This window comes from Convolutriloba macropyga, chromosome 6 (genome assembly GCF_964194025.1).
Source record: "Convolutriloba macropyga chromosome 6, txConMacr16.3, whole genome shotgun sequence".
Classification (NCBI taxonomy): Eukaryota; Metazoa; Xenacoelomorpha; order Acoela; family Convolutidae; genus Convolutriloba; species Convolutriloba macropyga.
This window is the reverse complement of record NC_134473.1, coordinates 25,771,851-25,843,939: the sequence shown is the minus strand read 5'-3', so window position 1 is coordinate 25,843,939 and position 72,089 is coordinate 25,771,851. Positions and strand designations below refer to the sequence as shown.

General features: G+C 35.8%; 3 protein-coding genes across 6 annotated transcripts in view; 1 reads left to right on the top strand and 2 right to left on the bottom strand.

Moving 5' to 3' along the window:
- Positions 1–10,359: 10,359 nt before the first annotated feature.
- Positions 10,360–11,274, bottom strand: LOC142341272 (uncharacterized). The gene has a single exon (XM_075392191.1). It carries the CDS (start codon positions 11,272–11,274, stop codon positions 10,360–10,362), a length of 915 nt encoding a protein of 304 aa, XP_075248306.1.
- Positions 11,275–26,471: 15,197 nt separating this feature from the next.
- Positions 26,472–53,142, top strand: LOC142341595 (uncharacterized). 4 transcript variants are annotated; one of them, XM_075392664.1, is made up of 8 exons: positions 26,474–27,163; positions 32,730–32,897; positions 37,053–37,129; positions 40,790–41,022; positions 43,138–43,426; positions 48,977–49,051; positions 51,235–51,267; positions 51,970–53,141. In XM_075392664.1, the coding sequence occupies exons 1-8, from the start codon at positions 27,160–27,162 to the stop codon at positions 53,038–53,040; spliced, it is 1,950 nt and encodes a 649-aa protein (XP_075248779.1). In that variant the 5' UTR covers positions 26,474–27,159; the 3' UTR covers positions 53,041–53,141. The 4 variants fall into 4 exon arrangements, with proteins under 4 accessions (XP_075248781.1, XP_075248782.1, XP_075248779.1 ...); XM_075392666.1 differs by lacking the exon at positions 48,977–49,051 and having other exon boundaries at positions 26,472–27,163; positions 51,970–53,142; XM_075392665.1 differs by lacking the exon at positions 51,235–51,267 and having other exon boundaries at positions 26,475–27,163.
- A 15,195-nt stretch (positions 53,143–68,337) lies between these two features.
- Positions 68,338–72,089, bottom strand: part of LOC142341271 (uncharacterized) — a 17,897-nt gene continuing 14,145 nt past the window's right edge. The window contains exon 7 of the mRNA XM_075392189.1: positions 68,338–68,452. Within this exon, the coding sequence (XP_075248304.1) occupies positions 68,338–68,452 (115 nt within the window). The remainder of the gene's footprint in view (positions 68,453–72,089) is intronic.

The following is a 72,089-nucleotide window of genomic DNA, read 5'->3' as shown; positions in this document are numbered from 1 at the left end:
GAAAGGCAATTGAAGGCACTCCAAACAACAATGATGAACTCAAAAAGCATCATCTACCGGAAAAAAGCGTGAACTAGTGCGCAAATTGAAGAAAACAGCTTTTTAAAACGATGATGTTCGTTCCTTGTCAACCAATACACGGGACAAATCACGCTTCAACTAAGCACAAAAAAATATCTAGGGCGGCAGACTTGCGTAACTTCAAACTGAAACCTCAAGACTCCTCAGTTCCGTTCAACTTTCTAATTATAATTTCTAAATAAATGAACGTGCTGAAGGATAACAAACAAGTTGGTGGACTACAATCAAGCTCGATACTTTATATGGAAGTCTATGAACTACCTCATATCTCAAAGAGAAGTTGGGGTTCTGTTTGGATTATAAAGATGAAGACTGTCCTGATCTGATCGTGTTCTTCGAAAAGTGATATCTAGATGGGCATAAAAAGTTTTCGGGTTTTTCGGGAGCAGAAAAATTGGCAATGGTGGACGAAGAGTTCTCAGATTTAAAGGGAACCGAAAAAAAGGACCAAACAAAAGCACAAATAGAGACAAATGGTTCTCGAAAACATCAAACCTCAGAGCTCTACTGTGAAATAATCGAAGGAAACGCAAAATAAACACTCTCTTCCAGCTGATATAGCTTTCCATTAATCAATAACATGCGTGTGAAAAATCGGTACGCAACAAGGAGGAAGCGACCTCATGTTTAATATCGACATGTGAGGTAAAAATGGATGGACCGAAAGTACAACCGATTGCTACACTCAGAAAACTCAATGGACAAGGGCAATCTCGCAGATGGGTGTCGTCTCAATAAAAAGCGGGTAACAAGTTGAAGACATGTGGTTTCCACGATTGTAGACCAACGGTCATCTCCGACAACTAAAAATTGCAAGAGAAATTGAGATCTCTTGCATCAAGTTTACGACCAACAGAGCTAGCATAAAAAGAAGAAAGGAACTGAGAGCTGAAAAATTTTGTTTCAAAATAGAGGGACCACAATCAAATGTGCCTTCAAGCAAAGCGTGTGCACACCCGTCAGCCTTTTCATTGAAATCAAAACTACGACTACAAAAAGCTGTACCAAAATTTCAATGACTTGGACGTTTTCCCTATCAAAAAATTCTAAAATTCTACTTTATTAAAGTTGCATTCATCCTTGATTTAAATGCGTACGAGCTACCAAGACCACTGGACTGAAAGATGGCAACATGAAATGAACTTTTTGCCCTTCTAATTAAACTAAAATGGGAAGTCTTTGGTCCTAAGTGTTGACCTAAGCCGTCATGACGAGCAAGAGAATACAAAAAAATTGTCAGATTTTCTTCACAGAAGATATTGGAAAGCTGAGAAGTGAAGCAGAGCTGCTTCTTCCGACTAACTACAGTTTAGACTTGGGTCCACATTGTCCATTAGAACAAAGACTTCAAAGGGACCCAAACCTGACAATTTGTTATCAACAGTTAGTTGCTACAGACGCATTGAAGGCATTAAAGAAAGTACTAGGGGAATCCGAAACGAAAACTACTTTCGGAAAAAAGATATTTTTCAAAGCATCCAGGGCAAAAACTGAACAAAGCTGAAAAACTGCAACGTGTTAGCAAGGCCACATCAAAGTGCAAAGCTGCCGGATTGATTGAAACGATTTCTAGATTTTGTGAAGATTTATGTCCTGGCAGCTAACAACCAAATGTTCTTTCTACAAGACAAAAATTCTGAACTGGACAAAACTTGCTGGAGGTTCCTGTGGCATCTCAGAACTTACGAACTCGTTCAATTATCGTTTCAAAATAAAGGGACCACAATCAAATGTGCCCTCAAGCAAAGTGTGTGCACACCCGTCAGTCTTTTCGTTGAAAACAAAACTACGACTACAAAAAGCTGTACAAAAATTTCAATGACTTGGATGTTTTCCCTATCAAAAAATTCTAAAATTCTACTTTATTAAAGTTGCATTCATCCTTGATTTAAATGCGTACGAGCTACCAAGACCACTGGACTGAAAGATGGCAACATGAAATGAACTTTTTGCCCTTCTAATTAAACTAAAATGGGAAGTCTTTGGTCCTAAGTGTTGACCTAAGTCGTCATGACGAGCAAGAGAATACAAAAAAATTGTCAGATTTTCTTCACAGAAGATATTGGAAAGCTGAGAAGTGAAGCAGAGCTGCTTCTTCCGACTAACTACAGTTTAGCCTTGGGTCCACATTGTCCATTAGAACAAAGACTTCAAAGGGACCCAAACCTGACAATTTGTTATCAACAGTTAGTTGCTACAGACGCATTGAAGGCATTAAAGAAAGTACTAGGGGAATCCGAAACGAAAACTACTTTCGGAAAAAAGATATTTTTCAAAGCATCCAGGGCAAAAACTGAACAAAGCTGAAAAACTGCAACGTGTTAGCAAGGCCACATCAAAGTGCAAAGCTGCCGGATTGATTGAAATGACATCTAGATTTTGTGAAGATTTTGTCCTGGCAGCTAACAACCAAATGTTCTTTCTACAAGAGAAAAATTCTGAACTGGACAAAACTTGCTTGAGATTCTTGTGGCATCTCAGAACTTACGAACTCGTTCAATTATTGAATATCAAAATCACGTAATTATAGCTTTAAGCTCTCCAACTTGTGCAAATCATGCCCTAAATTGAGTGGGAGGCAATAATTAAGAAACATATCCAGTTTAAACAAAGCAGTTCACCAAATAGGTATAGACTGCTACTTATGTCTTCAATCTGTTACAACTTTGTCTCTGTCAACAATTATGTGAAATCAAGAAGTGGATAAGCGACGACAATTAAGTTACCGAAGAATTCCTAGAAGTTTGGAAATGATCATGAAGACGAAGCATGCGGAATTAGAACCAATTATGGAGCGCTCTAAAGGGCTCGGACAACACTGGACTCTTACCAATGATAGTCTTCAGTTATGAGACGATAATTGATGGTAGTCTTCAGAGAGACCAATAAAACATTAGGAACACCCGTAACTCGGAGGAACAATCTGCCGCTTGTTTCTTCCATATTTGAACCACTTGGTTAGTTTCCTCCGTTCAATTTTCAAAAGGATATTTTCTAAACCTCCCTGGATAACGAAACTGAAACATTGGAGAACGAAGTAAAACCTGGTCAACGAGCAGAGTTTCTGGAGTGAACGGAACAACTACGAATTGAAGCTGTAAGAAGCATCGATAGAAGACACTTTGATGCGTTGAGGGCAAAAATGGAATTTCATGTGTTTGCTGACACATTCTGGAACACGATGTGTACAGTCGCATGTCTATGTTCCCGGCAAAAAAATTCGGTGGCCTAAACGTTTGTCATTGGAAAATGCCAAAAACTTTAAAGAGAAATCGGAATTGGAATTACAAGCTGGAGTCATGGCAGTAAGGTTGAAAGAACAGGTATTCAAGGATCTCAAATTGAATATATATTGTTGCAGTTTTTTGTCGGAATCAACAGCCATACTTCAGAGGATACAACGCTCTCATCGTAAAAAATAAATGTGACTGAACAATTGAGCTGCTGAAATAACGGATTCAACTAAGGTTTCACAATGTAAACTTGTGGTTGTCATCCACAATCCAGCGGACGTTGCCATCCTAACAATCAACATTGAGGAAAAAAGGGAAGGTGATTGACACACTGAGTTCGCCTGATTAGTGTGACCAGTAAGTAAATGGCGAGATTAGGTGAACCTAATCTTTGCCTCAGATGTTGAAAATATACAATCATCAGTCTTCAAGACACAGGCTGAAAAAAGCTGTTATTCAATGCAAACGGTCCATTAAGGAAACATGATAGTGAATAGGAGGGCATACGTACAACGAACAATGAGCAAACACAGATAAGCAACACCTGTAGTCTGCATGGAAGAAAAAATAATATCAAATCAATCATCTTCAAGTTACTATTACGAGAACAATTTGACTAAGAGGTGAATTCTCTCAGATATAAAAAACAAAAAACCGAAAGGCAGCAAAATCGGCTGTTTTTACCTTTCTTTTATACAGAAGGACTTACTCCTGCTCAAGGCAGTCTGAGCAAAAATCCAAAATCAGTACAGCACAAAAGTCAACAAGAACGAGCAGAACATGTGAGAAACATGGTTCAGCAAATGAGATGGATCCTAGGCAGGCGAGTCAAACCTACAAACGATCAAGAACAAGTGTGGTAACTGCAGAGAAGGCAAAGCACTAACGATAGCACAATTCCAATAATGGAAGGTTTACCAGATGAGCAGTTACAAGCTTCAATAAATGATAGCGTGGACTACTTTGTTTCTTTAACCTTGAAAAGTGGGGATGAATCGAAAAACAATAATGTTGTCTGCTCACAAGCCTAATTTTGAGAGCGGTGCCAATAGAGGTGGTACCCAAGTTAGACACAGAAACTTGTCTCGATTCAATTACGCGAAGTTTCGAACGAAGAACGAAACCAAGTGCATCAATTATTGAGAGTGAAATAAACTTTGTTTGAGCTGAACAACAGTTTGCAGGGTACCTTGTGTCATGGAGCAAAGGAGGGAAGGGAGAAAATATAAATCAAGAGGTATTCAGAATAACTTCAAACTCAACTGCAGCACACCAAATTATAGGATTATATGACCGGTTTGTCAGAAGTTACCAGAAAAAAAAGTAGTCTGTATTGACGAATAAATTAGTCACCAAGGCCTTTTTTTAAACTGCTATGTATTTTTAGGAGCAGACATAAAACACAAGGCCAATAACTCCAGTCAGTTAAGATGTTGATGATTTAAAGCCATTGACTCATAATCACTTCTTGCTTTTTACTATAACAGTAATCACACAATCAAAAGTCTTGACGAAAGTATGGAAGTTTGAAGGACCAAAAATTGGAGGTTTATTTTGTTTTACCTCATTGATATGAATAACATGAATCCCCAGAATGAGGTCCAAGACTTCACACTGGTACTGGCAAGATGAACATTGATCGCGGACAGGCGGAAGGGTGCGACAGGCGGCAGGGTGCGCAGGGTGTTAGGAGTCTGTAAAAAATGAGTTCGCGCCTCCATATAAACAATCCCAAATTGCAGTCAGCTCGGTCTCACTACTACCCGGGTCGAGGTGTCACCGCCATTCATAGCAAAATTAAGTAGGATAAGGGTTGAATGCGATGAACTTACATAAATCAGGCGGTGATTGCGTTGAAAAAAATTTTATCGCCTGGTTGCAGTTAAATTCCACAATTTCATTTTTGAAGTCAGCCATAAATTACATAAATTCACCGCTTTGAATGAAAAGTGTCCAAATTGTGCGATATCGGATAAGCGGTGATTGCGTTTAAATTAAATAAATTCACCGCTTAACTTAGTGGTGAACTTACAAAAATTCATCGCTTAGAAAAAATGTCAAAAAAGTAAGCTTAAACTAAATTTTACGTAGGGTAATACGGTATAAGGTAAGGAGGTTATGGGGAGTAAGGGACGAACTGTTAGTTTTAATCATCTAATATCCACCCTTAATCTTGCTTCTCTTTGACACTTTTATCAAAGCGGCGAATTTTTGTAATTTCACCGTTAGAGTAAGCGGTGAACTTACAAATCTCATCACTTTTCACCGCTTAGATATGTAAATTCACTGCTAAAAATCCAAAATCTTAAAAAAATTTCCATCCGCCTGTTTTGCAGAGAGTAGAATGAATTTGATATAAGTTCAAAAATTATCCAAGCAGTTAGTGATAGTTAACGCCGGGGACGAAGAAATGGCTGACATGTAGGAGGTGAGAGGGTTGAACCCAGCTAAGGGTTGTAAATTGTAGTAAGCGGTGAATATTTGTAAGTTCACCGCTTACTCTAGCGGTGAAATTACATAATTTCAGCGCATTTTACCACAAAATTATGTACGAAATTTGCGGTTAAAAAAACAACTTTTCACCGCTTATCTTACATAATTTTCCAATTTTTCCTCGACCCGGGTACGCATATTTGGCTAGTTGGTCTGGCCAATACCAATATTAGTGTCTGTCTAATCCAACCAATATCAAAACATTTGTCCATTCGAGTTGGTCAATGGTTATTTTTCCGCCTATTCCGTCTAGACGGAAACCACATTTTGGCTTGATCGGCCTGGCAAATGCCCAAATTTTGTTCAGCTTAAAAATTTAATAAGTTAAGCTACTTCAGCAAAATGATTTCTGAAACTGTAAAACTCTTTAAATCAAAAATTTTTGTCATTCAAACTAATTCAAAATTCTTTATTTTAGCAATTTGGTATTTTTGATCAAGCAAATGGTCCCCACAAAATTCTGTTCAGTCTGAACATTGGTTACCAAAGTCTACTGGTTCTGGCCACCAGTTTTGAGGTGTCACCGCTAAAAATCGCTAAAAGATGTAAAATTTGCGGTGAATTTGAGTAAAAGTGTAAGATTTGCGTTCAATGCGATGAATGTGGTGAAAAAAAACTTTTAAGGGGTGAAAAACTTTTTTTTCACCACTTAAGCGGTGAAGGAAAATTGTTCGCCGCTACCAGCAGGACGCGGTGAAAAAAATTTCACCGCTATCATCAGAATGCGGTGAAAAAAAAATTTTCACCGCTAAAATCGCAAATCTTACAAATATTCATCGCGCTAATTTCAACGCTTATCTTATATTCACAGGAATTATCATTCACGTAAGTGACAGATGGCGCAGTGGACTACGAAGTTGGTGAGGTGGAGAGGTTCGAACCCTTGTACGTCAGTACTTAGAACCGCAAAATTTCACCGCATTCAGCGCTAAAAGATGCGGTGACAAAAGTTTTTTTCACCGCTATTCACCGCTAATCTTACATTATTTTTTGGCCAAACCTCGACCCGGACAAGGGCGCTCAAAGGTTGATACAGCTATTATTTGTCATTCGTTCTGCTTGACCAGGGCCCCACTATCAACTGCTAAAGTTGGTTTGGACTATATATTTCTTAAATTGCGGAAATAGTCCTGGGGTATGAAAGACGACAGTTAATAATTGCCCCTTTTCGTATCCTAAGTTCAGTTTAAAAATTCAGTTTAATTAAATGGGAACATTAAAATAACGCAATTAATTATTTTAATTAATTATTATGAGCGAAAATAAATTATGTTCAAATTTTTCTTTCGGCCTTAAACTTGGAATACTTATTTCTAGAATATTTTTTAAGGCGGAGACAAACGATTGCAGAGACAGATCCTTTCTGTAACGTTTGACGAAACTCTTTGCCCGACTCATTCTGCTATATTTTGGATAACTTTTTTTCGTTGATTCAATTTTCCGTTATAGAAAAATTGGCTTAAAGTAGCAACCTTTAGCTCATTTTGGAGTGAAGGCATTTAAAATTAACGAAATTTTTTAATTTAAAAAGTCATGAGAATTATCGGGCTCTGCTATAAGCTTTAAGATCATGATTATCTCAGTCTGCCACTTTCATTGAAAGATTGTGTTCACTTATATCCCAAAAAATGTTCCAACAAAAGTTCCACATATCTTTCAGAGTTTTTTGTACGCTTATGCTGTATTATATCAAATGACCTTCTGACGCCTGCTCCAATAAACTACCCGGAACTGGTTAACATGGTATTTCAGTACTGAATCACGAAACAACAGGCCTGAATTTTTTTCTGTCCATTGATCTGTTCATGTCGCATCTTACGATATATTGTCTGCAGTTTTTACTATCCATGATTCACTTTTCTCGTATTTACCTGGGCATACTCTTGATTTAATCTGACCCTCAACTGACAAATTTGAATTCCGACTTTCAAATACTTTTTTGAGTTTTTTGTAGGCTTATGCTGTGTTATTTCAAATGACGTTCTGTTTTGACGCCTGCTCAAAACAAAACACCAGGAATTGGTTGACATGGTATTTCAGTGCTAAATCATAAAACAACAAGTCTGGAAATTTTCTGTCTATAGTTCCGTTCATGTCAAATTTTACATTGTCCAGATTTAATTAACGACTGCCCGTAATCTGGAAAAATTTAATTGCCGATTGCCCTTAACTTGCCCAAGAGTAATTGCCAACTGTCCCTAAATTAGGCGAGATAATTGCCCCTAAACACAACTGCGCATATTACTCAATTCGTTAATGACAATTATAGTTTGCTTCTACAGAAAGCTAGTGGGACTAGTTACTAATGCTATTTGCTGTTTAAAAACATGAGCTTAATGTAATGAAGTAATTTTTTGTAAGACAAAAATGAGAGAAATGAAACAAAAGTTCCCTCAATTAAACATGAACAAATTTTTGTGAAACTGTTAAAAAAACCTTATAAATAGTAAAATTTTGTTAAAACTAACAACAACCATGTGATTGAAACACACTAATTTTTTTCCAAATTTTGAAAGGCTGTTTTTTGTTGTTGATCAATTGTTTTAATTTTATTAAAAAATTTTGTACAGAAAAAAAATCGCGTTGATTTTTCAGTATTTTTCATGCTATTACATCAACCAGATGCAAGATTCGGCTTTTAAATTTGTGATCAAAAACAATAAACTAACAATTTTTACAGATGCAGAAATGTTTTGCTGGAAGGTCATATGCTCCTATTGTACATAATTGACGGCTTAATGCTGACCTAAATATTTAATCGATATCCTCTGAAGACTTTTTCTCTTACCTTTAAGACAATTACTAAAAACTAGCATACTCGTAGCACCCAAACAGTGTAGCGCCCCTGAATAATTTAATCGTTTTTTAAATTTGAATTATTCAATTCTTTTACAATACGAATGGTCGAAATTAAAAATTTTGGATCTTTTCCGCTGCCCCCAGTCCTATATAGACGAAACTTAGTTAATCCTCAAATATTATTGTTTTGCTACCTTCTGGAAAGGTTACTTGTGTTTATGATTCCTTACCTAGTATAATGCATCAACAACCGCATTTGCAACAATTTTCAGGAAAATCAAAGTAAAACAAAGTAAAATCAATCAGGAAAAACAATTTATACAAAGCACAAAATTCTTAATAATGCAATAAGAACAAGTTTTCGGTTAATGTTTACATTATATGCAGCTAATTAATATTATGCACTTATTAATTTCAAACTACCGCTCTGTTGATATTTTCCAAATGTCATTCACGCGTATTCACATTTAATAATTCATATGCACGCATAATGTTAAAACATGCTCAAAAGGGGGTGCCTAATTTACTGGGGGGGGGGGGGCGCTAGCGGAAAAAATCCAAAATTTTTATAGTAAGGGAGTTTTAAAACCAGTTTTTTTTATAAATTAATTTTGTAAATTAGCATTGCAAAAAGAAGAGATACTGAGATATACTAAATTTAAAAGCATTGGTATTCTTAAGCAGAATGGACGACTGAACAAATCATATATAATTAATTTTGCTGTAGTTCCAAATTTTTCACAGATAATGAGACTTTTCCCGTTCTCAATTATTATAGATAATACAGGCCTGAAGAAGTGCATTTTTAATGATTCCTTGAAGAACCCATATTTTGTGGACTGGGTACAAAATTTACAAAGTATTCACAGAACAGTCTACATAGCATTTTCCAACTATTTGATGTTCCAATCCTAGCCCGTACCGAACTCCAAATGTAAAACAGTACTGGGCAAATGTAAGTGCAAGTCTCCCATGACATATTTTGCTCACTTTCTCGGTTGAAATTTGCATCTTTCAAGCGTATAATAACGAGTTAAAAATCAGTCATGGTGGCGCCGTAAGGAGAACGAACGTCTAAGGAGATGAAGAGGGCAGGTGCAATCCCCGTACACAACTGAAACGCACTTGGAGTTAGTTACGGGAGGGTAAAGACTTTACCTCAGGTTACAAAATTAGGTCGAACAAATGATTAGATTATGGTACAATTAATTACAATTCATTTCTTGAATTGCTAATTAGCTTCACGTCAGTTTGAAAAACACATATAGAACTTAGAGATGGCTATTGATTAGAGGAGTCGGAACCTTCTATTGCAGAATAAATTTCTGAGACCTCCTGTTTTCTAATGAATTTGTTGAAACGGCTAGTTTTTAGTGCACCTGAATTTGTGTTGTTGCATGTTAAACGCAATAAACAACTCAATCATGAAGACAGACAATAAAGAATTATGATGCTTTCAATCGAAAATTTTTCACTTCACAGTAGAGTTTTGACTTTGTTAGAGCCATCATATAACAGTAACTCCATGAGTTCCGGTTGCCACAATCAGACTTTATTAATTTGAGTCAATTTCATTTAACAATACAAAAAACTTAGTAACCTTCTCTCGGAAATAGACACACAATACCAGATTTGAATGTTAATTATAGAAATAGCGGGTAAGATCAAAAGAAATTGGAAAGAGTTATAATATTTGTGAGGGGCGAAGATGGTATAATGCTGATTTGATCATTTATAGGGCGAAATTTTAAGTTCAATTTCGAGCACTGTCAATAGTTTCAGTGGGCTTTGTTGAAACCTTCGCCGCCTGCAAACCGAATAACCTTCTGATTTTCTTACTGTTTGGTTTTTTTCCGGTTATCAGTTCGACAAAATTTGCCCGGAACTTGTTGCCAAAAATCAAGTACGCGTAGAAGTTGGCAGAGTTCTGAACCGCCAGACAGTTTCTTATAAGCGCGAGGAAAAGCTGAAGCTCCTTTTCATCTTCGTACCCTTTTATTTTTGGGATGTTCAGTGCGACACGTACGCAAAAGGCGAACAAAACTCCAAAACTGACGAACAAACTGCAAACAATGATCATTTGCCGAGTCATTTCCCGATCGCGCCGACTTGCTTGCGTCATACTATCTGATCGTTTCCGTTTCATAAACTGAATTTTACCGATTGTTATTGCAGTGGACAAAAACACGCTTGTTATTGGGACCACTCCGCTCACAAACCAGCCAATCACATTGCGAGTTCCGTAGAAAAACTCGTAGCTGATTACTTCAAAACTAATAGCCCTGCACCGACCTGAAACCGGATGTAGTCGGAAAACGAAAATTGTTGGATATGTCCACAAAGCGATTAGAAAGTAGCAAACTAAGGACGCAACAACCGCTACCCTTGGTTTTCCGTACTCGCGATATTTGAATGGGAGTAAAATAGCAATACACTTGTCAAAACTGAACAGCACTGTTGCGTAATATGAGTTCAGAGTTGAGGTGAACCGGAAATGTTGGCACATTGCACAAATGACGTCATTGTACTCCGCGAGCGTCCATCCAATAAGCGGTTCTGCCGTGGCGATAACTCCGTTGTAAACACCGCCGAAGAAATCACTGAAAGCGAGAGCGAACATGAAGGCAGCGCCTGATGACTTATTTTCCCACTTCGATATGACCAACATTGTGAAAAGGTTGCCAAACAAACCGAACCAACTGATAGTCGTACACGAGATGTCGAGAGTGAACACAAGCTTTGCTGTGGCGGGGTAAAACTCTTGCCAGTTTTGAAAGCTGTTCCATTCTCCATTTTCGTCAGAGAGCTCCGTTTGATTTATGACCGCGATGTTCTGAAGTAAACCAGGGGGAGGCACAAACAATGAAAGATCAAACACTTTTACTCGAAATAAATTCCGACAAAAATTGTGTAAAAGAAAACAAAGGTCCAACTAAGGAATTCCGGTTGAGGTGGGTAGAATTCCCTTACAGGTCCTGTAGGGGGTGAGGTAGGGGTGTTTGCGTCGCGCCATAGTCTCCTTACGTCTTTTCGGGCTGCATTGGGCTTCCAAGGGGGGTAAAATGGTGTAAGAGTGAAAGGGTAGAAGACAAATTAAGCCCCCACTCTTACAGCTTTTTTGGTCTGCCCCCCCCCCCCCTTGGCAGACCAAAAAAGATGTAAGAGTGGGGGGTTAATTTGTCTTTTACCCCCTCACTCTTACACCATTTTACCCCCCTTGGAAGCCCATAATGCAGCCTAAAAAGACGTAAGAGTTTTGAGCTGCATTTTCTTAAAAAATCCTCCTCTTACATCATTTTGGGCGGAAAAATTCAACCCGGGTTTTTAAGTCTAGCATTCTCTCAGGTGTGATGGCTGAGACCTGGAGTTTGATTCAGATTACTGCCAATTTGAGCTGCCATCGCACTATCACCGGTTGAAATATGCTCAGTAATCGTACAAATTCTGAATAGTATATGTATAATGCACTGGCTACAAAAGGTTTCTCTATGGCTTGAAGATACAGAACTACAGAAACCCTTTTAAAATTTGGGGAATTTTTAAAAGAATTTATTTAATTAATAGTTAATTTCCTGGACATTATATTATCACTTTCTTCATGAAGAATACGGATTTTTTGATGAACAGATTATATGTCAAACAAATTCCGTTGTGGCTTGTTCAGAAAAATAGTTCAAACACAAAAATTGTGAACAAGAGAATTGTCTTCTAATTTTAACCACATAAAATAATAATTTCGCTGAACCCGGAATTCATAAAAATTTTGACTCAAACATAAACAAAACCAATCAATCTTATTTTTGAGCTAAATATGCTTGCTAAAACTTTCTCGAAGTACAAAAAATTTAAAATGTGGTTCAATTTTTACAATGAGACAATTGCTTCTGTGCCAGATTTAAGCAAACAATATTTGTCACGTATTAAATTAATTTTTCAATAAAAAAATTATAACCAATTTCGTTTTTGAAACAACACGATCAATTTTGCTTGAATAATATATAAAAGCAACTATAAATCAAAGTGTCGCTGAGTTGAATAAAGGTCTGTAGGAGGATTTTTGATCTGGAAGAATCTAATCATGGTAAAAAGCCTGGAAGACATCTGTTTGTGAAGAGGTCACTTGGGCTTGGAACTTCAACTTGGTCTTAGTAATACCTCAAAATACAGACTACCATACTCTTTTCACCTTTATTTCACCTTTATATCTCACCTTTATATCACACCCAGGATATTTGGGAAATTTGATGCAACTTAAACTAAACCTAATCATTTTCTGATTAATTTTTGCAGGTTGTTGTTATCTGGTTGAAATATATGATTGAACCAAGATTTATGACAATCGCAAATTAACCTAATGCATTATACGATGTATAGGTTTGGTGCATTGAGCATTCCTTTTGACTTGTTCCAATAGAAAATGTTTAGGCGCAACTACTGTGAATATGGACGAGTACTGGATTCGAACCAACATCTCTTACTTGCAAGACTAGCGTGCTACCCATTTACACCAAATGGTTTAAGCTCTCGAACTTGGACATCTCTTTAAACAGTTCTCACGTTCTCTCTTGTTCCTCAATGCTTCTTTCCTTTAGCCAAGTATACATTGAACAAGTCGGGCTTCTTGACAAGCTATGTCAAGCTTATCTTATGCACAATTCACATTAGGTTGTTCTCTCTCAATCTTCTAACAGAAAACATTGAATGTCTTAAGAGTTGTCACCTTTTTTAGTCAACGTTATTATCCTATTGAACTGCAGCTATGGGTAAATTTTTTTGAAAACTGGAAAGTATTCGGTTTTAGTGGCACAACAATATAATTATCTTTCATAATTCATTACAATCTGATAATTGATGATTAAAGATCCCATGAATTAAGTGTTAAAATAGCGCATAATTGCTGTATTTACGCATCAATTTCTTTTTCCTTCTTATGCTGCGTAAATTAGAAAGTCATTAATAAAGCAAAAGGTTTGCGGCCACACCGAGATTTACTATAGAGGTACGATAAATTCATTCAGTTGTGTAAATCAAATGACAGGAGCAACTCTAAAGACATAGGATAGTAGGCATCCTAATACTTTGTTACTAAGTACTTTTAAATTATGCAGGCACATATTGGCTGCAAATTTCAAGTATAAAGGCATAGATCTGATGAAATTGCAAATGCAGAGAAAACGTCCTTTGTGTTATTATTTTGCAAACACAAATTTTTCCAGTTCAAATACAAACTTCTGCTGGTACCAAAAATTTGAAACTCTCTCTTGAAGCGAATTTCTTTTTTCGTATCGTACTCACTCCGAGTCAAAAAGCGAAAGCTTTGTAAGATTTTGTAAAAAAAAAATTTGGTTGTTAGAGTATACACTCTAGTATGTAAGTTGTGATCATAAGATGGAGCTTGAAATGATAGCTCAATATAAGTGCATAGAAAGGCTCTCGCAATGTTAACCAGTTGGCTCAGTGGAGAGCTCAGGATTGTAATCAATTAGGAGATTGTGGGGTCGCAACCCGCAAAGGTCCCAAACTTTACTCTCACTATAAAAGTGTTGACATAGAATCAACAAAATGAGCAAAAGCAAAGAGTTGCTCTAACATTTGTAAGATTTCTCAAGCGTCAATAGTGGAAAATCTTACAAGACAAAATTAGTGTTCTTACAAAAAAGTTAATCTTGTAAGACAAGTTATTTCATAAAAATCGGGCCAATGACCAAAATGGGGCAAACGTTGCAGAATTTTTTCTTGCCACTTTTGTGCTTTTGCATCTTAGGGTTGCTGAGGATTGATATTGAGATTTGACCGATCGATATACTCATCGTACAGAGTTGTGAGTGGTATCATTTAAAAGTACCTCCAGCGTAGAATATTGAATTAAAAAATCAGCCTTTTTCAGCAAAAAATTGCCCGAAATAAGCTTTTTAGTCCACTTTGATTAAATTTGCCGAATTTACACACAATAAAAACAACAAACACAATCTTTGTAAACTACAAAGGAGCTAGTGTTGCTTCCGCTTCCATTGAGAGTAGTCTAGAAACAAAATTCTGCCGTTTTTTGCTAACTTTACTCTATGATTATCAAAAACGCAGTATTTCCTTTTGTTCTTTTAACTAACAAACTATCTAGATCTAAAGCATTCGATACAAATGAGAGTTCTAAAAGAACAGTAATAGCGGGGCTGGTTTTGGTTCAATCTTGGACTGTTACTTTCGAAGAAATAAATCTGGTTGTAATCAGTTTGCTTTTTTTAAAAAAACAAATCGAGCTTTTAAAAGTTAATTAAAGAACAAAACAGTTCACATCAAAGCTCACTGTTGATAGGTTCAAATGGTTTTCTAAACAGTTTTAAAATAATATATCCATTTCGGTACTCGAAATGTTATGGTAGTTCTGACTCTTAAAAGTTTTTCTTTTTTAAATAAATAATGTCTCATTGAACTTCGCAAATGTTTTTCTTTTAATTTGCTCAACTTGTAGCTTAGTGTCAGCAAAAACGACTGCTTTTTTGGCCTCTTTTTTCTACTGAAATTTAATCTTTTTTGCGGTTTTGAGCTCTGAGTCATGGTTTTCTGGTTTTGATACTACTAGATATCAATTGTTTTTTGATTTTGAGGTATTGGCCCGTTTCTCATTTTTTTTCTCGTTTTGTTACAATATCACCTAATTGAAAGTTCACTTAGTAGACTATTGACGTTCAAAATAGGGCACAATTGAACATTTAAAAGGCACAGATTATGGGTTTAACGGCTTTGATACCCCTTTCTCGAAGAATCAAATTGAATTCTTTACGATCGTTTTTACCGTCATTTTTAATGTGTCTTGTTAGTCTTATGAAATTACCGGGATAATGACAGATCTCACTGGCATTTCATGAGAGAAAAAATGAGTCTCTTTTCTGATTTGAGTAGATAGCTGAACAAAAAACTTTTTTTAACGCTGTGTAACATCGCATTTCTTTCTTTTTTGTCAGTTTGTTACTTAATCTCGTTACTTAGAGGCCAAATATGACCTTATTTTTGTCGAGTCAGGGTGTAATTGTACAAAATCCAATGTTTTTTACTGAATTCGATATAGTTTTGCTTGCTTCGGCACGGGTTTTTCGAACAAAAAGTAAACTAATTTTTGATTTTTGTCTATAGTTAACGTTATTTTTATAGACGTAAGACATATTCTGAAAAATTACAGGTCTCAATTGCATCCTTTGGAAGAATAGACGGACCTATTTAATTATTTCATTTGAAGCTTAAGGCTTTCATGACTTTGAAAATAATTGTTTTCGAATAAAAAACAAAAGTGTTAATTAATTATGCCTTTTTTGGTCCAATTGTTACCTATTCTCATTAATGAGAAGGCCTATACAAAATTTTTAGCGTTTGAGAAAAGCTCATTTAAACATATTTAACGAATATGGCCTTGCGGCTTCGAAAGCGTTTTCTCGCAAGTTTTATATGATTTTGTTTTGCTGTCTCTTTTCGTTGTTCTTTTTGTAACCGCATTAAAAAATGTTTATAACAGGTCTCAATGCCCTCATTTGGAGGCTTATGTGACCACAAACATATCAGACGTTTTCAATTGCCATCTAATCGTTTTGCTTCCTTTGAAATTAATTGTTCTTTAAAATATAAGCAAAATTTTTTTCTTTGCTGCTTTTTTCTTTTCTGTCTAATTTTTACCGAGCCTTTTTGTAGAGTGGTCTCATATATTTTGCAGTGAAGCAAAAATGTTTTTTTTTTAGTTTCAGTTTTGTCTGACGCTATTTTGAGCTTGTTAATAACTTTTTGTTGAAAATGGACATAAAGTTTTGATTGTAATTAACATTTGTTGTTATTGTTGTTTGATTTTTTTGTTCGTCTTGACTTGTTTTCTTAATAATGACTGATTTTATCAATCGAATGCGGATTTTTTTTACTCCAATGAGATATTTACGTCGGAGGCGATCTTTGTTCATACACATTTTTTTGAATAATACTTGAATTTTTGGGGTTTTCTATCTGTTCCTCAATTGATAGACATTTATGCCAAAAATGTGGATGAGCGGGGTCGGAACTTTATGTGCGAACGCACGTTACTGAGCCTCCTTGTTACACCTAATTTTGAATTAGTAATCTTATAAGAATAATTAATCTTTTAATAAGCTTGTCAAACAAAATCTTCATGTGATATATTGTAGTAATCGTTTAAGATTTAACGTCTTTTAAGAATGTTTTGAGCATGTTAAGATTAGATCTTCTTGACTCTGGAATACAATGAAAAAGTGGACTGTACTTATTCTAAAGTTGCAATTAGAGCAAAATCATCAGAACAATGTACTCCCAGCGGGCTCGAAGAATATAAAGTGTCAAACAACACAATTCTAGAGGTTAATAATCCTAAAAAAGTGCAAATGGTCTAGCAGGGGAAAACATACCTTTTTGCAGTATAAAAAATATGCACTCATTTTACTAACCATGCCGGCAATTCCAAGAAGATCTTTACAGCCTTGAATGGTTAACGAAAGTCTCCGTTTCTTAAAAAACTGATAATAAGAAAAATCACGACCAATTTAGGCCTGGTTCAAACACTGTAATTCTTTAATTAACGTACTCAAATTAGTATTATGTTATACCACAAAGAAATGTATCTTCGACTGATAACTGACGATCTAGTCTCTTCAATATTCAAAAAGAGTGAAATCAAATTTAATCCCAATTCAGGCTATAGGGGAAACTATATTTGCACGAACAAACAATAAACTGCTTTCAGCTTCCCGGTTTTACAACAGAAATGCAGAGAACAAATTGTCCTGACTGAACAATTTAAATTTGCGCTTTTAGCTTTAAAAACTTTTTTTGGTAATTTACCAGAAGTCAGCGAGCGTGTCCAATCAAAAAGACTGCATCTGAAAAGAATTGAAAAAATATTTTCTCCCTCAATGATGGTTTACAAAAATGTTTTGCATAAAATGATGGGAAACATTCTGAGAGCTCATATTATTAAGAGGTAACACTATCTGAAATGGAAATCCAGCCAATCAGTTTCGGACAAAACAATCTCAGGTTTAAAAAAAGTTTAAACCGCACATATCATCATTCGAAGCCAGTCCAATAAAGACAAAATTGATGACAAAAGCTGTGTGATTTTTTCGTAATTAGAACCAAATTTTAGAGCCCAGTTTGAGGTTTCTGACAAAAGTATCCTCTGATCAGACGATTCCAGACCAAGGTGACCTCTGATTTTGTGCAATCAAACCTCTTAATTCCAAACCCTATAAATTTGAAAATACACCGTTTAAGCTCGACAGAGGTCAGATCGGAAGCTACTTCTGACTGGGACCTCAACCTGGAAAGCTAGATTGTGCAATGAAGTAAAATGAACATTAACGAAGCCGGATTAGCAACTCATTCAAAGTGAAACCGGCGAATAAAGAACCCTGAAAAGGAAACAGAGAACATGTGTCTGGCCTATCTCGCGTTTTTCCTCTTTCTTTTCACTCCTAAAATTACTTTATTTAATCTTTTACCCTTCTCGGAGTTCCGATTAGATTACAATGGTTCATATGTGAGTTTTAATTTCATAAGTTTGACTTGTTCCCGAATGAAACATAAGATTTAATGAACCACTTTAGTATCTATTAAACCGAATGAAAACAAATTAGTCAGCGGTCCATTTCACCTATCGTTTTCCACAAAAAGTATCTTAAAGCAATTGAAATTGGCTTAAAATGTGAAATACGCTTACGCAAGAATTGTTTGGAAATAGCCTCAATTTTGTCATCCAATTCCACAATATGACCAATATTGCCATTTTGTGGAATCTGATGACAAATTTTGTCCCTCAGACTCTGCACTTTAAAACTATGGCATTCCACAGTTTCTGGTATTCAATTTCAACATAGTGCATCACCGAGAATTCACGCATAAGCAGTTAATTAAAGTCCGTTTATGCAGGTTAAAATCCAACTTCAAAGACGCATTGAAAACAACAAACAGTGCCATCATAGCCGATATATTTGAACTACATAATGCATGGTTTATTAATCCCCTAAACTCAGTGTGATTTCAAATGCCTCTGAACACCCTTATTTCTAATCAATCGCCATCTGACGGAAGTTTAGCTCCGACAAGCATTGTAATGTCATCTGAGATTAATTTTGTTTGGTTCATGTCACTTAAAAAGCTTTTTTCCTCGAGCAATACAAAAGCCCAGCAGATTTCTTGATGCACCTCGAAGAAAGTGTTTAGATCCTGGAACATCCCTCTGTATTAAAAGTTATCACGAATCATTAGTTTCTGAATATCCCTCTGTATTAAAGTTATCAATATTTTTTAGATTCTGAAACATCCCTAAGTATCGAAAGCAATCAGTAATCATTAATTTCTGAAGAGTTCCTCTGCGTTAAAAGCGATCTGTAATTATTAATTGCTGAAAAGTAACTCTGTTTTAAAAAGATCCGTAACTATTATAATCTGAAGGTGTTAGGACAATTTACCCAATTCCATTTTACCCAATGCCATTATACCCAACCTGCCATTTTACCCAATGCCATTTTACCCAATGCCAACTTACCCAATTTACCCCATTGCTAAATTAACAAGAACGACTACTTAGCCGACTATAAAATAAATGGCCCGTGGGACTTGATATGAAACTATCACAACCGAACATGGGATTATATTGTCCACAAATATTTTAAATCATCCTTCTAATAGCGACTGCTAATTTGTAATCGGATAATTGAACGAAAAGATCAAAGAGCATTGGGTGAGTTGGTATTGGGTAAAATGGCATTGGGTAAAATGGCATTGGGTAAAATGGCAGGTTGGGTAAATTGGCGTAAGGTAAAATGGCATTGGATAAAGTGGAATTGGGTAAATTGTCATGTAACCAATCTGAAAAACCCTCTTTATGAAAAGTGATGAATTATCAGTTTCTGTGAAAAACCCCTATTGTTAAAATTGATCAAAAATTATCAATGTCTTTAAAATTTTTCCTTATAAAGTAATTTTTCCGTATAACATACTCCAGATACATAATTTCTAATTGGGTTTATTTTATAGTTGACTTTGATTTTATTTTACTACGATTTGATGATACTTGACGCGTTGGCTGCCAAAAACTTGTCTTTTGCTTTTTCCAAGGCGTGCTTTGACCGTAATTGTCCCAGTATTCATTGATTAAAGTAGCACCAAAATCAAAACTCTCATGAAATTAAAGAAGTTAACTATACTTCCAATGACCATCCTGCAAAATTTTGTGTATCATAGAATCAATCCTCCCAATAACATTTCCGAACAGTCAAAACGACCTTAATGTACCAAAGAAAATTAACTTATATAACGGTCTAACTCTTTTCCTCGGTGAATCCGTCAATCTAAATTAATAATTAAAATCCTCGGCACAATTGGACATTCTTTTAATAAAAAACAGAATAAAAGCCTTAAAAATAAATGAAAATTTTATGTGAATCAATATTGAAAAAAATGAAATTATTAAAATCAGTTTGAATTCCTTGAGACAAAATCAACAAAAAAATAATTAATATAAAAGCCCTTTTTTGCCCTCTTATAATTGTAGACGGTATCTCAGAGCCCAGAAATAAGTTTTACAAAATTTGGTCCAATTTCTCACACAATTTGACAATTGTTCCAACCAAAAATATTTAAAATAGTACTAATAATACCATAGAGCCTTACCTCAGAGCATAACAAAAAAGTATAAATCAATAAAAAAATATTGTTGAAAAATTATCAGTTTGTTTAATAATTGGGTAAAAAGACCACATTTATCGAATAAAACAACAGCGGTGAAAAAAAATGGGAAAATGAGTGCACAAACGACAAAATTCTAAACTTTGATGCTAACTTGATGAAGACAGAATTTGAGAAATCATCCAATCAGAACTTTATGCGCTTGATTTCCTTTGGATTATACTACTTATGTCTTTCTTTGTCATGTATTGTGATCGGACATGATTAATGGAGTTAAAAAACATAAGTATAGTTTCTTCCACGCCAAATGAGTTTGCAACCGTAAACGAAACGAATCTTTTTGGTTCTATTGTGCTTTCAAAGGAGTTTATCCTATATTTAGCGCCGATCTTGTGAGTACAGCAATTGAAAAAACACTGCGGTTCTTTCATAGCATAAGAGATTCAATGGTTATCCTTAAGAGTACATTTTTCACGAAGGATTCTGACACCATCTAAATATTAGAAGCTTTTATGATTTACGTCAATTTTCTTTTGACTTTAAAAAATCTGGGCGCAACGAAAAACAAGCTAAAAGTAAAACGATAACTTATAAAAGCTAAAATTACCCAGGTTGAGGTCCAGACCCAAGTGTTTGTCTGATCAGAATTTCCAGACTGTGATCAGACTTTCCAGACGAAAATGATCCCTGATCAGATTTTCCAGACCCAAGTTACCTCAAGTCAGACTTTCCAGACACAAAGGGTCTCTGATCAGACTTTTCAGACTGAACGCATTCTGATCAGACCATCTTCAGACCATGGTTCAGACTCAAATTCAGACCATTGCCCAGACCTTAATCAGACAATGATCAAACTCAAGTGAGCTCGAAGAGGTAATGATCAGACCCAGTTGCGCTTGCAGCCATTTATGATCAGACTGAAGCGCGCTCGAAACCGGTTCTGATCAGACACAATTGCGCTCGAATTCGCCTCTGATCAGACCAAAGTGCGCTCGAAGAGGTTATGAATAGTTTTTTCAGACCAAATTGACCTCTGATCAGACCATCTCCAGACCATGGTTCAGACTTTTCAGACCAAAATGACCTCTGATCAGACCATCTCCAGACCATCGTCCAGACTGTAGTCTGCTCGAACTTCAGTCCAGACTCTGCAACTTCGGTCTGGGAACTCACGGGTGTGCGCTCGACTGCGTCCGATCATAAACCAATTTGGGTCTGGACCTCAACTTGGGTAGGCACATTTCATAACTAATTGAAATTAGCTTCAGCAACATTTGTATTTGGCAAAGAAAACGAAGTCCATATTCCAACAAAAATTATAATAAAATGTTTTATGGAACATAACAGGTAGAACATCTTTTCTCTCCTATGAATTCTATCGATTGCTAGTCATTGCTCCCGTTTATGTCTTGAGAGTTTTGAGTCAAACGGTTCCTTATTCACTGAATTTTTTTCCACACATAAGCACCATATTATGACTAGAGATATCGTTATTCGGCAAAAAGGATCAAATTGTTTTTATTACTCTGAAGCCAAGTATTGAGAGTGCGTCTAATCATCATATTGCTTGCCCAGGTTGAGGTCTCAGACGGAATCAAGTATGTCCCAACCAAAGATGAACGCATGATGGGAGGGGGGGCGTCTTACGTTCAAAATTAAAGTTCTGGAAACGACAAAAAACGCATGAAAATCTGATCATGAACGTACAAAAGTCTGGATATAAACCGATATAATTACGCGCATAAAAGCATGAAAGTCTCAAAGCGAAGGCTATCAGATTAGCCACGGCACTCTTATTCCCGAGTAACCTCTCAACTGGTAGCTTGCAGGGCAAAAACATACTGGAGTTAAAATAAAAAGCAATAGGTCGAATGCCGAAAGCATTGCACTCAATTTTTACATTGTTTTTTTTAAGTTTTTACTTCTAAAGTTATAGAAATTAGGTGAATTGAAAAAATTCAAGCCTGGCAAGCCTCAAGTACATCAAATTTAGCCAAAAAAATTGCACTGTTTTTTCCAAGGGTTGTTTTTTAAAAACCTGTTAACCGGTTAATAATTTTGACGACGTTTATACGACATGAATAAACTTTTCTAATTTAGAGTTTATCAGTTTAATATAGTTATTACTGTTCGTCTGACTTCTAAAGCACGAAAGCCTAAATATGAATGCACGCAATTTTGGACATAAGTTGTTCCCGTCTTCGGTGTTCTGGACATAGACGCTTTTAACCCAAGATGGTCTGAAAATTCCAATTTTCGTCTGGCATCTCAACCTGAGAATGAGATATCAAAACAGCACACTGTACAGAGTCCATTTTTGCCTGCATTTAGATTTCTAATGATAAAATTGATTTGACATTAACATGTTTGTAGCAAATTACAGCCTTAGAAAAAGTTTTCAGTGTTTGTACACTGCTAATCTGGACTCTTGAAAAGATATTGAAATTTGGTATCTCTGATTGCTTAATTGGGTCACTATAAGGTGTTATTATTTCTATGAGATTGGTACCATTTTTTAAAATACCACAGCATGACAATATTATGGAATCACTGTCACCATAGGATGACTATAGAGAGATACCATAACAATAACATGTTTTCAATATGGAGTTATCGTTGCAAATGAAGTACTTTGTTGCCATAATATGATTATAGAGAACCATTGTTACCCATAAGAATCTTAATACCATAGTTGACTTATGAAAAGGCCGTGGTCGGTCGATATTGGGTACCAAAAGACCGTGGTCGACTGAACAGACTTTGAGTCAAACAATAATGTTCGGGGTCAATCATTGGTCGAACAAAATTGGTCAAGGTCGACTATGAGTTGACAGATGTTAGTCAGGATCGAACATGGGTTGACCAATAAATGTCAGGGTTGATATTGGGAGGGTTGATCTCGTCAGGGTTGATATTTTTCTGACTGTGTAGGGATATTAGAAAATAAAGAATTTTTTCTTCTAACGGGGTTTTTAACCAAAAAAACTTCCCCCTGCGTTCCTAGCTCTCCCGTTTTTCTTCTTGTTTACGTGATTGTGCGTATATATATATATATATATATATATATATATATATGTGTGTGTGTGTGTGTGTGTGTGTGTGTGTCTGTGTGAGGTTGGATGGTGTATGAAATGTATTTATAATGTCTGGTTTATTCATATAATTTTAGCTACGCATCTTGAATTCTTGAATTCTTCACGGGTAAAATTTCATTTGTAAATTGTCGATGACCTCCTTGGCATTGGTGTTGTAAATGGACCTACCTTGTGCCACTAACTTACGTTAATAAAACGATAATTTTCATTATTAACGTTTTTGTTGCTTTATTCGTATCTTTGGGTGCTTAAATTTCAACTTCACAGTGCATGGGACCGTAAAAAAATGCACATTTTGATTGGTAAATTTGACGTTTGAAAAGGCTTTGATTTGACCATGATAGCTATGAAAAGAACGTAAGTCGACTATTGAAAAAGATTGAGGGTCGACTTTAGTAGTGTGTCATTTAATTAAAGAAGGGAAATTACACCCATCTTGCCTTTATTGGTTTTTTCATATGGTCAATCCCTCAACTAGAGTAATGTACTGTATTACAATGACTTGACGTAAAATGGTTTTTTCGTTGGCATGTGAAGAACTTTATACAGCGGTGATGACCTTGAAGAAAAACTGATTAGGTTGTTGCATTTCAATGGATGTAGTAAAACAAAAAATACGACGATTGCACTGTAGCTATTACTGTCGAATTATAGCTATTCACTCAACTATGGCAAGAATGAGATGCGCGGCCCAAGCTTGCTCCGATCAGATTGATTTGCGTCGCATATATGATGTAACAAATCACCCAGATCAAATTTAGTTCTGATCAGACAAACTTGAGTCGCGCACTTGGGACACCAGGCCCCCTTGAGTCGAGCAAAAGTGGTGCCAGACCCACTTGCATTGCACACGGGAGGAGGGGGGGGTACCAAGACTGACACTTTTAATATATGAAGTAGCAGCAATCGCTCGTACAATAAATATTCCTTAAAAAATACGTCATTTTATTTAGCTGTTTTTTTAGTTTTTCGATATAAAAATATTTGCTCCAAAAAAAATTTCCAACGTAGTTTTAAGCGTGGTTTTTATTTTCACGTAAAATTGCGAAGTGCTATTCGAAAAACAGTTCTCTCGAGAATTATTTTTCCTTCTCTTTTTCGGAGGAATGGCAGTTTTCTGGAAAACTTTTTGGTTGGAAAACTTGGCTCTAAGCAGACTTTCGAAACTATGCAATGGTTTCTGATCAGTTCGTTCAGACTCTGAAAAAAATTCTGTTTTTACTATCCAAGCCCTAGACAACGCTTTGAACAGACTATCAAGACTCTGTGTGGGACTCATATCAAACTATCCAGGTTGCAGTTAGTCCTGCTATAGACTCTGTGGATGGGTCGCAGTTTAGCCCCCGTGTGCGACTCTAGTCTGTATAATCAGATCTGACGTCGGTCGCGCACATCATCATCGTCCTGGGCATTTAATTCAACTAACGCCAATACGGAGAGTCAGAAAATTTGAAAATGACACATGTATTGTCTGTTGCAAAATAAAGTCTTGTAACTTAACCCGCAAATGTTTTTTCAAGTTCCGATTTTCAGTCAATTTTTTTGCCATTTGAGCTCTAAGCGAAGCTTATTCTACGACTTGGCAGAGAAATCTAACACTTCAATTTTCTCTGCCCAGAGAGGCCCCAATTCTAGAGAGTAAAATCCACGAAATTCCCCGGGAAAAATTGTAAATCGGGTAAAAATTTGTACGTGAGGGCAAAAACTTTAGAAAAAACATCCCATCTTTATTATACGAAGCTTAACTTTGCAAAGAGAAACCCTGGACATTGTTTCTAATATGTAAAAAATCTTGGTCTCTCTCTGCCCAGAGAGGTCCCAAGTCTTGGTTCCTTTACCAAAGCCATAGTATCTCTGCCACGACTTGGCCTCTGAAAAATCACTGAATCAGGCCTGACAGGCTCTGGGTATTCGATACGCGTAATTTTTAGTTAAATTATTGAAGAGTCCTCAACGAAACAAAAAAAATATTGGTTAAATGGAAGAAGCTCTCCCTGAACATCACCAGAACTCACGAATTATTTTTCTTCGAGCAGCAGATCTATAGTTATTTCTTTATCTTGCAACGATAATAATCTTCTACTGGATCCCGCGCCTAGATATCTGGATGATAAATTAAAAATTTTTCCGTTTTCGTACTTTATTGTATTCGAATTCATACGAATGTTCATTGTGTCGAAAAAGGTGGCTCATGCAAAGCGCTCAGTTGAGTTCTTAATAAGGCATGGAATTACCCTCAAAGCACTCTCATCTTCAAAAAAGTCTTATCCTTTCAAAATTGCTTTTAACAGCAAATGACTCTTCAAAAAAAACGCTTACCAGGGCTGAACATTTTTGTTAACCCTACAAAGCAACTTTTTTGTTGCATAGAAGACATGCTAGACTTTTAGTATGTTCTTGCACTTTTTGCTGGGAATCTCATTTGATCCGTTTATGCATACTAAGAACTAAAATTATGTTCCTACATATACTCAATCTTAGTCATTGGCGGGAATTAGAGAAGCTGTTAAAAGTTATTTTTCTTTTTAGTAATGGAACACAGCTTACAGAAGGTATCGTTCCTACCTCTTTTTAAATTAGTAAAAAAAATCGAATTTTTGACAGTTGATTTATACATTTCATGCAAGTATTTTTTACCAAATGGGTATACTTTTAGCTCTTTCAAGAAAGAATGTTGCTCTATCTTAATTTTAGTTGATAATTGTTCAGGCGTTGATTGTTATGACTCTTTTGGATTTCATAATAGGGTCATTTTATGCATTCAATTTTTTTATGTCAAGTGAACATAAAATAGATATTATGGCAATGCAAAACTCAGCTGCTTAAAAAATGAATCATACAATCAATGCGTAAGCTATAAGCGAAATTACAGCATGCACGCAAATTGTTTTTTAAGTCATGCATTATTTCTTTGCAATTTCGCTTGTGCTGCTTTGCTATTTCTCGGTAAACGTGTCACATGTTGAAACAGTGACTTCAGAATCCGTATGTTTGCAAACATGTTATTTGAATGGCATAACAATTAAATAATTGTCAATTTGTCTGAAATTTACCATCTTACGGAAATGCGACTCATAAATGTATATCATCTCTTTCAGTATAGCAAGTCTTTGCATTATAGATTGTTTGCAACTGGTATGGTGCAATAATGCCAGCCAGCACATATGGTTTAATTGAGATAAAATATACGATACATACATATCTGAACAATATTAAACATATATCACAAGACAATAAGAAACAGCGTTCACTTTCTACTAAGTTTGCTCAAACGCTATATATACCATTCCAATATTACCATATTCAATATATATCGTACATTTACCACTGCAAATAACGCGTACATCGATGATGTATCTAAAAATGCAAAACTGTACACACTTCATGTGAAAAACGCACATACGCTTTTGGTTCTTTTTTTTTCATTCTCAACTATCGTTTTTTGTTGTGTAATTGAATGCGCAGCCAGCGAAGTAAATATCACTGAGTTTAAACTTCTTTGACGCTTTTGAGTTCTGACGTTCAGTTTTAATTCCTTGCATCGCATTACAACCGCTTACAGTCACTTTTTTACGAGTGAGCGTGCAAACTTACGATATAACTGAGCACTTTGAATCATTCGGCGATTGAGTTTCTGGTCGTTTGACAATAAAGCTGATTAGCATTGGCCTTTGAGTCAACGCGTTTTATTGGCGGCATAAACTGACGTGTGTTACGAATATGGCGTCTTATCAGAATTCGTTATTTTGATTTCTGGGCAAAACTTAGCTGTATCAAATATGGGTGAGCAATTTTTTATTGATATTTAGTTTGGATGTTCGAAATTGTAAGAACTGTTTGAAATTGTAAGAAATGTTTGAAATTGTAAGAACTGAACTGTTCGAAATTGTAAGAAATGTTTGCCAGCCACGTCTTTGAAAGAAAAGTTTTGATTATATCATGAAGGATATCTTATGTAAATGCTCACTTGAAAACTCTCAGCTTCTAATATTAAAACCCAGAAGACAAACTTTTTCAATACAAAGTTCTACCAATTGCAATGTTTTGTTATAGTATAATTTACTATTATGTATTGTATAATATACACCAATTTGTGTAATCTTTCCCTTGTTGTCATTTCCCATTTAAGACCTTTTTTAATATGTATTAAGGTACGTCTTATGGAATTAAAGAGGTAGTGACATGGACCAAACGATCCATTTTATTGGTGGGTTTGTTGGCACTTGAAGATGTTTCCATCAGATTTTCACGGATAAATAATGCCCTGTAAAACCTCATTTAAACAATTATGACGATTTTGAAGCAACAATTTGCATGTACGCTCTAAGGACATTTTTTAGGAGCTGACAAGCGGGGAAAATTAACTCATTTCTCTGGCTCGATTGCCTCACTCAAAGTATATTCTATCGTTAGAAAACTAATAAGAGTCATGAACTGCTTAAGGATTAAAGTATATCGATTTAAGTATATCGATTTAAGTATATCGATTTAAGTATATCGATTTAAGTATATCGATTTAAGTTTAATAATTTAAATTTAAAGAAAATCTAAGATTAAGCCGGTACACTTTGTTTTAAAAAATTACCTTATATAATCTGTCCCACAAAGTTCAAATAAGCGAACGTTCGAAAAACGCCAAAAACGTGCAATTGAGCATCAATGTGCTCATTTGAATGTCAATGTTTTCTCCATTAAGTTTTCATCCATCAATTTTTCCCACATGTTTTTAATTTCAACTTTGACCTTTGAACTCTAATCTGTGGCTTTTGAAACGTTCGCTTATTTCAACTTTATGGGACACGCTATATATGTCGTGCAGTCACTGAAATTACTCTCGGTTATAGTTCCGAATTGGTTTTTTCCGTCCAAACTATTCGTAGAGTGGGTATAATAAAAAGTATCAGAGAAACGTGAGATCCTAGAATTATTTTCTAGTATCTCAAATATTGAGTTGACTTCATGGAGAAGAAATTATATGCTCTCCGCGTATCTCTGATACTTTTAATATAACCACTAAGAATAGTCTGGACCTTCATAAAAACCAATTCCTAACTATAACCGAGAGCAAATTTAGTGACTGCAAGACCTTTATTTAACCCTTTTCCCTGTTGATGGACAAAACAAGCAAAATCAGTCACCAACTATCCAAAACCGACGTTTCTAGCTATGGTTTTTGTTTGCCAATCAAACATACCGAAACATACCGCCACTGCAGTGGCGCTGTATAGTGATCCTGGATTTCAGGCGATGATATCTGCTAAATCTCCAGTGGTGAGCTGTTCGGAATTTGATTCGACAACTATTGTTTGGTGGTATATACCCTCCCAGATGTTAATTACACAGTCTGGATCCAACTTATGTCGCGCTATTTCGAATACTATGTCGTATCATAGCACCACATAATCAAATCATAGAACCGAAACGTCTGATAAATCGCTCAAATTCGAATCATGAGCCCGCAAATCCGAGTCATAGGCGCGTTATGTCAAATCATATATTCACAAAAACGCAATAATTTGATTCTTAATATGGATAAATCTGCTTCATAGTCCCACAAAAATAATAAAACTTCGTCTTTAGATTTTGAAATAATGTGCTTGTTGTTAAACCTTTGATAACTTAAACAGAATTAAAACTGTTTTTTTTTTTGACGTTTCATCTGCTATCATAGGGAGTTTAAATCGAAATATAGCATTGTCGAATTATAGCCGCGCACTCTTCCACTATCCTTTCCGGCGTATCACGGTTGTCTTAAATTAAACAATTTCGAAAACTTCTGCGGACGTACGCGCGCAACTCTGATCATAGCTGATCCGTTTTCAATAGTTGATCTTTGGATTCATAATCACAAAACATCGCATAGTCCCACAGGGTTGAAACATAAATAAATTTTGTCGAATTTTTGTATTTTTGTTGTAGTTCGCGCTATTGCAAGCTAAATCTTGTAACTGCTCTACGCCCACAATCCAAAAGTTTGGCTGGGAATTTTGAAGGCATGGATATAAAAATCTTTCGCCTATTGGATTTTTCGCCATTTGTCATCCACTTTTTAGAAGCCAATTATACATAACAAACAAATTTCTTTGACTATTTTTCCGCTTATTCGTTTTAACTTTTTTATTACAATGTAAAATGAAGAACAGATCTTGTAAAAACTTTGGATGCGTAATCAGTATCTAAATAACCCGACAAAATTTTACCAGACAAAATAGGCTTGTGAAAGTACACAAAAAAGTCCCAGACAAAATAGTCCCGAAAAAATACAATTTTAAATATATTCTACAAACAACTAAAAAACATAATCTTGGAGTTAAGCTTCCAATTGCATTGTTTGTAATCGATCGTTTGAAATAAGATTAAAACAAAAACTTTTTTAAAAAACAATAATGGCCAAAACGATTTCTATAATTTTCATAATAATTGCTCAGTGACATAAAAAAAGAATAACTCAGGGAGATTCGCGAGTTGAACATAATCTAGAGTTGGACATAATATCAATGATATATCCAAGACCTGGCCAAAAGCGACTCTGAATGGCATTCGAATAAAAGTTAAGCGAAAAATTTATTATGCAATTGAATTATGCATTTGTCGTGGTCTTTCCGGAAATTTGCTACTTTGATTTCCAGTTGTTTTTAGAGATTGCCACAGAAGTTTTTGATATTACAGACTGCTACTGACTTTTTTGAGTTTAGTGCTTAGAGATTTTGAGTTAAAAACACGCTTCAGCCTCTTGATCGTTGCAATAAATTACTGATCATCTCGATAGTCTGAAAATGTTTTTGAGCTGATCCATGATTGCGTTTTTTGGTATAAAGTTTATAATTCTAATCATCAGTAGGAAACGTACCACTGATAATCTTATAGACGCAAAAACAATGGGTTTCTGTTTTTACTTGATAGGTGAATAAATTATCATTTTTAACCTCAGATTTGATCTTAGTATAAAGACGGATCAAATTTAATTGTTAAATATATTTGTGTTTAGAAACCGGAGAACAAAAAACATTAAGAAAAATATTAGCAAACTTTTGGTAATGAATAAATAACAAGACAATTTGAAGATATTGTAAACGCAATGAACCTGAAAAAAAATGAAAAAAAATGAAACACGAGAAACTTGCCATTTTGAAAAATATTCAATTATAAAATTAAAAAGCCATTTGATATTAACCAACTGTGAATCAATATTTGGACGGACCAGTTGTGAAATCAAAAATTGATTTGATGAACCCCAGTGATTTGGAATTTTTCTCGTGTAGGAGCCGATAAGATGCTGATCAAAAAACGTTATCGTTTAAGATCTTGTTGGGTCTTATATGATAAATATTCTGCCCTATGTCAACTTTAATCGTGCGAGATCTGATAAGGTTTTTATCAGATCTTATAAGATAATAAATCAATTTTGCCGAATTGTTGTCCTATAAGATCTGATAAGTATCCTGAAAATTTACGTGGGGGAGAAATTTTTCCGCGTCAGATCTAATAAGACATGCTCTAATTAGTTCACTATTGCCGTATAACCTAGTGAAGTTCTTGTGAAAGTAAAAAAAACGATCAACCAACCACTTATGAAACAAAAAATGATTGTTGAGTCTATTCTGGCGGAAGTTTTAGTCTGTGTCTCAATTAGCAGTCCAAGATAGTTTTGGCCTTGAAAAAAAAAATTTCCAGCCAAGTTTGATAATAAGCGCTCCAGAAAGAGCCCCTGATACTCGAATAACCTTTTTCACAATATCTTTTTACCTTTTAGACCTCAATGGACAATATATGAGAATTTTTTTCTGTGTTGCTCTGATGCTTAAGTGCTGCAAGCTATAGATATTTGGCTACTGCTTGAAAACAACTCTGAATTGTCTTCAAATTAAAAAACATACCTAAACAATTTTTATCGTATATGATTTGGTGAAAATCTTATCAAAAATATCGTGCTTTTCCGAATGTTTACATTGCAAGATCTTAGTAGATTCTTATAAGATTTTACACTATAAACATTTTTATTTTTGTCGTGGCGGAATTTTTATCGTGTAAGATCTTAAAATGCAGAATTTTTATCTTGTAACATCTGACAAAAGTAAATTTTTATCGTGTAAGACCTCATAAATTGTCTTACAAAGTCTTAGTCAGGCGACGCATAATCTTATAAGTAGCTTCCCAGGTTGAGGTCCAGACCCAAATTGACTTCTGATCAGACCCAGTCAAGCGCACACCCATGTGTTCCCAGACCGAAATTACAGGGTCTTTCCGGAAGTTCGAGCGCACTACGGTCTGATCATGGTCTGGAGATGGTCTGATCAGAGGTCATTTTGGTCTGAAAAGTCTGATCATAGGCGGATTCGAGCGCACTTGGGTCTGATCAGAGGCAATTTCGAACGCAATTGGGTCTGATCATAGGCGGATTCGAGCGCACTTTTGTCTGATCAGAGGCGACTTCGAGCGCAATTGGATCTGATCATAAATGTCTTCGAACGCAATTGGGTCTGATCAGGTCGGACCATTTCGAGCGCATTATATTTTTCATTTTTTTGTTTTTTTTTTACTGAAAGATGTTGGCTCTGCCAAGAGGCAGCCAAAAAGCAGCTTTCTGATCAGAGGCACATCTAAAGTCCGATACCTCTGATCAGAAAAAAGAGTCCAGCAGATAGCTGAGGCCGGTCCCCTTTAGAAGAAATTTCGATCAACTGGAGACCAGGACGTTTCTTACGGAAAGCTGTCTTAACTCATCCCTTGAGTCAGAATTATAAACTAATCGGTACACTAAATAAAATTTGTTCTCAACAGTTGGGTTTTGTTTTCTTTAGCAATACCTTTAAAATTGATTTTTCCTTAGATGAATTAAATACTGCAAACATCAGTTTTTATGAAATGAATTTATTATAGCAAAATTAGGAGATTTTTTCATAAGTAAAATCTGTCTCTGATCAGACTATTTCGAGCACACTTCAGTCTGATCATAAATAGCTGCAAGCGCAACTGGGTCTGATCATAACTGCTTCGAGCGCAACTGGGTCTGATCATAACCTCTTCGAGCGCATTTGAGTCTGATCATAGTCTGATTAAGGTCTGGGCAATGGTCTTAATTTGAGTCTGGACCATGGTCTGAAGATGGTCTGATCAGAACACCTTCGGTCTGAAAAGTCTGGTCAGAGACCTTCTGTGTCTGGAAAGTCTGATCAGAGGTCACTTGGGTCTGGAAAGTCTGATCAGGGTGAATTTCCGTCTGGAAATTCTGATCAGAGATAATTTCGGTCTGGAAAGTCTGATCAGAAGCAAATTTGGGTCTGGACCTCAACCTGGGTTATAAGTTCCTGCAGAATTCACAATTATTTTTTTCATAATCTATTTATAGATATAGAATCAGAGCAGAACTTAGAACCAGATGGACCAAATGATGTTGATACGATGGAGGTGGGAGATTTAGTTTTTGGGCTGCAGAATCTGAGAAACAACAGAACTGACAATATTAACATTGCTGAGTTCTCCACGACATTTTTGCATCAGTTCTTTTCCTTCTTCTGTAAGTTGTAACTTAACGTTTCACTAATTAATCATATAGCTAACTGTCCAAGTTGTTGTAGTTTGGAATTGGAAAATGACTTTAAATTAGATGTTGAATAGCTGTTGACCGCTTTTAGGTTTGTACTGATGTCAATGAAAAATGAAAAGGCATAAATATGAAGATTTTGGCTTGGGTGATTGTTTGAGGAGCACCAGCTGAATCAAAACTCTTATCGGCTACACAGGTGCGGTCTATTATTTTACTTATAACACGTTGTTTTTCCGGAACGTGTTTCAAGACATAATCAGTACTTCTCTTGTAAAATACACACCTTGAATTGACAATTATGTACTGATCAATTTTTATTTAAAGTCTAGGAGACTTTTGAAGACTTTTCATGATTTGCTCAAAATTTGTCAAGACTAAAACAAGTCTTGGCCAAAACTTGACAAATCCTGGGCCATTCTTGGCCAACACTTGTATTTAGTTGAACCTTGACTTTATTCAGGACCTGCCAAGCCTATAAAATGACATGATGAGAGCTCTGATACAGTACTGATCCAAATCTTGCATTTTAGCTAGAGTACCGTTTAGGACTTGATGTTCAGTCTGGGTTTGTTGGTCCAAGTTAACTTTCGGCGGAGGTACAATTTCTACCACAGAAATGTTCTTTAATTAACGATTAAGTTTCCACATTTCAAGTCTTCAGCTTGAAAATTAATTTTATCCTCAATTTTTTCAATTTTTAACAATTTTTAAGCCTTTTGATGTCAATGAAAATAACCGAAAATAACATTGAAATGAACATCAGGGAAAATTATTTTTAATCAACTAATTTCGAAGTTAATTGCATTGAAGGATTGAACGACAAAATAGGCAGAAACATAAACTTTTTAGCGAATATGCTAAAGGAAGAGAAAAAGCAACAAATATTGACCACTCACAAAACTTATATCCAAAAGCATATTGTCCAACAAACAAAAAATCAGTTACGACATGACATTAATGGAAAAGTGGTTTTTGAATTACAATGAATTGGATGGAACCTCTCAATGATCAGAATAAATTACAAGTCGAAGAAATGATTAAAAACTGAAAAGTATAAAAAGTCTTTGAAAACCAACAATATCATGAACTTTAATACTATTCGCTATCAACTGAGTGCATTGAGTAACATTTTTCATTTATTCCTTACTTAGAAGTGTCAAACCCAATAAAAGTGAAGTTTTTTCTAAAAGAATTTCTTTTTTCATATACTTTTTAACAGCAATAGCGTTGTTTTTTCCTTAACAACATGACTTCAAGAGTATGAATAAAAAAACCACGAAATTTTTGAATAAATCAGTTATTTCAACGCCATTAAAATCAATGGCTTTCAACAGAAGTTAAAAAGTACGCAAAGTTATACCTCAATGAGAAAGAAATGATGTTTGTCAATCAAAAGTAATCAACGGGACATCAAAATAATTCTTATGATTATGAAAACAACAACAAATACATGCAAAAACCAGAAATTCATTACAAAATGCTACCCTATGACTCAATGGGTAGAGCGAGGGATGTTTGTCATCAATATATTATTATTAAGGCATCACAATAAGTCCTATGAGATATGAAGACAACGACAAATACAGGCAAAAACTAACAAAAATTCAGCCAAATTTTCCAGACGAAAGTGTCGAAGCCAATTAAACCATAATCATTGTTCTGAAAACTTTATCTCTGATCCATTGGCCGTCTTTCCTAAGCCAATGGGAACTATAAATTTTAGGATACTGGAAAAATATTTCAAAATATATTCAAAATCCGCATTTTTTTTGATATTATGAAAACTCATGTTATCGAAGTCCTAAAACTTATAGTTATCAGATAAAACCACCTACGGAATTAATTTGGGTTGAATTAAAAAGGAAGATGGTTCGGTCATTGCTGAAACTGACTTGCAGTTCATGAAACAAAAAGTTTAATATCGACTAAAAGTTCAAAAAAAAATTGAAAAATTGATTTTTAAAGTCTTAGCAGCCATTAGCTGTCCACAAAGCACTATATAGGTTTACGGAATGCACAGTAGGAAGTCGATTGCATTTTTAGTTTGCGAACCTAAGCCATATGACAACCAAATTTTTGTGAAATCTTCAAAGAAAGTCAAAATTTCATTCAAAAATTTCGAAAACAGATTCGAAGACAAAAAAAACATGAGTGATTCCTTGAAAACGAATATGTTATTCATTGGTCATCAATTGACTACAAATTAGCTTTGACTTTTACAGAATCTCGATATGAAAAATGACTGGTCTCTAAGTGATTAAAAAACAATAACAAATAGGAAATTTTTCTGAAAAAAGAGCTCTCAAACTGAATTCGACATTTTTTTTTATAGTAAACTTCCTCAGGAGACCAGAACTGGCCTTTTTGTCGGTCTTTTAATAACACAAAATTACTTCCATGTAAATCGTGAAATGTAATGTGAAATAATATTTTTGTAGAAAGGCCTTAATTTGAACAAAAATTCGCTAAAAGCGAACAAAATCAAGTAAAAATCGCGTGTTCACACAAAACTTCGATCCTCGATAGCTCCTCAAAAAATACGAAATTCAAAAATATCTTTTTAATTTCAAATTCTAGGCTGGACGAGCTTTTTAATGATACCGTTTCTCTACTTCACGTTTCTCTACGATGAATATATCGACCGGCAAAAATTGACTGAACAAAAAAAACCCATTTGAGTATATAGTTCCTCCCCCCACAAGTGGGGTCGGAACAATTAAGAACAAATAAAGTCTAAATAAAAGTACGCGCACATTTCATTAAACGTCTGTTGAACATTTTTATCAGCAGGTAAAAAATTTGGTTCAGCAAATTTGGTTATTAATATCATTGCAAAGTCGTGAGTGAGGAGGTTTTTTGTTGCATTTAGAAACAGATTGCAAAAAATGAGAAGTCTTATTAATAAAAGAGTAGCAGTAAATTGAATTAAAAAATACTTTTTTGAGCTCCATCTAAAGTATCATGCTGTTATATCACTAAAAACAAGAAATTTATACAAAACCTATTGCAATATGAAATTAGCCAAGCATTTCCCAAAAATGTTTCAACCTTCAAATTCATTTCAAAAAAAATTTTTGGCAGACAATTGAATTTTATCTTTCATTTTATTGAAGAATTTTTGGAAATTTTCTCAAATGAAGAATTCAGGATGAGAATTATCAGGGCAATGATATTTTCCACGTTGATTTCTGTAAAATGCGCACTGTAGGAAAAATTTCAGGTCTTTACAAAAAACTGTAAGACTTTAAAAATCCCGAATGTCATTATGTCAACGCTATAACAGTAAAATCGGAAACCACACAAGACTCAGAGATTTTTCAGAGACAATATATAAAAACAGTTCAATTCTACTTCGGAAATTGATTTTAATCGGTGCCGAAGCGAAAAAATCTTGGCGAAAAAAACAATCGGGGTTTCACTCTGAATTTATTTATTCAACTATTCACCTGAAAAAGTTATCATTCTTTGACATTGTTATCCCCTAGCCCGGGATGTTTAGTCCTAGATAATTACAAATGTCTTCAGACTCAATCAAATCATACTAGAAGAGCTATCTTGAAATTTTGCTCGAGTGGAACGGGAACTATTATCACTGAGTTATTAACCAATGTTTGAATCTCCTGGTCCACATATTCTACTCAATGCTGAATGAAGGTATAGCTTTAGGACTTCTGGCGTTGCTTATTTTTTAGGACTTCTTTTCTTGTAATTGGCTGCTTCTCGGCGTAAAAAATGTTTTGCGTAGTCATTGATTATGGTGATGCAACATAATTGACATTAGAAACAGGTAATTTCCGCCAAATGCAGTTATTTTGCTACTTTTTACGTTTTTCAGGTAATACTTTGCAGCATAAATTCATCAGAATTTTGCAAAGAGATGTTTGAACTCGAACGAGATTTATTATGAGATAACTTACATGGGCTTGCACCCTTCTGTCCAAATTCAAGAAAATACGACCATAACGGTTTTCGAATGTCTGGGTTCTAGTAGATCCAGTACGGATAAAGTTCAGTATCATGGCTCGTTTCTCTCTAGCGCAGTTTGACCTCAAGAGCTCTTGATACCAGTACCCGACATTCTTTGATGTTCTAAGTTTAAACAGAATTTAGTTATGTTGTTTGCAGTGCTGGGCAATGAGAGGATGACACAGCAGGTCAAGTCCATTGGAGACGTTGACTCCATCACCATGCTCTTAGAAGAGGTCAGATTCCAAATCATGTTTCAAATATTTGCCGTGTTATTGCAGCAGCTTGATATCACAATTCTGATTTCAACTAAATCTGCATTAATTTAATCACACAGGTTTTTACAAAGAAACTTTTTATTCATTTTGCTGAAAATGAAATAGCTGTTAAAAACGCAATTTTAAAATAAAAAGGTAATATGTGTTCTTTCTGTTAGAATCGGCAGTAATTGCTCAAACAAAATGAAGATGGCTTTGCATGTAGCAATGCACAGTGCACCGATTCCCGGTAAACTCCGAAAGTGTCATCACGTTGGTTTCTTTTAATCGTTTTAAAAATCCAGAGTCAATACGGGAATAACCGGGAACATTAAGCCCCAAATTATTACATTTGTTCTGAAAAAGCTCACGCTGCTTTTTGAATATGAATTCCTGTCCACACATGCTGAGAGTATTTCATCTCAGTTTCATCTCTTCGAAAAAGTTCGAAAAAGTTCGAAAAAGTGATTGAGTATTTCATCTCAATCACAATTTCTCTTCGAAAAAGTTCGAAAAATATCGAAAAATTTTTGTATAATTGTTCTTGTTTTTAGTGATATAACAGCATGATGCTTCAGATAGAGCTCGAGAAAGTATTCTCTTCGAAAAAGTTCTCAATCACAACTTTAATGGGCAGTTACAACTTAATTGAGCAGTTTAGAAATTAATTGGACAGTTAAAGCTAGCTTCTTTAGAAAAAAGTTTGGTTCATCTAGAGATCTGAAACTAAAACATAAAATTCTCCCTATGAATTATTTTTTGAAGTCAAAGCGAATAATATAATTCTGGAAGATTTGAACCAACCAACTGCCAGCATTCGATGAAAGCAGGGGCCGTGAACTTAAAACCTGGAAAATCAACAAAAATGAAAGAACAGGACTCGAGTTCTGAGGCTATAAATTCAAAAGCTCTAAACTAGAAAATTCAATCAACAGAAAAGCGTTACAGGACTGAATTTCTTTACTTTGTCTCTTAAAAATAAACGAAAAAAAAAAACAAAAATTAAATCTTCAATCATGTTTTTGAAGAATTTAAAAGAGAAGAAACCTTTGCAAGCAGTTGTCGGATTGTTTATCTTGGAAACATGTAAGGTTTAAAATCTGACGTTTCTTGGGTTCCAATTGAATAAATAATTTTTTTTCAGTAATGACATTGCTATTATTATTGATACTTTGCTGTGCCGTTTTGATTAGCGCAATCTACTCATTTGTTTTTGCACAGCAATAATGGATTGAACTCATTGTTCTTTTTTTTCAATTAGTTATGAAAACATTTTTTCAATTAGATGTGAAAACATGCATTTTATATTTTTGTCTTTGGAAGATCGCCTTTTTCCCTATTATTTTTCAGATTTTTGGGCTCTGACTCCCATAAACAAAATTCAAAAAAATTAGCATTTTGTGAAACACTTTAGCATGTAATTAGCCTAAAACGTTCCTGAATTTCATTAGAAATCACTTGATAACAATTTCAAATAATTGTTCCTCTGAACAGTTCTATAGGTAATTTCAAACTATTAAATGTTTTTTTTAATAAACCACAATTATTATGGAGAAGGAAGTTTCTGAAATTAATTACCACTAAGTTTTCTTTCAAATCGGTAATTGATACTATATTCGTGGCAATTGGGTAATTTTAAACAAATTTGAACTAGATCAGCCTAGTGTCACTCGTTTGCGAACACGCTTACAACTCTAATGATAAAAAATGGACTGTGTATGCTCAATTTTTCGGACAATGGCCGCATAATGAATAGACCTAGCAGCATAGCGGTTTTTGTCTGTCAGGACTTGAACGACATGAAACTATCGAATTCCAGTATCTTGCCAATAAAAAGCAAAATTGTGCACTGAAATATAAACTATTGAACCACCTTCTTAAGAAAATAACTTTTTCAGGCGCTTTCTTTCGCCATTGCGGAGTAAAAAAAGAGTTTTGATTAATTTTTGTAATATGGAACAAAAAACGTCAAACTCTTGGATCACAGTAAACCATTACTGTCAGTTGCTATTTAAATATCTGCAAAATGCTGAGTCGGGTAAATATACTCTATTTTGTTTCATCACTTTCGTTTTATAACCTTAACACATGGGCAAGTGCGTTTCAAAACGAGTTTTACTTATAATTTTATCTGCACTGACTTTGGGCATTTACTACTATATAAAGGCAACGAGAACGTTACTTGCATGTGATATGAAAGGAAAATCCGAGCGATATGGGGATTGAAAAAAGAAATATTTCAGAGCCATTTTAGTAAATATGTCAAAATATACATAGCAATGGAATGTAATGCGTTAGAACCCATAGGTGCTTCAACGTTTGCTAACAGCCCATTCTGATTACGGAGTTGCAGCAAAACATAAAAAAAATTGATACAATTTAACATGTGTGATGGGATTCGTGGTGCAAACTTGTTGGGCCAGATTAGTATTTACACAATGAAACTAAAAACTGTTTTGCAGTTACGTTCCCAGGCTGAGGTCCCAGACCCAAAGTGGATATGTCCAGACAGGTCCAGACGGAAAGTGCCTATGTCCAGACCGTCCCAGACTCAAAGTGCCTATGTCCAGACCGTCCCAGACGGAAAGCGGATATGTCCAGACTATCGTGCGTTCAAAATTTTTCGTGCGTTCTTCGTGCGTTCGAAGACATATATGCCCAGACCATCCCAGACCGAAACAGTATATGTCCAGACTTTCTTGCGTTCTTGTCCAGACCATCGTGCGTTCATGCCCAGACCATCGTGCGTTCATCCGTGTTTCCAGACCGTGTAATTTTGAACGCACGACACCCCCTTCGTGCGTTCATTTCGGTCTGGACATATCTGGTTTCGGTCTGGCACCTCGGCCTGGGTTACAATACACAACTCGTTTCGTGACTAACAAAATATAATCTAACCTTCAATTTGTTCAAACGCAGATCCGCAAAATATGAGTCAGTTATTTTTCAATTCATTTGATCTATTTTTTGTATTCAAGCGAATTTCAAGAATGGAAACTGTAACAAATTGTTCATTTCACTTAAAAGTGTAATATTGACTGAATCACAACTTTGCCTTGTGAGGACCCTTGTGATTTGTGTTTTTTTCGTGTCCATTTTGGCAATTTAATGAGAAAAACCTTTTCAAAATCGAATAAGATTGATAAGATTGTTTTATACGATCTTGATGTTAATCTGGTATCTGGTATTAAGATTTCTATTCCTGTCTTGAGCGTTCAGAATTCTAGCATCACAAAAATAGTTCTCATAATTTTGATTTCTTTTTAAATTGAGTTGTAACTTGTTATCACAGGAGTTTTTATGTGAAAACTCAATTTGAAACTATTTAAACCAATATTGATCTGTAACAAAAAAATTTTGCGTTGATCTTTATGGGATATGTTAGTTCATCAATTGAATGATGGGAATGTAATTTAAGTTTCAAAAGAATGATAAGTTTTTTGTCTGATCGTAAATAAGAGATGTTTTTAACGCAACCGGGGATTTTTAGAGCAGATAAGAGTTTTGCATTAAAGCAGGATTTTTGTAGTTTTGCATGAAAACAGGATTTTTGTATTAAAGAAGGACTTGTATTAAGTTGATATTTTCAGAATCGTTGGATTTTAGTATTATGCAAAACTGATCTGTTCCGCTTTTCAGAAGAAGCGAGACCTGGAGATCGTGTCTCAAATGGGTCTGAAGTTGGTGGACGAGAAATGCAAAGTATGCGATGAGAACTGTGAACTGACGCAAGATAGAGAGCGGCTGAATAAAGAAGTTGTTCACTTAAAACAGGAAGTTGAGAAGAAAAACGAGTTGATCGGAATTCTATTCGAAAAAGAGTATGTTAAAAGTGATCCAGTCAACTATGGAGACGCCGATGTTGTTACAAAGTAAGACATTTTTTGATGAAGATTAAATTAAGTATTTCTGTGCCCCAAGCGAGAGTGGTTGGTTATCTTACAAGATTCTGGCAGAAAAATGATTATCTTGCAAGATCTGGCAGAAAAATGGTTATATTGCACGGTCTGACAGAATAATGGTTATATTGCAAGATTCTTGCGAAGGCATCAGAGTTCGTTCCGGTCGAGCTGCAATTTAATTGGCAGGTTTTACTATTTTTCTTTAACATTATATTTTGATCGAATTTATTGAAACTCAGTAGGTCAACTTTCAGTAGACCATTTTGAACTTTTTTGGTGAAATAAAATTGAAATAAATTTTTATCACCACCTAAAAAGTTAAACCTTAAATGTTCATTACCTTCTGCTAAAAGCAGCTCTTGATTTAAAACCAGTGATCCAAGTAAAATTGTTGCTAAATCTTCGAACTTTCGCTTTTTCAGTCGGCACTTGACTATTTTTTGTTATTTTGGGAAAAACATGCTACCACGGACATTTAGCTTAGAACAACTCATATCTTGTTTCTTGTCAGACAGAAAAACGGTCAGTTTTTAAGAATCTTGGCAGAATTAACGGTTATCTTTAAAGAATGAGGCAAAAAAATTGTCATCTTGCAAGATTGTGACATAAAGAACGTTTATCTTGCATTATTCTGACAGAAATCTTGCAAGATTTTGCATAATCTGCCACGATAACCATTCAAAATCGACTGTGTTAGACAGTCAAATTTTTGATGCCAGGACAGTTTACCCATCAAATTTATGCAATGCCGTTTTACCCAATGCCTATTTTATTTTACCCTATTGCTAAAATTACCAGAACATCTATTTATCCGACTATATAATTAAATGGCCCCTGGGATTTTTATGAAACCATAAAAAGCATACCTGGCATTACAAATGACTATAGAAATAATTGGCCCGTGGAACGTAGAATGAAACCAGCACAACCCAACATGGGATTAAAAACGGCTATATAATTAAAGGCAGTGCTGGACCTGATATGAAACTATCACAACCGAGTATCAAATGTTTGAACAAAGAAATCAAAAGGCTTTGTAGTAAAGTAGCATTGAGTAAAATGGCATTGGGTAAATTGTCCTGCAACGATTTATTAAATGACAATTTACCGAATTCCATTTTACCCATTGCCATTTTACCCAACCTGATATTTGACATGTCTTCAACATTTAATCTATCTAACAGCTGCTAAACGAGCTTCCTAGATGAGCATAAATTTTGCAGGGTTTGTGGAAAATGTTCAACGCACCGCAAAGGCACGCCTGAATCACTTCAGTCTACCAAACTAAGTTTAAAATTTATGGAGAAAAGACACTCCTCGAAATTCTAACTCTAATTAAGTAGCCAGTATTAGGGACAATTTAATCCGGATACAAATAACTGAAATTGAAAGCATGATTCCGCACAAAATTGTTGAATTTAGTAACACATTTTCAAATTTTTGTATTGAGTTTGGCTAGCCAATCGTGAAATTGAGTTGCTGGATTTGGCTACTTGATTTGTTTGAACGTAACTCAGTTCCACAAAATTTGGATTTTTTTTCGAAATTCAGGCTACAAAGGATGAACCTGGCAATTTAGCGAAACCGAACTCCATGAGGACAAAATCAATTGGTGACGTTCTTTTTGATGCGCAGATAATTCTAACTACTAAAAAAATAAATTGGCAACAAAGAAAATAGTTAAGTTTTTATTATCAACCAGCTGAAAAACAGCGCAATTGGTACAAACTTTTTTTCGTTTTTCTCTTAATCTTTCAAGATAACACTTCAGCCAAAAATTGGAAAACAATAAATTTTCTTCCAATTACTGCAAATTTCTTCAATATGATGTCTCGATTAAGGAATGAACTTATTTTAGGGGAAAACAGTGACAAAGTTTTGATTAAAATTATATACAATGAAACTATGGAAACTATATACAATAGCTGATTAATGCGATGAAACTTTGTTGCTGCTTTTTGTGTAATTTTAAAATTGCCAGTCACATAACAGTGACGGATAATTCCAGTTTTGAAGCAAATTGAACTTGAATTACTACTTGCTAGTAAAATAATGTCCAGTAGCAGATCAATTATATTCTTTCAGGTTAAACGGCCGAATAATAGAAGAATTGCAGACAAAAGTGAAAAATCTCGAGCAAGAGAACAAACAACTTAAAGAAACAACCTCACAATGTATAAAGCAAGCAGAAACCCTAGAAAGTAAAGAAACCCTTCTTGTGGAAGAAATTCACTCCATTCTCACACATACCCAGCAGGACTTCCAGAATGTCAGTCTGGAACTGAACAAGTCCAGCCAGGACCTCCAGAGACAAGAGGAGGAGAAGGGGAGAATCCTGAGAGAGTTGGTAGATGCACATCGCAAAAACAAAGATGTAAGTTATCGACAGTTAAAAGTTCGTTTATTTCACGTACCGATGCTTTCTTCTTTTAAAAAAATACATTTAAATGATGAGCTGGAACAACATTGATGAAATCTTGCAGTAAATAATCCTTACAAGATGAGGTTAATCCTAGGCTCAATGGTTTTTATTTTGCATGCTCGAAAATTCTTAAGGTGCATCTTTATTGACTTTGTCAAAAATAACTATCGTTAGATATATATGATGTGTTGCCATTTTCTACTCGCTAGAACAAAATAAAGCTCAATTGTCCATCTTTTAGAATGTTCATGGCACTCTTACCGTGTCATTAGTAGCTTAGGATCGAAAGATTTATCAGCTTGATGTCCTATCAGCTTTAACCTAATTGTTGTGATAAACTTTTTAAATAGTTTTAGAGATGGAAGATGATACTAATGCCAGCGAATTGCCTAACTTGAGGTTTTTGAATCAAACGCCCATTTCCATCAAGCAAGACGCTAAGCGATCCAAACCAGACTCCAGTCCAATAGCAGAAAGTTTTGATGAAGAAAATTTCCTCTCGAAAAATGACAAGATAATTAATAGTTGGATCAACATCCTCATTCCTACCTGTATCAACCAAGTGCGAAATGAATTAATCTCTCAAGTAAAAAGAGAAATTCAGGCGGCTATTCCAAGCGCTGTTAAACAGATTATTAAGCATATCAAGGAAGAACTGAAGACCGAAATTCTTCGTTAAGTTGAGGGCGCCTTATACTACCAAGAGGAACGTTACAATGCTGCAGCGATGTCTCAAGATGACAGTATAGAAAATTACAATAGAAGAGAAAATATAAGAATAATAAATATGAGACCGAAATTGTTTGTTAAGTTGAGGGCGCCTTATACTACCAAGAGGAACGTTACAATGCTGCAGCGATGTCTCAAGATGACAGTATAGAAAATTACAATAGAAGAGAAAATATAAGAATAATGAATATGAGACCGAAATTGTTCGTTAAGTTGAGGGCGCCTTATACCACCAAGAGGAACGTTACAATGCTGCAGCGATGTCTCAAGATGACAGTATAGAAAATTACAATAGAAGAGAAAATATAAGAATAATGAATATGAGACCGAAATTGTTCGTTAAGTTGAGGGCACCTTATACTACCAAGAGGAACGTTACAATGCTGCAGCGATGTCTCAAGATGACAGTATAGAAAATTACAATAGAAGAGAAAATATAAGAATAATGAATATGAGACCAAAATTGTTCGTTAAGTTGAGGGCGCCTTATACTACCAAGAGGAACGTTAAAATGCTGCAGCGATGTCTCAAGATGACACTATAGAAAATTACAATAGAAGAGAAAATATAAGAATAATAACTATGAGACCGAAATTCTTTGTTAAGTTGAGGGCGCCTTATACTACCAAGAGGAACGTTACAATGCTGCAGCGATGTCTCAAGATGACAGTATAGAAAATTACAATAGAAAAGAAAATATAAGAATATTGGGTTCGAAGGAAGACGTCGAACAGATTGACAAGGGGGTATTATACCTGAAAACGACACCGTTACAATTAAGCGGGTTATCGAAGTCGCGTCATCATTGGGAGTGGCAATTGAGGAGAAGGACATTTCGACTGCCCACAGACTGCCAGGAGGCAAAGTGGGTGAGCGTACAATAATCGCTCGATTTGCCCTTAGAGTCGTGAAGACTGATATTTTCAGAAACAAGAAGAAGTTATCAGCGAACACTAATAGCGTATAAAAATTTTGAAGAAATTTTACCTGCTCGTGCCAAATTTCTTTCCATGATGAAGGAGATTTTCTCGTGGGGTCACCATAGACACGTGAGGGAACAATTCTTTATCTGCGGAAGGAAAATAAAAAAATATACAGAGTGCTGGATTTACTGGACGCAGCCAAAAATCTGAAAATTGACTCTTCGGAATTTATGAAAAGTTTCTGGCCATCTGGCAGCAATATTTTCCCATCTCTTCGCCCATTGACCACACCTAAAAACAAAACCTCAATATCTTTTAGTTCAATTATGGTTTTAAATCTGAATGTTCGCTCATTGAAAAAACACCTTGAGGACCTGGAAGCACTTGCGTATAACTTTGAGTCTCCTCCTGACATACTTTAAAAGAAACCTGGCTTTCCGAAAAAGGCGATCCAAAATCATTTTTAGTTACTGGTTATCAGAACCTTTTTATCAAAAGTTGGTGACTCAAAAGGTGGTGGCATCATGATTCAAATTAGAATTAATTGTTTTTTCCAGAAAGCGCATGATTGCGACATTGAAGAGTCATTGTTTGTTAACGTAGATAAAAAGGCTACTTATTCCGATTAATGATAAAATACAATAAATCAAGGGCAAACAAAATCGAATTCACTGAAATCCTAGACAAAAATATGGGAAAAATTAGCTCAAAAAAATTCCAACCGTGAGCTGCGGAGATTTTAATATAAATGTCTTGAAGACCAATCTATTAACCCAAACATACCTAACTTCGACTCATTCAAATGGCTTCAGCATAACACTAAGTGAACCAACCTGGGTCAAAAATGGCTCAGCAACTTACATCAATCATTTCATCTATCAAAATTTAATTGCAGACTGTGAGATTTCAGATCATCAGGATTTCTCTGAGCATTATCCCGTTTTGCAGAGGTGAGCAATAAAAAGAACGGAAGATGAAAGCAAAATAGTAAAAGATACATCTTTTCTAAGTTATCCAAGTATTGTAGAAAACTATTTTTTCGTTTTGAGTCACGAACTTGAGAAAGCTTTTTCCAAATTATCGAGCAGTAGTCTTTCATCCTTCACTGCTTTCTGTGAAGTTTTCTTGTCGGTTACCGAGCTCTATGATCTATTTAAACAAAACAATCCAAAAAAAGAACCTGACGCCTAAATGGTTTGACGATACGCTGAAGTATTTACGTTCTGAACGCAACCGGGCTGATTGTAAATGTAAAAGAGACCCATCTAATTTACTTTTGCTATATAGGTTCAAAAAAATTCGGATTCGTTTTGAGAAAAATGTCAAATCAGCGAAGCGGATTTACTATAGAAATATGTTTGATAATTGTTTTGGAGACTCAAGACGGACGTTTACTCTTTTAAATAAAATAAGGAAAAACCCGACCGAATAATAGCTTTATTAAATTGACTTCGTGCATATCAGACACCAAGCCTAATTCGTTAACCGCTTAACTAGCAGAGAGGTTCAATGAGTTTTCTGTTAGCTTTGGAGAAAACATTAAGCATAGTATTCCTTAAGAGACAATCGAACTTTCCAGCGATTTAAACATGTCAATAAAATGAACACAGTGTTTGAAACAGAAGTGATTGAGATTTTTAACTCTCTTCCTAATAATTTGTCATCAGGTGAAGACAAATAATATATTGATTACGACAGCAGGATCAGTGATTACCAAATACCTTAAATCATTGATAAATGTACCTTTTCACGAAGATTCTTTCCCCTCTGAGCTCAAAAAAGCTAAAGTGTTTCCATTTTTAAAAACAGATCACGTGTAGAAGAGAATAATAATAGGCCAATTTCTCTTTTGAATGTCTTGAGCAAAACATATGAGCGCGCGATGTTCTTGAGAGTATACAAAAATCTGCAAGGTTTTAATCTTTTGCATTTTAAACAGTTTGGTTTCCGTTAAAAAATTCAAATTTTGTTGCGCTAGCTGAACTCAAAGAAAGGATAAGATCAAGTAAATCTTAGACAGTTATTTTTCTTCTTGATCTGAAAAAGGTTTTCGGAAGACTAGATCATGAAAATTTGCTCAACAAGTTGTAACGGTACAGTATACGTCATAATTGCTGGAAGTGGTTTCATAGCTACCGATGTGGTAAATCACAAAGAGCAAAGAGTAACCTAATCTGGAGTATCATCCACTTGGTTAAGTATCACTGGTGGTGTTCCGCAGGGTTCCGTTCTTGGACCTTTGTTGACCCTCATTTGTATCAATGATTTACCTAAAGCCTGTAATCATGTTAGTGTGTATCAGTTTGCAGAGGATACAAATTTATGGGGATTAGACTGCTGCAGACCAGATGCTCAAACTGACCTTGACAAGATGGTTAAAATCAAAAAAACTTAAGCTGAATTGAAGTAAAACGTTTCAAATAGGTACAAAAGCAAGTTTTTACAGTGTCAAGTTTAATATTGCATCTAGTCTTATAAATATTGACCTTGAATGTAAGTATCTAGGATTGAAAATTGATTCAAAGCTGTCCTACCATGCTCATATATGTTCCGTTACTGAACGTCTTGGACGACAATGCGGTGTAATTTTCCAATAAAGAAACATTGTTCCGCGTTACCAAGTGATTAAATACTATAGGAATGCGGTATGCACAATTATCCAGTATGGTGTTCTTGTTTACGGGTGTCGTAGCCTTTCATCTTTTTCTCCGATTTATAAATTGCAAAAGAAAATAAAGTAATATACTTCAGAAAAGGTCATGATGATAGTGAGGACTTGTTTACGGTTAATGAGATAATAACTGTGTTGAAATTGCATATCTATGAACTTCTAAAAATCATTTTGAAGTCATTAAATTGCATGCATTCCGAGGACTATTTTTTAACTATTTTTCAATTCGAAAGTTGCACTCATTCAACTGAACGCGCTGATATTATGCTACAGAAAGTTCCATTACGCAAAACTAAAACGAAGCGAAACCCGATTTGTCACCGAGCTTCAAAATTGTTTAATACATGAAAATTCAATTTCTCATACCTGACTGTGTAGGAAATGCAAACATTAAGCAAGTCTCTGATATCTATCATAACTTGAAGGATTCATTTATACAAGGGAGTTTTGATCCCGTTCGAAATGTGATATTTGGATAATTTGTCACATCCCTGCGATTCTTTGTATTTCTTTGAAAATAATTGAAAAGTATACGCGAAAATTTGTGCGGTGCCTTCGTAGAAGGCACCGCGAATCGATTTCTGCTGTCAATAACCACTTTTTTCAATTTCTAAAGACAGTTTTTTGTCACTTTTTTGTCCTTCATAGGACAATTTGACAAAACACGACTTACATTTTTAACTTGCAACATTGCTCTCTGCTGTTAGCATGTTTCAATTCGATGTATTTAAAGTACTTATCTCCGGGCCCTGGTGGAGCAATGAGGTCGAGCAGTTAAAATGTTTCTAAAAAAGAAATCATTTACAAAAAGGCAAGAATATTAAAGTGAAAAAAAATATTTAGGTTTATCCACTCCGACGTTTATATTACAGGGCACGCTGGAAATTAGGTCTAAGGACCTCGTTGCGCGTCCTTTCTTAGCCTAAAATAATCGTGAATAAATTTTAATTTGATTGTTGGATATATTAAATGCATTTATTTTTCGATGTTTGATTGTGATTTATGTCGTGTTTTGATTATCCTTCTTTGTACATTTGACTTATAGGCCGGGATAAATTAGCTCTCTCTCTCTCTCTCTCTCTCTCTCTCTCTCTCTCTCTCTCTCTCTCTCTCTCTCTCTCTTTCCCTCTCTCTTGTTGTTCTCGATTTTGTGTTATTGATAATTTTCTGATATTCCAGTTGGCCTCTTATTACGAGTCACTGGTAGCTGAGGTGGACTACTTGCAAGCATGCAGAGACCAAGTACTGGAAGAGGTTTGTTACAATTGATGACTGTATATTGCCCCCGGCTACATGAATTCATAAAGATCTTGGTTCAAATCAAGTTTGCAACTGTTGTGTTTCTGAATGAGAATGCAAAAAAGTTAATTTTAAAAAGAATCATTTCTGCTGCAAATACTGAGTGCAAAGTAATGAAATCCGTAGTTTTGTGTTACTTATTTACGGGTACACATTTTTTTCAACTAGCAATATAATCATAATCAGTTAAAGTTGACGCTTTTTCAACATATTTTTTTATTTGATTCGAACAGTCATTACAACTGAAAACAAAATTAAAATATTAAAGGCCGCAATGAGCGTCGGAGCTTGAAGCATTGAAAACTTAATTTACATTATTTTTTAGGGGCCTAATTGATCCATTTTTAACATAGCGTATGTCGGTTCCCTAGCCGAGACCCGACGTTAATCTTGAAAGATGCAGATTGAGTCTTCACTGGGGTTTGCAGATCTTCAGTATCAGAAGGCAACTTTTGATAGAATTAGTTCCTATGAACATTCTTTTTATGACCCTGGCACGTTACCAAAGCGTTTTGGAACTCAGCTCATTTTGATAGTTTTAATAGATCGATGAATTTTGCTAATTATCAATAGCATAGAGAAATAAAGAACCAATTAAAATTTTAAAGAACAAATTACTTGAAAAATAAGATAAGTGTACCTGAACGAACCTGCAATTGCAGGTAAAATTACCTGAAAAAATCATGCAGTCCTCCTACACAAATTGCAGTTTACCTGCACACCGCATTATTTAGCTAAACTTTCCTGCACATTTTACCGTCATCTTTCGGGTAATATGGGAACTAGTATTTCCTGGGGATTGACACTCACTTGAAGGTTTGACTATTTTTTTCACGCGTGGCCATTATTTCTTTTTCAAAAAGGAAACAAAAAATATTTTCCTTTAGCAATGGCAGTGATTGTTCAGCGGATATCCATTTCTGAAAATTTGCAAGCATCTTTTGTTAATCTGTCGGTTGAGGGTTTTGGATGTCAAATTTTTAACAGGTAGGGAAAGGACTTGTGGTGAAAATGTCACTCCAACTCACCCGCACTCCATTCTGTTCATGCTATTGTTATATTCCCAGTGATTCTGGAATTTTTAACGTGTAAGATCTGATAAGATGCTGATCAAAAAACTTTATCGTGTAAGATCTTATCTGGTCTTAATCGATAAAAATTTTGCCGTACGCGAACTTAAATCGTTTAAGAGCTGATAAGATACTTATCAGATCTTATAAGATAATAATTCAATTTTGCTGAATTGTTATCTCATAAGTCTGATAAGTATGTTATCAGATCTTACACGATAAAAGTTCACGCATGGTTGAAGTTTTATTGTGTAAGATCTTATGAGACATTTTTTAATGATTCCAATTTAAACGTATAACGTAGTCAAGTTCCTGTGAAAGTAAAAAAAATAATCGATTAACTATTCAATTATGAAACGAAAAAAGTTTATGGATTCCATTTTGGCGACAGTTTTATTGTGAAGCTTAACTAGGTACTATGGCTAAACTTAGTAGTCCAGGATAGTCTTGGTCTTTGACGAAAATTTTTCAGCCTAGTTTGATATTCACCGCTTCAGAGAAAACCTCTGACACTCAAATAACCTTTTTTTTCATATCTTATAAGTCTCAAATGACAATATAAGATACTTTTCTATTTGTTGCTCTGACACTTAAGTGTTGCATGCTGTAGCTTTTTGGCTACTGTTTGAAAACAACCCTGAATGGTCTTCAATATGAAGTCGAACTTAAAAAACTTTTATCGTACAAGATCTGATAAAAATCTTATCAACAAGATCAGTCATAGCTTTTAGAATGTTTATCTTACAAGATCTTATAAGATCTTACGCGATAAATTTTTTTTTGTCAGGCAGATTTTTTATAGTGTAAGATCTTATTAGGCAGAATTTTTGTCTTGTAAGATTTTATCGGACCTGATAAAAATTTTTATCGTGTAAGACCTGATAAATTGTCTTACAAAGTCTTAGTCGGGCGACGCATAATCTTATAAGAACCTATAAGACAATTTTGTAAGAAATTTGTAAGATCTTACACGATAAAAATTCTGAAATGCCTGGGGATGGCCGCTCACGATGAACTGAACAGACCATTCGCTATAATTCTCTTCTATCTTTAACTATTGCATTTTAGACTTCATCTAAGAGCGTCTCCAATCTGTTCAAGGTGAGTATATTCATCATTAGGGATGAACAAAAAGCTTTACAGAACATGTTGCACTAGAGTCAGATGACGAGTACTGTTTGTCAATATAATATGAACGAATTGTGTCAGGTTCTAATCATCCCCTGAAAATGCTTGTAGTTTTGTGACCACACTAACACTTTGCACGCTAATAATTGTCGCAACTGCTTCAACTTCAAATTTGTACCTTAAACGCTTCATAAATTCCACCTTTTATTATTCATGGAGCTCTTGAGAGCCAATAAAACAGGGTAGAAACTATCTCGTCTCTCGAACAAGAATATTAATGAGAACGGCGAAAATGTAGTGTTAAGTCATCTGTTTTCCTAGTCCTGCCAAAATAATACCTGCATTCAGTCATGAATGATCTCGTCAGGTGCTGTTATTAAGGTTTCGTTTCAATAGATAATTTTTATTAACTAACAGGTCTATTGCCAATTAAGCGTTTTGAACTATTTGATGTTCTTCCCGAACACATAGCAGCAAATGATTAGAATAATCATTTACGTAAGACTGTTAGTTATGTAATTAAGGAAACACTAATATAACAATACTTTACCCTGTGATATATCTTATTTCAACATAACTCAATTGAGCTTAACTTTTTTTGTGTCGCGCTAAATTCGTTTGAAAGATAGCACAAAGTTCAATTTTCTCAAAAAATAACTTTTCATAACTTTTTAGCAAATACGAAATATACTCCAGAAATACCCTGCTAATCACAACCAACTAGTTGGACAAGCACGATGGAAGCACAACAGCAGCCGACGAGGAAATGGGCAAAACCGAAGTGCCTACTCGGCAAATCGCCGACAAATCGATGATATCCAAAACGCCGAAAAACTTGCAGCCGAACAAGAAAACGCGAAACGAGAAGCCGAAGCGAAAGAGGCGGCTGAAAAATTTTACGAAGAAACTATGAGAGATAAACAAAGACAAGATGCACAAAGTAAACAATCGGAAGTGACCCAGAAAGATTTTCCCGCTGGTTCGGGACGCACGTATGCACAAGCAGTAAGCAGGCACCAATCAATGGATAACTTAAATCACATATCACCAAACTCGGAGCAGACATCCCCTCCAAGCCCTTTTAACTCCTCTACGAATAACGCTATGTTGAACTCGTTTGAAAACAAGATTGAGAACTTCTACGGTCGAGAGTTTACCCCGACCAACAAAACTCCAAACCCCGCTCTGAACTCAAAATACGCAAATGGTCCGTTACATGGGAACCGTGATTTCAACCGTAACTTCCGCCGACGTGCGCAAAATCAAGAAGAACTTTTGAATTCAGGTCCTGTTAGTGTGAGCAAAAAAGATTTTAATCCACAAAATGGTCAAAGTGAAGATTTCGAGCATTCAACCAAACATGGTGTTCATGCACGACTTGGAAACCAGAACAGTTCGGGGATGAAAAGATATAACAGTAATAATTCATTGAGCGGATACGATTACGAAAGTGAATTTGGCAATGAGGTCAAAGGTCAAACACCCGTTCAGCAGAACAAAGGGAGTAAAAACCGACACAATTCGAGCACGAGAAACAATCGCAAGCATTCGTCGCAGTCACGAACGAGGTCGGATACTTATAACGAAAATAACGAGAACCAGCGAGTTGTTGATGGAAAAGACGGGGGGTATTTCCAAGGAAAGAATGGTGCGAATTTCAACAATGGTGCAAATCATACTTATCACGGGATCAATAATAAGCCGCTTAATAGATATGGTTCTTTGAACAATTTGAACTGCAAATAGTGTTAATATGTCATCACTAATTCCTAATTTGGTATGATTTTCATTCGATGCCTAATTGCTTCAAACGAAAAATTTCTTAGGCACGATCCAATAGCACAATCCAATTACACGCGATCCAATCAAACGAAAAATATGTAATTCGATTTATTGCTGTGAGCTCAAATAGGATGATTATATCTCGCACGTCTTTTTTGAATAATGCCTTTTATTGTCAACCCTAAAGCAACACTGTTTTTTTTTAATTTCGGAGAAACTTATTTTAATCGCCATGATTATAAGCTTTTACTTCTTGGCAAGTTCTTAGAATGTATCACATTTAAGAACTAGTGGGGTCATTGTACGTGCTTAAAACTGCAAAGGTGTCGACAGAAGGATTTATCAAAAAATGTTAACTTAATCTTGCATCGGCAAGACGCATCAAACTCCTTTACACTGGGCCGGATCAATATGAATGAGAATATGAATGCTATCGTTTGAAGCAATTACTTAGATTTGAGTCAGATGTGTTTATTTCTAAGGTGATTGCCTGCACAAATTGGAATCAATTTTGGGATCAATTTCAATAAAATCTCCAGTAGCACTTAACCTGTGCTTTTGTCTGTTTCAAATTAATGAGCAAATATTAAGAGGACATAGATTTCAACGCAAACCTTTGGAACAGCTCAGACATGCCCGTCGAATCCTGCTGAAAGAATACTACGCAATTGAGTAATGTGCTTCGTCGCTCATAATTTGTTAAAAAAACAAATGTGACACTACAGTGGTCGAATTTGCATATTTGGGTACACACCGAGCGTCTACCTGTACCAAAAAATCTATTTTCAAAGAAAGTTGCTGGCACTTTCAGATTCTGACTTCCGTTCAATAAGGAAAGCTATCAAATCTATTGAAAGTGGTTTCCAAAAAGCAATTAAGAGAACTATAGGATCAAATAAGTGTGAAAAGTACTCATATTCGGCTGTATGGGCATTTCACAAAAATTTAATCCATTGTGAAAGGGAGCGATTATAAGACAATGAAAATGAGCCTACCAAAAATTATTGCAAAGTTTCGCAAAAAAAATTATACTAGAATCAGATTTCTAGAATACATAAATTTTTATACCAATAAATGAGGTATGTTCCCCATTTTTTGCGATCAATTGTCGCTAACTCATACATGCACTCCGATAATTAAAAAAACAAAGTAGACCTAATTGCTTTTAAGTTGACTTTCTTCCCTCGGTCACAATTCTCCCAGAACAATACACACAGAACAAAGAATTAAAATGGAACAAAATTGGGTATTCTCATTCAGACTCAAAAATCACCTACAGAGTTTAGTTACTCACAATTAACGAGATGATTGACCAGCCTCCCAAGCAAGCAACAATAAAGAAATCTCCTCATTAATTGCAGTATAATCCCTCAATCTTCTTCACAGTTAAATATTGCAAAGTAATCCCTCAATTTCTCTTATCATAAACTTTAATGTTTTGGTTTGTTGATTGTTTCACTTTTTAGCTAATTTTATTTGGGGCCAATTTGTGCAATCTAGTATTATTTCGAGACAATTCACTTATAAAAGTACCCGGCACATTTTAAAATTGATTTTTGGTTACAGTTCGTTGCTGTTTTGATGCTCCATTTTCATGCTCTGTTTCATATTTGGTTTCCTTAACAGATATGACTAAAACACGCCCTTACAACCGATATGACGTATAAAAATCAACAATGAAAACAAAAAAAGAGGATTATTGGGCAATTAATTTCTTAGTTTGTGTTCATTGTTTTCTCCTGTCTTCCTTATCTTAAGTTTTCATGTTTTGTGGGTTTTTCTTCCCTTGTTTGGTCAATTATTCGGTGCTATTTTGTGAAATTTAGTAATATTTTGTCGTGATACTAGGCCTATTCACTTACAAAGTAGTGACGCTTTTTTATGAGATTTTGGTTTCAAGTCCGTAACAGCTTTAAAAGGTACCAGTTTAAGTGAAAACTAATCACGCAAATTTCTGCTGATGCCACTACCGTCAAACGTATGTTGTGGTGGAAAACAGCTATCAGTTTGCATCTCGCAGGCCAAAGGTCAAAAATGTTGTTTGGAATTTCCATATAGGGCACCGCATTTCGCCGGGAAGTGCAATAGGCAATAGTGTTTTTTATTTGTACAATGTATTAATATATAGGAATAGGTGTGCTGGGCAACCGGCAGCTCTGGGTATAAACTTTACCTCCCCAGCTTAACCCAGTGTTATTTCAAATGCGGCGAGGAAGTCTGGTTTTGCATTAAGAGCTGCAGAAGACAGGAAGTTGGAGCATTATACCAAACAATGTGCCAACATAGGCGTTGAATTTATTCCCATGGCCTTTGAATCAATCGGAGGACTCTCTGAATTGGTCAGAAAGACATTGAAACGAATAGCTCTGCTTACTGACAACAGAAGTTTGTACTCAGCTGGTTTGTCAGTTGCTTTCAGCAGGATTGCGTAATCGATTTCAATCACACTAATGCGAGGAAACGCTATAATGTTGATAGCAATAAGCGCAGAACTGTGAACCAGCTGCAAGCAAAAGAAGCCTCCTTAATTTCTCATGACTTTTGATTGTGCGGGTTTCAGTATCCCAATTGCAAATCAAATAATGTGGGTTCTACTATCCTAGTTGATAACCCGATTGTGTGGGTTTTACTATTCTAAATGAAAACACGATTGATTAAGTTTAATTAATTATGAGTTTTTATTCTTACCTGACCAAAGTGGGGAGAATACAAACATATATTTCCTATCTGGAAAACTGAAATGAACTGTTGAAAATTGATTTATTAAACTGGTGATCTGCTGTTTTATAAACCTAGTCACGTTAACCAAGTTAATTGTTAATTCAAATCTAATCAAATTTTTTAAAAAAATGTTTCAAACCCTAATATATAGGAAAAGTGAAATTTGGTAATAAAAACTAGTAAATTTACTAAAAGTTTTGGTACGGGAAGACGCCCGTAATGTAAAAATTGTAATTTAAATTGTGAAACGGTTTTTAATTACCTCTTCGTTATCTCAGTCCCCAAATGGCTCATTTCTAGCTCAAATATGTACATATCAGAAAAATGGGCATGACTGCTCAAAGGTAGCTAAGACTTAAAACAGGGCAAACAAAATCCGTTTTGAACTACGCTCTCGCATATACTAAGATTACTTAGTTTACAGTGCGCGTGTTCTATCCTTTAAAACAGCAGTACCACGATCAGAGCTGTTAATAGTAAAAATAACGTCAACAAACCAACGAAACAGTTCTCTGTGACCTCAACTCTCCCATAGAACTGGCTATTTGGTAAACTGTCCGATAATATTTTTACGTATTTTCCAGTATCAATATACAGTTTAATTCATAAAACACCTATAATAGAGCATGGGAAAACCCAAGCTATGGTATAATATATACATCAGACTACTGCTTTTAGTACTCGATGTTAAATGTTCCACTCGAACTTCACCCTCGTTTCATTACACTAATAAATCGATCATCAAAAAGCAGCAGTTAAAATAAACACTTTCCAATCCGAGTGAAATACTCTCTTCTTAAATTTGCTGTTTCGATTGTGATAACACATCGTTATGATTTTATTCACAATTATTTAGCTCGTTAGGAAACAAAAGAAAAAATATCAGATCAGCTGCATTTTACCTTAAATAGCAGCTCTACAAAATTTTACCTTAAATAGCCCCCCTCCCCCCAACGCTTAATTTGCAATCCCATTGAAACATGTTTATACATACTTTTAATGTTAAGTAAGTTTATACATGATCATATCTGAACATTATGCATTTTACAAAAGCTAGCAAAGCAATGGTCTGAAAGTATTACGTATTTCAAGGAAATTTTATTGGATATAACGTAGGCATCAACACTAATTTCTATATTATATCTTTTTGGGTGTTATCGGCTACAATAAAGGCTCCATTTTTAAAACTTTTTAATAAAAATATTCTAAAAGTGCCCTCAATCTACCTATACACTTGTGTGCCAATGAAATGCAAATGTCGGTCTTACTATTCACGAAAACTTAGATTTTGGGAATGCTAAAATAATGGCTATATAGGGCTGGGGGAGTCGGTTGCAGAAATAATTGCCGCTTGAATCTACCGAGAAACATTTTTAAAACCTTTTGGTTTGTAAAGGGACTTCATCATTCAAAGGCTTTGAAAAGTTTTTGGGGCGCTATTTTTAGCTGTGTTTGACAAATTGTTTTTTTTTGTTTTATCGGGTATTTTTTTGGGTATTCTTTTGTACATTAGAGAACCAAGGGTACAATTTCATTGATGAATAAAATTGTGGCAAAAAGCTTCGTTTCAAAGTTTGAACTTAGAGTTAAACAACTGAAAGTCTAATTTTTTGTCTTAAATATATGATAAACTGAATAATGTCAAACTAAGAAATCTAAGAAATCTAACATTTGACACATGAATCAAACCGCTATTAATATTAGGCTGCTTTGTCATCGGAAACGAAGACATATGGTTTATTTCAACTCTTGTACATTTTTAAGAAAACTTTTCTTTCAGTAATCTGCAAAACTGTACTCTTAACTTCAATTTCGAATTATATTCAAGATTTTCGTAACTTCTGGTTCTCTAAATACGCTAGAAGAAAATTTTGAGTCCACCTCGGGCGACTAAGATCTTGTTCTAACATATACTTTGAATACGTGTTTTCAATTAATTTTTTTGTCACAAAAAACTATTGTCCCCAGACTTTTGTGACTTTGTGCACATTCGTTTGCAATAATGAACACATGGTTAAAAACTAATCATGCGCTAAAAACAAATGTCATACTCAAGTTAATATTCATCAATTAATTTTCATTTATTTGTCAAAAACGGCCGTAAAGCGGCACTTGCTATATTAAACACTTCAAGAATTGAACATTTTGCAAATGTTCCGGCCTTAACGCAGGGTTCACTCTCCAACTATTTGGATTTTTTTCCAATAGAACACCATAGTTCGGCCCACAAGCTAGTGGTCATATTGCACAGCCCCCCCCCCCCATCAAAAAAGGCTCGAATATTTAATGCATGCAAGAGGATCAAAATCTCTATTGTTCAAATACTATGATCTCATATAATGTTCAAATACTAAGGTAGAATTTGACGTATTTTTACCCTTTGGTTCTTTAAATAAACACAAAAATCCTTGCCCCCCCCCCCCAGGAATTGTTTCTAGCACTCGGGCGAAATCGCCCTCGTATCAGGTCACTATGTCCCTCGGACCGGCAAAAATTATAATCTTACAAATCCCTCAGTGTTGCGCTCACTAAATAGAAAACATTCTTTCATTTTTGCAGTTCTTCGTCAGATAACAGAGTGTTCAATCAGCCGATGTCAATCAAATACTAGTACTTTGTTGAAATCTTTTTGATCCATGCACAGACTTGCTTGGGTCTTCTCGTTATATTTCACAAATATTTCAGTTATCACTGAGTTATGAATCAAGATATGTTTTTTGAGACCAATGCAAGTTTCTTGGAGCAGAATGAGTCTAAGACGATGAAGGGTGTGGCAGTTCCATGTGAGCTTTGTCAATGTATTTGGAGTAGTATCGGATGTATTGCTGGTAGCCAGTGGATCCAGAACAAGAGAAATACGAACACCTGAAACATCAAATACGTCAGTCACAACGACCAAAATCCAGACCATTACGATCCAGATCAAAATCCAGATCAACGACCAAAATCCAGCTTAAATGTTATCCAGAAACCATTACGCAAAAAAATTGCAACCTCAATTCTGCCCTCGTTAAAATTATTTTATTCCACAGGTTGAGTGAGGTTCGCTGGTGGAGGCCTGGATTGAAATAATTTCTAATAACCTCGCGTACCTAAATGTAATGACATCTAATCGCACTTACCAAAGCTCAGCGCATTTAAGGATTGTTTTCTTGCGCACTAGAAATTCTCAAAATGCAAACCTAATAGATTCGTTCGAATTTAATGCATTTTCAGAAAAATACATCCGATTTTCATGCATTTTATGATAACACCTTCTTAGTCACAAAGCAATCTCTGATTAGCTTTCCGAAAAATTAAAAATTAAATCTGCGCTGTTTGTGCGCTTAAAAACAACTGTAATCGATCTACTATGACCTCAAAATTACCTTTGATTCAAAAAATGTTTTGAGCGAAAACAATTTTCAGCCTCAGCATTAGTGTTTGTATATGCTTCAATGACATTCGAGGCACGCGATCAACAAAATTCTTCAAATTAATTTTAATCATTAATCACTGATAGAAAATGTATATATAAACAGTTTTTACTATTATTCAACAGCGATGGGACTTGACGTACACTTAGACAATACAGAAACAGCGGCAAGCACAAACTTTTTTGTGCTGGACACAATTCTATACTGGTTAAAATTTGATGGGATTTTTTCAGCTTAAAAAAGATTGTCTAATTATTTGTTCAAAAAATTCTTTTTTATTTAGGTGTTTCATTGTTCCGAGTAATTCCCAAGATTCCCAACGAAGCGGATTTTCTTTTAATTTACAAGAAGAAAAATGTATATTTTAGAGACAACTCAAAACCTTTTGTTTAGATCATTTCCTGAACACGCAATTTTAAACACGAAAATTAACTCAGTCTAAACATGGACAAAAAATGAAAGCAGGAATTTACAAATACGACGCTCACATGACAAGATATAAAAATAAATTGACAAACTAATGTCAATAAATCAGATTACCCAATAAATGAGATCAATTATGGAGCCATAAAAAAGTAGTTAATGCAACTGTTTAATGACCACACTGTTTAACGATCTATTATTGGACTAAAGCATTCGACAGAACTAAAACAGTTACGTTCAGTTTTCGGTTCACTGCAGTACCTGGGAAATTGTATATAGCGAGACCAATCGACCCCAGCAAACCTTCAAAGAGAGTACTGGAGATGTCAAGTTCTAAATGGTTTTGTACCAACAACGAGGAAATTGAATTGCTTCCGAAAAACTTTAAAATGAAACAAAAAAGACTTCAAATACGGGGAACACTTCAATAACAACTAAAAAACCACCCTCTTGTTGGAAGAAGTACATTGGTCCTCGGAACTAAATTATGACAAACTAAAGTGGACAAAATTCGAGAACCAATCGCAAACAGGAACAAAACTAAATAAAACCGAAGTCGAGGAGAGATTCAATGAAATAGAAGAGCTCGCCATTGTTTGCAGAATACGAGTCAGAACACGAAAAAAATATAAAGCACTGCTTATTGGAAAGAAAATTTAAAGTGGAGTTGGATCATGAACTTTTTATCAACATACTTCACAAACAAAAACCGGGCAAAACTTACATCAAGTACCCAAAACTATGAAAGGAAAGGCTCATAATTTAAATATTTCCGATACGTTAGAGCAAACGATTAAAATGATATTTAAAATAGACTGCCACGTATAATAATCCGAAATCGGAAAACATGTGAACTTAAACTTTCATATAAAAAACTTTTCTAGAACGCAAATAAGATTCAAAACAGCCACTTCTGTAATGCAGTTTCGAAACAAATGATATCCATGTAGCTAAAAAAACAAACAAAATTGATACTTCAAAAGAGGTGTTCGCATCTGTACCGCTCCTAGTGCATATTGGACAACCCGTGTCGAGGATTTGTCGAAAAAATAATGTAAGAATTGCGGTGAATTGCGGTGAAAAAAATGTTTCACTGCAAAGCGCCCGCATCTTTTACCAATGTAACCCATGTAGCTAAAAAAACTTTCGAAGAACATTTTTGTAAGATTTGCTGTGAAAACGGTGACTTTTTGAAAGATTTGCGGTGAATTTAGCTGTGAAACTTGTAGGATTTATGGCGTTCACACCTCGACCCCGGAATCGAATATCGCAATTTGGCTTGATATGGAAGCAGTTATTGAAAAGAAAACATAAAGCAGAGGTGATCTGACGTCGGTGAATCAAGACAATTAACTTGTAAATACAGAAAAACTTATGTACAATTTTACTCACCATAGAAAGTCAATCTTGGAGAAAATTTTTCAAACTATTTGTTGCGGCTGCTCAAGAATCTCAGCGAAACCGATATATCACATTCTGTTTCTGGAGCTTTTGCCGGCCTGGTTCTTCACTGAATCCGATTGTCAAATGATCTCGCAGAAATAATTAGTCGCTCGGACGTATTAAAGACTGTAATATTAAGATCGGTTGATAAAAGAAAATCCTTAGTGATGATATATGTTCAATTTCGTGCTGAAGTTTGTAAAGGCTTCAACCAATAGCTAGTATTGTTGTTAACTTCTCGTCACGTAAGCTCAACTAACTTGAAACTCGCAAGATCTTAAGATCTAGCAAAACTTAACAAAAAAGACTAAAGTTGTTAATGAATCAAATTTTAGTCAATCTGAGAGCCAACTGCTCTGTATAACAGTTTCTAATGGTTCTAAAAACGACACAGTTTCACTATTCAAACAATTGGATTAAAGTAAATAATCAAATATTTATCAATTATAACATCATCGCTACTTGTTTCTGATTGGTTAATCAAGAAAGTGATTTATATCATTGTTTACATAGTAATTGTCAAATTACTGCAATATTTACTTTTATTGACATATGCACGGATGGTTATTACGTGGCTCTAAATGACTCGAATGAAGGGGGGTTTGACTTTTAATGATCACTTATACTATCATAAACTAAACAACATCAGAAATTTAACAATAAATAACAAAATATCGAAAAATGCCAATTTTGTGCCATATAAGTATTAATAGCCCCACATTTGGTACTGATGCAATAAAGTTCGTTGGGACCATGAGTAGTTTAGAGGTAACCTTAACCGTGTGCCATAACCTCGGGTTGCTCAGGTTTTCCCTTCCAAAATCGGGGGGTGTACAAAATTTCGGTCCCTACTTGTAAAATTTTTCAGTTTTGACCATTTATGAGTTTTGACAATTTTCAAGTTTTTTTCAGTTTCAAACATTTTTTCTTGCTGTCTGATGGCTTTTGTAGCTGATTAGAAGTGGCACCAAGATCGCCGGCCCTGTTTTAGATCTCGGAAACACCATCGTAGAATACTGGCAATAACTTCACGACTGGCCGGTTTAGCTCTCCATGTGCCATTTTGACTCTCGCTGATCTCACAACACCGTCGTTGCCAGTGAAGATCTCATTGATTCGTCCCAATTTGTACTGAAAACGTTTCACAAAGTCATCTACTAGCCATGCTAACTCGCCTTCTTTCAGGTTTCACACATGTTCTTTTGACCACTTCGATCTCTGGTTCCATTGTGGAAGATATTTGCAAATCCATCTGTTCCAGATCATGTCGGTATATGATTCAGCCGTTTTGAAAGATTTTGTCAGGTCATGGTAGTGTTCACTGGATGGCATGAATGGTGCACTTGCGCACGCTCGTCCTAGCAAGAAATGATTTGGTGTGAGTGCTGTCAAACATTCAGGTTCGTCACTTACTGCCGTCAGAGGTCTTCCGTTCAGAGTCTACTCTACAAGACAAATTGTTGTGCTGAGTACCTCGTCGGTGAGGCTTCGGTTGTCCAAGATTGCAATCATGACTTTCTTGCTACTTTGAACCAGTCTTTCCCAGATTCCACCAAAATGTGGTGCTCCAGGTGGATTGAATTTCCAAACAATCTTTTCTGAGCTAGGTACTCTCAATCTTAGCTTTGTCCCTTGTCGTTCATGAATGCTTCCAGCTCATTGGCTGCTCCAACGAAGTTCGTTCCGTTGTCACTGATGATGGTGTTCGGGTAGTCACGTCTTGCAATGAATCTTGTCACCGCAGCTAGAAATGACTCGGTGTCCAATGGGTGTGCCACTTCAATGTGTACTGCTCTGGTCGTTAGACAAATGAAGAGACCGCACCATCTCTTCAAGGTACGTTGTAGGAACTTAACTTCAAAGGGACCGAAGTGATCAACTCTGGTATGGGTGAATGGGAACACATGTTCGTCAAGTTTTTCTCGGGGCAGATCTGCCATCGGTGGGTGGATTGGGTTGGCGTTCCTGTGTCTGCATTGGATACATCTCGACTTGATTTTTCTTAAATCGTCTCGCAATCCAATAGTCCAGTTCTCTTGTTGAAGCATGTTTCTCATGTATTCTGTGCCCTCATGTAGGTGGTCTCGATGTACTTTCTCCAACAGAAGTTGTACAACTGGATGTTTCGCTGTTAACTATATTGGGTGTTTCGCATTGTAATCAAGGTTTGAACGCTCCAGTCGACCTTTTACTCCAATTGTTCCATCTTTCTCAATGGAGGGTTACAATTTCGCGATGTTCAATGTTTTGGAGATTTCTTTGCTGTTTACTATTGACTTGGAAACAATCGGGAAGCTTTCGTTTTGAACAAATCGAAACAGTATTTGCTCTGCTTGATGAATTTTGCCGGCTTTAATGGTCCCCTTCTGCTTCGTCTTGAACCTCCTGCAGTATGCAATGACGTTTCTAATACGGTTGAAGCTACTGTATCGTCTCAAGTCAAATAGTTGGTTTAGTTTCGTTTCTGTTAATACAACACTGGTAACCTGCTCAGCCTCAACTTCTTTCACTTGGCACCACGACTTTAGCCAGTTATCTTCACTCCGTTGTAGCAATGCCGGCCTGTTTAGCCATACGGACTCCTTGAGGCCTTCGATGGACATTCCTCGGGTTCCGATCTCGGCAGGGTTTTCGATATTTTGACGTGTCTCCATTGATCCATCGATTAGTTTTCCAGTATTTCCGCTGCTCTGTTCGCAACGAACACTTGTTGTTTCTTGTGCGCTGTTTTTAGCCACTGTTACACTGTAGATGAGTCGGTCCAATGAAAAATTTTGTCAATTCTGACATCATCTTTGCTGAATATCTGCTTGGGCATATGTCTGATGGGTGCCACATGACATTTCTCTATTACATAGGTCAGTCTCAAGGTCGCTTCATCTTGCAGATATGCCACAATGCACATTGTTTCTCCTGGTGCATCTGTGAAAATATGAAGTCTCAGGTTTAAACATCCAATTTCGAAATAAAATCGATTTATTGAAATCGTCCTTATTTCTCTCAACTCAGAGCGCCAATCAATGAACAGTTTTTAGTGGTCTGCTGACAATTCTTTGTCCCATGCTTGCCCTATTGCTGCCGAGATGCTTTTGAGTAGAAACGGCATCCTTATGTTGAAGGGTGAGCATATGCCAAGAGGGTCGAACGCTGCTAAGACAAACGATAGGACAATTCTTTGAGTTATTTTTGATGGAACTTCTTGCTCAGTTCCACGACAGACAACAAGATTGTCTGTGTCCACATTCCAGTTGAGTCCTAGGATTGAAGATGTTGTGGTTCTGCTTCAAAAATTTTCACGAATTTTGTTGACGTGTCTGCTTCTGGGATCTGTGACTTGACTTCATCGTCACTGGCTATCCATTTCGTCAATTTGAATCCACCTTTGACCAGGATGTCTCTGACTTTCTGGTAGATTTCGATTGCTTCTTGAAGGGTTCTGACTGAATTTAGGAAGTCCTCTATGTAGAAGTTTTGCTAAACCATTCTGACGAGTCTTTCATGGTTGACTGCATTTTCTTTCGCCACTTGGTTCAAAGCGTAATTTGCACAAGTCGGCGAGCTTTTCGCCCCAAAAACATGTCGTGTTTACACGTCAGCTTCTATTCTCTGCTCTGGATCTTCTCGCCAGAGAAATCTTAAGCATCGGCTGTCATCGCTTGGGACAGCAACTTGAAGAAACATCGCTTCTATGTCGTCTGAAAGAGCTATTTGGTGTTCTCGGAAGCGAAAAATAATTCCGATCAGACTCTGCAGCAGGTCTGGTCCTGTTAGAAGTTTGTCGTTGAGGGCAACACCTTGATATTTTGCTGCTATGTTGCACACTATTCTGATTTTTTCATGTTTTTGCGGGTTTATGACAAGATGATGTGGGAAGTACCATTGCAGTTTGTCCTTGGTTTCATTCAGTTCGGTTTGATCAACTTTCCGAACGTATCCAGCACTGACATCCGTGTCAATGGTATCATGGTAGCGCTTTTTTAGAGTTTCGTCTTTCTGCAGGTGTCGTTCTAGAGACTTGAGTTAACCCATTTCAGAGTAGAAGTTGTACGGTATTTTCAGTTCGTCCTCTCGCCACAGAAGTCTAACTTCGTATCTTTCACCGTTGAATCGTGTTGTTTGCTCCAACGTCTTGATTTGCTTGTTGCTCCTCTTTTTAATGCCGGGTGATATCGCAGTTTGAAGCGGACTCGAAGCTAGGACTCGATATCCCACCACTTACTCAACTGGTTTGCTAATTTATCATCTGCAATTGATGTTGCTGCCTGTTTCGTTGATAGCGGACCAATTTGATTTTACTGCCAATGGTGCAGCTTTGTCTTCTGACTTCTTGAATTCGAAAGGGTGATGAATGTCGTAACAGTTTTGTCCATGGATCACTTGAACCTCGTTTAGGTTTTAGGTCTGGTTTGGCAAGTGCCTCAGATGAGGGTAACGATCTTTCATTTCTTGCAGCTCCACAATCTGGTCACCCAAATTTAGTTTCTCGTGCACTGATGTCAATGTTCGAGAATTCTCATGGGCTGAAACAGCTATCGGCACTATTTCAGTCTTGACATGCTGTGAGCCATGGATCCCTGCTATTGATAAGGACGCTTTTTGGCCTTGAAGTTGAGGTTAAGATAACACTGATTTGTCTACAAATGAAATCGAGGATCCTGAATGACACATTGCTAGTACATTTAGCCTTAAGTGTCTGTCTGTCAGCTTGAGTTGCACAATTGGGAGTCCTCCTTGGATGATGTTAGTTGCTACTGCCGTTGTAGCATCTGAGACACTCTTTGTAGTATCCCTCTCCAGTAAGTCGCTGTGCAAAAGTCTGTTGTGTCGCCTTCCACAGCTGGGTACAATACATGTCCTGCTTTTGCAGACCTTCGACATGTGACCTGGTCTCAAACAATTGAAACATAGTCGGAACTTCTGGACATGCTCTCGTCGTTCATTTACTATCATCGATTTGAACTTTTCACAAGTTCAAATGGGATGTTGTCCCTTTTTGAAGGGACATTCGAGACGCTTGGGTTTGCTTAAATCGTCAGCATTTGAAGCAAAGTACTCGTCTCTGGTTTATCACGGCTTTAGAAGCTATTTCTGTCAAACGACGAGTTTATCTCTGCTAACAAGTTTTCATGAATTACTGCTTTGGGGGCAAGCAACTCATTGAAAACAATTAAGTTGCCTCTCAGTAGTCGACGATCTTGCATATACTGCAACCACTGTTCTCTCAGTTGAGGAGAAAGTTTTCTTGTTGTTGAACTTAGCCCTGCTTCTGCTTCTAGTTATTATGTGTATCCAAGTTGAGTCAAGGTGTTCACCACTTTTGTCAGCACACTTGCAAAATTGACGATGCTCGTAGAATCGTCGTGGCGATTTGGAGGATGAGTATGTATTTTCTGGAATTGCGCGTTGACTATGACATCTGACCTGCCATTCATCTCACAGAGTATACCCCAAGCAAGATCGTATGATTGTGAGCTGAATCCCATTCCCGATATTGCTGCTTTCGCTTGACCCTGTAAGACAGGTATTGCATCTTTTCAGGTATTGCATCTTTTCTGTATCGCTGATTGGCGTTTGATGAACAGCAACATCAAAAAGACCCGACCACTCTGTCTATTCCAGAGGATCTCCTGAAAACTCAGTCAGTTTTAGTTTTGGCAAGCGATTGGCACCACTGCTTAGTACTGGTTGGTAATTGACTTGGAGATTTTTTTGGTTCAGTGTGCTCCTGCTTCTGCTCTCGGCATGCCTGTTCTGAGAGCTATTAATGGGACCCTGACTCCTGTTTCTGTCTTGAAACGCCGTCATTGTCAACGGCGCTGGTGGGTCCGTTACTCTAATTATTTTCTGGCTTCTTGAGAATGCTCGGTTCTATCAGTTGCGTTGAGAAAAGTCCTTCACCCGGTTGGAATAGCGGGGTAGTTTTAAGGTAGCTGCTGAAACTTTTGTCAACTCTGTCCTATGAGACGTTCGTTGGAGGACCGATAAAAACGTTTGAAGATAGTGGCCCTCTAGGAACAGACTGTTGAGCTACTGATTCGACACAACCGGCTGTCCTTTCATGATTGCGTCTTGATCCAACACTTTCTATCTCGTCTGCCACTGATCCAGATGCCCTTGAGCTTCCATCGGTCAGCTCAATTTTCAGACGTCTTTGTTCTTCGTCGGCCTCTGATTTCTTTCTTTTGTTTTCAAAGGCTCGCTCATGCTGTCGAAACGCAGTTCGTCTTCTTGTTGTTTCATCTGTAGACGTAACTCCTGTTTTTGTTGTAAACGTAACTCTTGTTCTCTTTGCTGTTGTTGTAACTCTTGTTCTCACTGCTGTTTTAGTTGTTTCTGTTGTAATTGTAATTCTTCTTGCTGAGGACAAAAATCTATTTACTCAAGCTCCTGCTCTAATTCCAGCTGCCACTTTTGCAGTCGTTGCTCTGTTTCTCCTTTCCGATGATCGCAAGCTGGCGGTACTAGGTTGTTTTCTGCTTCCGTGTGTAGCAGAATGCCTGGAAGAGACCTCCACGTTCTCTTCAGCGTTTCTATCGCTCCATTTTCTTGTATCAATTACAGTTTCGTTTAGATCTTTACAACCAGCCGATGTGGATGACACTAACGATGTTTGGCTTCCACAATCCTTGCTGTGCCTGTACAACTTGATCAGGTCTCGATAATGACACCTAATATCACTGAAATCCACAAACTCTTCGGTGCGAACTTCTGGCCTTGTTATTCGAATCCGTTCTGTGTACATCTCATCTAGCTTTTCTAATTGCTCTTCCATTTTATCACACAATATCTGTTTTTTTGAGTCTCTTAAGTTTTCTGCCCTCAAGTTCTTTTCCAAATTTGACAGCTCATTAAAATTTGGTTTAGTAACTTCCGATAATTTGTATGCCACTAGTATGTCTCTCAGACAGTCAACGAATTCAGTGCGGTAAATTTCAATGTCTCAGAGAAAAGGCACCTTTGCAACTACCCATCCCAAAACTTTACTCTTTTCTTCTAAGATACGCTTGGTGTCACTGTCGCAATTTTCAAAAAAACTTTGGTTTTAATAGTAACATCTGCTGTTGTCTGTTTTCCTCGAGTTCATCGTAGGTTTCAAAGAAACATTGATATGCTCCTTCTGCGGACACTGTTTTCTTCTGAGCCAAGTGACTTTCACATCAGCAAGGTGTCCGTCAAATGTTTTGAGCATTTCAGCTTGCTCACTTTCTAGCATCTTGAGTTGGCTGACATCTTGTAGTCAGCCGTTTTCCAATGTCTATCAGGGTTCTTTCCAGCCGTCGTAAAGATGTCGTTCTGGTCCACCAAATTGAATCGAAGATTCGTTGCTCTTCGTGTTGTTGTTGATGTCCTGGTCGGCGGACCCAATGTTGCGGCTGCTCAAGAAACTCAGCGGAACCGGTATATCACAGCCTGCTTCTCGAGCTTTACGCCGGCCTTGTTATTCACTGAATCCGATTGTCTAACGATCTCGCAGAAATAATTTGTTGCTCAGACGTATTAAAGACTGAATGTTTAATATCGGTTGATTGAAATTAAAAAAATCCTTAGTAAAAATCTATGTTCAATCTCGTGCTGAAATTTGTAAAGACTTCAGCCAATAACTAGTATTGTTGCTAACTTCTCGTCACGTAAGCTCAACTAACTTGAAAGTCGCAAGATCTTAAGATCTAGCAAAACTTAACAAAAAAGACTAAAGATGTTAAAGAATCAAATTTTATTCAATCTGAGAGCCAACTGCTCTGCATAACAGTTTCCAATGGTTCTATATACAAAACAGTTTCATTATTCAAACAATTGGGTTAAAGTAAATAATCAAATATTTATCAATTATAACATCATCGCTACGTGATTTAGATCATTGTTTAAATAGTAAATGTCAAATTACTGTAATAATTAATTTTATTGACATAAGCACGGATGGTTATTACGTGGCTCTAAATGCTTCGAATGTACGGTATTTGACATTTATTGGTCACCTAAAGTATCATAAAATAAACAACTTAAGAAATTTAATAATAAATAACAAAATATCGAAAAATGCCAATTTTGCACCATATAAGTGCTAATAGCCACACTTGTGGGTCTGATGCAATAACGTTCGTTGGGTCCATGAGTAGCTTAGAGGTAATCCTAACCGTGTGCCATAACCTCGGGTTGTTCAGGTTTTCCCTTCCAAAAATCGATGGGGTGTACAAAATTTCGGTTCCAACTTGTAAAAATTTTCAGTTTTGACCATTTTTGAGTTTTGACGAATTTCAAGTTTTTCAATTTCAAACGTTATTCCTTGCTGTCTGGTGGCTTTTGTAGCTGATTTGAAGTGGCGCCAACACTATTCACAAACAGATTCTCAAATAGTACGAGAATTAAGTTTTTAAATAGCACCCGAGCTGAATCAGTAGAGTGACTCCCGACAATGGTTATCATGAAAAAAAGAAAGCAGGCTATTAGGAATCTATATAACAATATTTAAAAAATCCAACGGGAAGACATTTTGTGTTGATGAAGAGACATTAACAGTTGAATGAAACACCGGAATAAAAGACACCTGCTTAAAAACTTTTCGTCGAGACTCTCAAAACCTCCACTAAATGCGCCATATAAAACATATAGATCCTCTATTTAACTCACAAATATCAAATAAAGCAAACACTCTACAGAGAAAACTATGGTTAAAAACCTTACAGCTTCATGTATCAGAAAAATCTTATACTTTTGCGAACCACGTCGCCAATTCACGTCGCAGAAAAAGAGATTGTGAAAGACTGAAACGGAAGAGGGTTCATCGAAGGGTCCCAACCAACAATACCCGGAATTTTCTAAAATAAAGAAGAATTGAAAACCAGAATCGTTCATTTAGTATGAAATTTTCAGAGAAATGAAGGAAACATAATTTGGAACAACTACGTTTTTTTGCTTCCTCAAAACAACCGGAAAACCAACCTAGAAGAAATAAGTTTTTAAATAGCACACGAGCCGAATTCCCTAATGATACAACTGGAAAATCAACTGGAACTGGCCTGCAAATCTGAAAAAGAGGACGCCCGAAAATTAAAACTTTTTTTTTAGAAATCTGAAGCATGTAAATTCGAATAACCCCAAGGTTAAAGTTACATGTTGTAATATTAAAAATCAAACAAACTAAATCTTTCCCCTGAATAATTAAATATAATAATAATAAAAAATCTAAGGTTCAGTTTCTAGTTTTCGTGAATTATGTTTATAAAAAAAAGCTTTTAAAGCCTTCAATTTTTTGTCCATTGGAACTCATTCGTGTCTTTTTTGCATATCTTCCTTTAATTCTTTTTTAAATGTTTTCTTGTATTTTTCTTTTCTCTTGGAAGATTATTCCATTTCCGAACAAAGTTTTTTATAATTGAATTTTGACTGCATTTTGATTTACTTTTTGTTGTGAGAGAAAAATCATATGTACGATTTTTAACTTTAATTTCAACGTATCCGATTATTCTGAATTCTTTTTGGTCTTGTTTGGTTGTTTGTTGGACAATATCGAAAAATCTATTTAATGAAGTTTTTGGTATTTGAAGTTCTGCGGGAAGTATTTATTTTCAAATAGAAGTTTATGCTCACTGTCATATTTTGTTCGAAAAAAGCAAACTTTTATGCCCCATCTAACTTGTTTGTTTATTCTGTCAATTCAGTAGGACGGCAAACTTTGAAAAAAAATTGCACTAAATTCTAATTTCGATGAAACAAGTGATCTAAAGAGATTTATTCGAGAGCCTTCAAAGGTATTTGATTGCGCACCAATTAAATTGATCTGATAGCTAAAGCCACTTTACTGATCACATTATTAAGTTGTTTTTGGTATGTCAACTATTTGTCAAGAATAACACCTAAGTATCAGCTTTCATCTGTTGGTTTTAATGAATGACTCTTAAATGCAACGCAATTGAATTGACAGTTGGTAACTTTTCATTTTTGAAATCCATTATTTCTGTTTTCCCCTCATTTAGAGTTAACTTGTTTTGTTTTTTTTTATATTTTTCGGTTTCCATCAATATTTTTTAGCCTTTGCTTCTAAACACTGTTCATTTTTTTCATGACATAAAATTGCTGTCTCATTTGCAGATTGTAAAACATTCGAAATTTTCTCTATTTCCTCACCGAAGTCATTTACATAGAGTATGAATACTATTGGTCCTAGTACAGTACCTTGTGGAACACCATAATTTATAATAGTCCAGTCGGATTCAGCTATTCCGTTTCTAACACACTGTTTCCTGTTATTTAGAAACGAATTCAATAAGACTCTTGCGTTTTCTACAAAACCGTTTTTTTCAATTTTTTGAGTGAAAATGTCCAAAGATATTGAGTTTAAAGCTTTCGCTAAATCCATAAAGATTGTTAACACTATATCTTTTTCTTCAACGTAATGATTTATCTTCTCTGTCAGGGCAATTATTGTATTAAGACACGACTTTTGTTTTTGGAGACAAAATTGATTTTTGTTAATTTTTTCAACCAGATCTAAATGTTCTGACATTTGCTCCAAGAAAAGTCTTTCAAAAAATTTTGATAATGTTGGAGTGACCAAAAGTTGGGAGGAAAATCCTGAGTTTTCAGGGTTATGCGTGTCGCCTTTCTTATAGATGGGAGTGACATAGGCTTCTTTTAAAATTTCAGGAAATGTGTTTGCGTTTATACAATCTTTTATAGCAAACTGTAAATGGGTTCCAATGGACAACATACAATCCTTCCAGGCCCAAGATGGTATATACCCTGGTCCAGCTGACTTTTGTGTTGGTAGTTTGTCAATAAAATGTATATAAAATAAAACAATTGTATAGTTCTCTTCTGGTCAACGGCGTGAAATTGAATTCATTTCATTTGAAATTAAAAGACGGCGACTTAGGAGCAATTATTTCGCCCTTGTAAAGTCCAAGACAGGCAAAACAATTATTCAAACAGTTAGCAATGCTTTTTTCATCTGATATTACCGTATGGCCCTATTTCAGCTTTGCAATTTTTTCTGTCTGTTTATTTGAGTTG

Bases quoted from the DNA above. Each gene is read 5' to 3' on its own strand.
- LOC142341595 (XM_075392664.1), top strand. The intron at 32,898-37,052 runs GTAAGTTGTAAC...TGTTGTTTGCAG, and splicing joins TCAGTTCTTTTCCTTCTTCT to TGCTGGGCAATGAGAGGATG. The intron at 41,023-43,137 runs GTAAGACATTTT...ATATTCTTTCAG, and splicing joins GACGCCGATGTTGTTACAAA to GTTAAACGGCCGAATAATAG.
- LOC142341272 (XM_075392191.1), bottom strand. From the start codon at position 11,274: ATGTTGGTCATATCGAAGTGGGAAAATAAGTCATCAGGCGCTGCCTTC.